General features: G+C 38.7%; 1 protein-coding gene across 1 annotated transcript; it reads left to right on the forward strand.

The window, feature by feature from the left end:
* Nucleotides 1-21,147: 21,147 nt before the first annotated feature.
* On the forward strand, nucleotides 21,148-39,147 carry AGA (aspartylglucosaminidase). The gene is given in 10 exon segments (XM_020997829.2): nucleotides 21,148-21,482; nucleotides 24,321-24,474; nucleotides 26,075-26,187; nucleotides 28,298-28,410; nucleotides 30,102-30,213; nucleotides 30,979-30,992; nucleotides 30,994-31,055; nucleotides 33,615-33,722; nucleotides 36,880-37,013; nucleotides 38,880-39,147. Coding segments are annotated over 10 exon segments (1,053 nt in total). The 5' UTR covers nucleotides 21,148-21,340; the 3' UTR covers nucleotides 38,981-39,147.
* The last annotated feature ends 32,942 nt before the right edge of the window (nucleotides 39,148-72,089 follow it).

The following is a 72,089-nucleotide window of genomic DNA, read 5'->3' on the forward strand; positions in this document are numbered from 1 at the left end:
TGACCCTGGGCAAGTCACTTAACCCGATTGCCTCACTAAAATAAAATGCAAAAACAGAAACAAAAACAAAACAACCTTTAGAAATAACAAACACGTAATAGAAAGTTTGGGTCTACAAGTCTAAAGTGAGGTAGAGCAGTGGTATACAAACTCAATAGAAATAGGGGTCGCTATCATATATAGTGATCCCTGTGGGACACATATTGAAAACCACACATGTTAATATATATATTTTTATTAATACATCAAAATATTAAAATCACACAGAAACTACATTTTAATTTGATTCAGGCCACTCTCCAGATTGCTCTGGGTAGCATGCAGCCTCCAGGCAGCACGTTTAACACTTCTGAAGTGGAAAAGAGATTAAATAAATTTTCACTTTTGTCTCCTCAGTACCTTGCCCAAAGTGGGCACTTAATATTTATGTAATTGTGCTAAATCCCTTTCCAATGTATTCAAGAATAATTTCTAAAAACCTGATTCCCCAATCCTTTCTAAAATTCACTCAATACTAATTGACAGAACTTTGTTCAACTTTTGCCTGGGATGTGAAATAATGCAAGAAGAAGGAAACATGGAAAAGTGCATATAGGGACTTGAAGAAAGGAAGACTTTGAGTCCAAACTCTGCCTCTCAAGCAAAATGGCTGTGTGACCATGGGCAAGTTATTTAGCTTGTCAGCAGTGTAGGCAACTCTCCAACATTAGAAATCACAGGTAAGAAGTATCTAAGATCTTTAGAACTCAAATCCCATTTCCTAGGTCTTAGCTCCCAAGATAAAAATTCTAACATAATATCATAATTCATAATCTTCTGTCATTTTCTCTTTAATGGGCCTTTGTCAAACCCATAAACATTTTTTACTTCAATACTAATTCATTCAACAAACACTTTTTGAGCACCTATGGAATAAGACCCTTTCTAGGAGTCGTCAACAAAATAGAATGCTGTCTACCAAGGTATTGCTCATCTACTTCTGTGGCAGAGTGTCAACATCTAGGAGTTCTCCCATAGCAATTAAATCACAGGTCTAGACTCCTCAAAATGAAATAATACACATCTATGATACCAAAAGGGTATTAATGCTCTTCTAACTAGATTCTCTGGGGTCCTAATATAAGCTGGTCATAAATCACCAGTATGCAATATCTGACTGTAGGACAAAATAACTGAATAGGCCACTTAGGAGACAGTGGGTTCTCCCTCATGGGCAGTCTTGTTGGAGAAATAATTCTTGTTCAGGGACAAGTTGGACTAGATTGCCTCTTAATCCCCTTCTCACTCTGATATTCTAAGATCGTATCATTCTGTAAACTAAGGGTCAATGGTATTCCCAATGCTTTTTGTGTTTGGGGGGGGGGGCAATAACACCCCTGCATTTAAAGGATTTAAGTCCAAAATTGAATTGATAAATTGATCCATATTTCTTTTGCTATGTCCAGGTCCTCTTTCTGAATTTAAGTAAACTCTGTCCATAAGCATTTTCTAACTTGTAATGTAGTCAAATCTCACTCTAAGCATTCTATTTGGCTTTCTGGAATTTATTACTCATATAGGCAAAGTGTTCAAACTAATTTTCTACCATTAGAACTTGTTTGCAATGTGTCAGACAGCAGCATATGCTACTTGACTGCCAATTCTTACACAGATTAATTCCTAATTACATCATGCTGTTTGCATGGCACTGTCGATAGGCTGCTCCTCCAATAAAAGATAAAAACGTAAAGTAATGAAAATTAAGGTCATGCAATCATGGTTGACAACTGGTCTGTGGTTATTTTCTTCTTCTAGATATATTTCTGTCACTGCAGAGACATTCAAATAACATTCAACATAGAGCACAAAATTTGACAGGCAACAAAATACTACAAAAATGTTTGCTAAGGGGTTCTAATAACTACAACCAACCCTTTAAAAATTTTCCCAATATAAATGGTATTTCTAAGATGCTCAACATGATTTCCACATTTTTAAAAATTGCCAATTATCTAAACAGAATCACATCTATCCAAAATGGCAGGATTCAATTTTAATTTTCCCTCTGGGCCGGGGACATATATTATGTAACAGAATGTGGATCTTTCAATGAAAAATAAGATTTAGCAATTGTTGCTACCTGACATCTTTTGGGGGGGGGGAATGAACTAAAATGATATATAAATGCAAAGTCCCACATTTATAATCAGAGGATCTAAGTGATCCTAAATTGAAAGGCAACTTGATATGAGGAAAAACCCAGGTTCAAATCTTACCTCTGATACTTATAAGCTCTATGAACCATGGGCAAATCACTTGTTCATTCTCAATCTGAGTTTTCCTCATCTATAAAATGAGAATATTGGATTATATGATCTCTAAGGTTTCCTCTAGCTCCAAATCTATGACTCTATGAAAAGAAAAATTACCTACACCATTACCATATCTATAACCAACTGGATGAAAATGTCTACCCTTCATGCAGCTTAACTAAAACTGATCTTTATGCAATTCCAAACTTTTTGCAACATCACTAATTTAGAAAAAAGAAAAATTCTTACTATTGGCTTCATCTGGATCTAACAAATTACAAGAGAACCAGAAGTCATATATCACAAGATCATTTATTAGAGATGGAAATAACTTTAGAGCTTATCTAGTCCAGTGGTATCAAATTCAAATAGAGAGCTAATAAACTATACATAAGGATCCCTAGGGGCTGCATATTGACTTAGAAAACCATGCATTAACCTTATCTATATTGTGTTGTATTTTTATTGATTCTATTTCCCAATTATATTTTAATCTGGCTCTGGCTACGCTAGGGAGTTTTTTTCTCTTTGTGTGGGACTGATTAGGAGGGAGGATCTTGCCAGGAGTAGGTCAGCATTCAGAGGTCTCACACCAAGCTCATGGCTCCTCTAGCTGCAAGGCCCTAAGTCCAATAAGCTCGGGCTCCTGGGCCCTCACTTTACTCAAGAGGAATTGATAGAATGGCACTTACATAAAAAGCTTAAAGCTTATCTCTAAAGAAGAGATATCTGTTATGGCTCTCTTACTTTACAGCAGAGAACAGTGAAGCCCAGAAAGATTGTTAACAAACATTTATTAGCACTTACTATATTCCAGGCACTATGCCTTTACACCCTGGGGATTCAAAGAAGGTCAAAAGACAGTCCATGCCCTCAGGGAGCTTACAGTCTAGTGGGGGAGAAAATATGAAAACATGTATGAACAAATGAGAGAGACATAGAGAGAAGAGAGTGATAGAGAGAGGAAGACAGACAGAGAGAAAAAGAGAGAAATAGAGGCAGACAGAGAGAAAGGACTGGAAATAATCTCAGAGTGAAGTCCCCAAATTTAAGGAGGACTGGAAAAGTCTTCTTAAGAGAGTGGAAGTTTAAGTGAGACTTGAAAGAAACCTGAAAGAGGAAATAAATAGGGAGAGAGAGTTCCAGGCATGGGGGCTCAGCCAGTTATAATATCAGGAAATAGGCAATGGAGTGATGTGTGTGAGTGACTTCCCAAAGGTCACACAGATGAATTGGTAGCAGAGCCAAGAATAAAATCCAGATTTCTTGACTCTCTCAGTTTTTCAGGGGTAGAATCCTCATTGTGTCCCTCAGTTACTTGCACAGCATGGCTGGGATGCAGTCTGCTTTGTGCAGTGTGTTAGAAGAATTCTAAGTAAAAAATTACAAATGTGATAGAAATGCTTACATGATAACCTTTTTAGCATTAGCATGTTTTTTAATCTCCAAAAATAGATAGCTCTTCAAATAATACTGACTTTCCTCCTCAAAAGCTAAGGATTCAGCTCCCACGGGATAGTGCTTAATAATTGTTGGGGTTTTTTTTTTTGGCTTTGGTCTAGACCTGTAATTCCATAATTCTAGAGAATACTGGCTATGAGAATTTCCTACACCATGCAAATCAAAATGGGATGGAGAAAGAGGAGAGTACTGAGAAGATAAGTGACTCGCCCATGGACACAGAGCCAGTATGTGTAACATATAAGACTTGACTACAAATCTGCTTCTTTATGCTGTAAACTATGCTTTTCTCAGTTCTATTTGTTTGAGTTTGGGGTCAGATTTGTGATTTTATTTGTGTAAGGAGCTCCAGGTTAGTCAACTTTTCCTACCAGTGCAAATTAGTAACTGTTCAATACTTTATAGTCTGAGAGCCTATGGCTCTGAGAGAATAAGCGAATAGGGTGAAGGCTTTTTCAGCTCTATAGCTATGTGTCTCTCATATAATTATCTTCAGCAACCCTTCATTTATGTAAACATCCTTATATTCAGGTAGTGTTATGACCAGCCAAACATATTGTGTTCCTAAGAGCTAGTTAGTCTGATCTCTGCGGCTCAAAAAAAAACAGATTAGGAAGTGACTTTAGATTCACTTCTGGTATGGACAGTTGTATCATTTAGCAGACAGACCATGAGGAAATCTACCTAGGTATTTTAAGGCGTTTCTTTCCTTTAAACAGGTTATCATCCAGGGATATGATGGTAAATGTTTAACAAACAAAAATTTCTGGGAAAAAAATATTTGAATGACACACTGTATTATTAACATTTTCTCCATCATTTTCTTAAGCCTTCTAGACAACCAACAAAATCATCAATCATGCCCTGGTATGTAGCATTTACCATTCTCTGAGGTGTAAATGTTTATGCTTAAAATTTCACAATTAGTTCTCTTGAGCCCTTTTGGGCTAACTTCAGCACACTCTCAGTTGTATCACAATATCACGGCAGAAGCATAAGAACTGGATTTTGGTCACTGGCACTAAAAAGTGACTTGAGTTTCCTTGGGCAAATCATTTCCCAATCCTGGGCCTAAGTGTCCTTATCTGTTTAAAAAATAACAATAATAAAAAGGTTGGCTAGGTATACTTCAACGTCCCTTAACATCCTAAAATCCTAAATATAAAGTTTTTTAAGTATAAACAAAATCTCTTATCCCATGATTTCTTTCTCTTTGGGCCTTGAGAAATGAAGATAGTTTTCCTCCCCCATTATTCATGAATTTAAATGCTTAAAGATCATCAGACCTGATTTTGGAGGAAATCTTAGAAATTATCTACTAGTGGTTCAAGATATTTAGGTTATGAAAATGAATTTAAGAGATTTTTTTTGGAAAAAAAAAGCTGTTTAGATTAGCTAATCCAGAGCAGGATGTGAGAGGGATATGTAGGTGGAAATAGCTAGAGGTCTTATGTTAATTTGGTTTTATGTTTTGGTTTGGTTTGGTATTTTTTTTTGTCCTAAGTACCTCATGTAAGAAACTATGCAATGTACTTGGATGGAACCTCAGTGGCTGCATCTGTAACAGGAACGTGTGTTGGAGAGAGCCAATTTTCAGCATGAGCAATTAGGACTCGATTTATTGTTTTGCTGATTGTCTAGATTTAAGAAAGTGATGGAGAAAATGTTAATAAATGCAGATTAAACTTTAAAGTGCATCATGTGTGCTCCCCCACCCAGAGCTGGTTGTTAAACATTTACCAACACACCCCTGCCTATGTCTATCATTGGCCAAAGGGTACTATCATGGAAGTTGATCAGAAGTTGGTCCCTTAGCCCAAGAGGGAAGGGAGACATTCAAATAAAGACAACTGGGAATGACTGATGAATATCCATGAGTGCTGCCCTAGACTTCAAAGGAATTTTACCAACTTATGTACTTAGTCTTATCTGCTTACCCTAGGCCAGTGCATTCATAAGTGGCTTTATCAGCTCCCTTTCTATACCTCAGTACAAAATCATATGGCCTCTGGGCTATCTCATAATCTAGCTATTATAACTTATCTGAATGGAGATGGTCTTTAGGAAGCACTAATCAAATTACAGATGCTATTTCCCCAGGGGAAAGGACAAACCAAGTTGGGAACTCATCAGGTAGCAATGATGTAGACCAAACAATGCATATGCCTTCTTGTATCCTCCTAAATGATACCCTATACACTTACGTGCATAAGTTGTACACTAAGTATATGCATGTGGTTTGTAAAACACCCAATAAATCCTGTAGGTAGCTTATAATGGGTGTGTCTCTTCTAAAGGCATTCCTTGAAATCCCAAACCTTACTAACATAGTTATAGTGATATATTGAATGACTGCCTAAGGACTTGAAATCAGATACCTATACTCCCAGTTCAGCATACATGTATTCACATATTTTGGACTATTAAGTCATCCATTCAAGCTAAATAATTCTAGTTATTTTAACTCAGTACTTCTTGCTATTTTACTTCTTTTTAATACTGCTTCACAGTATTTCTTCTTTCATTTATTTATTTAGTTTTCCAGTTGTATGATTTTATTTTTCTTCACTGGAGCCTTTCCAATTTCTCTACATTGCTTTTGAAACACAAGCTGGAGGCAGGAGCAGATATTGATGCAGCATAGTCAAGCACCCTCCATGATAAGCTTCCCACAACATTCTGTAAATGAAAACTAAGTCTTATGTCTAGAGTGTAGCACGGGGGAGATGGCATTCTTCTTCACGCTGTAGAGAACAGGCAGCTTTATAGAATTCCTGTGCTGTGTCTTAGACTATCTCAAGCCACAAGCAACAAGCACCACGTAATTTCCACATTTTTGCCTGCTACTTCCCCCTATAATAACAGACACACATCTATGTCCATTCTAGGCACTAGAAAATGTTACGAATCTTCAAGATTCCTATCTTTCTTCAATGAAGAACAGTATCCCAGAAGAAAGTTGGAGCAATCATTTGTAAGTTAATTGGACTCTAGATCTCCCAAAAATTTTTACTTTCTGTGATAAAAACTATTCTATTTTCTGCTCTTGTTGTAAAGAATTATGTGATGTTTGCTATTATTCTATAAGTTCTTAGACAGGCTGCTGTCATCTATAGACTTAGGATCATAGAACCACAAATCTAATGCTGGAACGGACCTTAGAGGTCATCTACTCCAACCCTCTAATTTTACAGATGAGAAAACACAAGTCCATGGAGGTCAAGACTTACCCATTAAATTTATATATCAAATGATGAAAATCATTTATATGAATTTCATTCTAGATCTATTAATCTTACCAAATAGATTATTTTTTGTTCAAAAGTGTTTTAAGTTGATTATTTAAATTTGTAAATGTCTAATATAAATTATAAATTATATATGAATGCATGGCTATGTAGATAAAGATATATAAATTATAAATAAGTAGGTGTACGATTATATAATGACAAAATAAAATTCAGAGACTATCCATTTATGTTAACACCAAGAAGAAGAAAATGAGGAACCACTGGAAGATTTTTTACAAAGTTTTCTAAAATTCCTTAAACTATATGCAGGCAGCTGTGGCCCAGTAGATAGAATGCTAGCTTCCAAAGCAGGTAGCTCTGGGTTCAAATTCTGCTAATGGCACATACTGACTACATGAACTCTTGGTGCTCTTGGCAATTCTCTAAACCTAGAAGTTATTTTGTGGTATTAGTAGTAGTGGGTGTTCTAGAAGTTCACTACATTAATGAAATCACAGCCCCAGTCCCTAGTCCACATGTTTTCTAACAATTATCCTAAACTGGAAAAAAAGATATTCTTTGTTTTTTCTTAGAAATTTATGTAGGAAAGTATTCAGAATAGGGAAAAAATAGGAAATAAAAATGAACCAAAAGAACACTATTAAGAAAGTAGAGACTCTAAAATAATAAAATACAGATTGTGTGAATTTGAAATCATTGTAGATGTTAAATAATCCATGGGTTTTGGCCTGAGCACACATAATCTGGTCTCTTGAAAGATGAGTTCCATACCCTGTCCCTATTTCTCTATAGTATTCTCCCACTTAAATGCACCTCTCTCCTCTACTTCCATCTTTTATTTCTGTCCCAGCTAGCCCTGGTCTTCCGTGCTCCATGGTGCCTAGGTTCCTTTGGCATTACCAGCTCAGACCACTCCTGAGAGGCACAGATATTTTATGCAGAATTTGGGTACTTCCAGATTTTAGGTTCATGTTTTTACTTTCTTCTGCATTAGAGAAAGGAAAGGAAAATAAATGCAGCACTTCTTTCCTTTCTCCCTCATAGAGTCTAAGACTCAAATACAAACAGCTAGGTGGTACAGTATATAGAGTGCTGTACATGGAAACTGAATGAGCTGTCTGAATCCTGCCTCAGACATATATAAGCTGTATCACCCTAGAAAAATCATTTTACCCCTCCCCCAGTCTCAGTTTCCTCATCTATAAAATGGGGACAAAAATAGTACTTTCGTCACAGGGTTGATGTGGGGATCAAATGATATGATGTAGTAAAACACTTTGCAAACTTTAAAATGCTAAATAAATGTTAGCTATTATTAATACATTTGAGAAGAGTGAACAAGAACTGACACTGACCAATTTATATATTTATGAAGCATTTACTTAGCCTAATATTATCTTAAATTGTGCTTTATTACCACTAGAGTTATTACTTTCCTCATTTGTAAAATGGGGTAATGATAGTACTTTCCTTCATAGGGTTGTTGTGAGGATCAAATAAGATAATATATGTAAAGTGCTTTGTAAACCTTAAAGTGTTTATAAATGATAACTATTAGCACTAGTACCAACATCAAAGCTTAAAAAAAAAAAACACAACAATTTTCATAGTGCCCCTACCCCTGGGTCCTGGGATAAAATATCAACCAATCTGGTTAAATGTCAGCCACTTGGCAATTCTAGCAATGACTCTTTCATCTATCACCTGGAATATTGTAATAGCCTTTTAACTAGTCACACTAACTCCATTAGCTCCATCTCTATAATCAGTTCTTTATAACCATGCTAAAGGAATCAGAAATTTCTAAGGCACAGATTTGATCATATAACTCAGCCACTCAAAAACTTTAGTGACTCACTATTGCTTTTAAAAGATAAGCTCCATAGCCTAGCATTCAAAGCCATCTACAATTTACCTCCTACCTTCTCTACCCTGCTTCATGTACGTTATGCTTAAGCAACTTGTATGACTACCTCTTCACCGATTTCATCCTGCTCTCTTCAGCCTTAGTGCCTTTGCATATACCACCTCTAATTCCTGCATGGTCTCTCTACCCAACCCCTTTCCATTCCTTAACATAATGCTTCAAGACCCAACACAAGGACCTCACGGAAGGTGGCTTTTTCACAAAACCTTCACTGAGCCACATGACTCTCCCAGAAAGAAGAGACAGTGTGTTACAGTAGAAAGATCAGTGGCTCTAAAGTCAGAAGAGATGGGTTCAAATCATGCCTCTGGTCCTCATTATCTTTGTGACTTTGGGCAAGTCACTCAGTCTTCCTGGGACTCCACTTTTTCATCTACAAAATAAGGGAGTTGGACCAGATGACCCCTTTTGGCAATAGCTCCTTTGAATATCTGAGACCTCTCAGACCTCATCAATACACTTGAGAATTTTCCAAATTTATGTCTTATAGATGGTTATATATACATCACATCTACCTACTAGGCTATAAAAATCCCTTGAGGACAAAGACTGGGTTGTTTTCTAGAGTTCTCTAGACTCCAGAGTGACAGGTATACTGGAGTGAGCTGGACTGATTGTCAAATTACTCACTATCAAATTTTCATTTTTTACATCTCAGATATTGGCAAACACTGTAAATCAGGGCATGAGTGATTATTTTGTTGATTGTCTAGACTTAAGAAAGTGATAGATAAAATATTAATAAAGCAAATGAAATTTAAAAGTGTATACTGTGTACATGTTTGTTTGTTTTTCACAAATCTAGTTGTTAAATATTTACCAGCATACCCTTGCTAGAGCCCACCACAATACCTTGCAAATAGGTGCTTGACCAATGCTTGATGGATTCTTTTTTTTTTTTAATTTTTAGGCAATTGTGGTTAAGTGATATCCCCAGGGTCACACAGCTAGTAAGTGTCAAGTGTTTGGTCTGGGGTGGGATTTGAACTCAGGTCCTTCCTGACTTCAGGGCCGGTGCTCTATCCTCTGTGCCAGCTAGCTGCCCCAGATGGATTCTTTATGAGGAAGGATTTCTGGACAGTGAGGATTGTTAAATACTATAATCAGTAAAGGAAGAAATCTATTTATTAACAGTTCTTTGAAAGCCAGATGGATTTATATCCATATAGAATGTAGCTAGGAAGCAGGGTAATGACCTCCCAAGCTCCCTTTGGCTCCTATGATTCCAAGATTATGAAAATAGGAGGAATGAAGTCACTCACACACGAGCTACCTCACAAGGTCATGTGAAGTTTCATGAGCACCAATCATCTTTAGAATGTATTTAGAATTTTTAAAGGAAATAGATAAATCCAAAGATTATAATGAAATGTGTTGTAGCCATCTTCTAACTATTTATACATGCCCCTGGAAATCTCATTAATTATCACACCTGCTCTATTGACAGCCTATGAGTATCATCTCATTTTTTTTTTTGTGGGAGGGAGTGGGAGGGTTGGAAAATCCTATGCAAATTGCCCCTGAAGTTTGAAGAAGCCTGAAAAAGCTTTATTTTTAACCCTTCATTTAACATAGGGGAAATGAAATGACCAGAGAAATTTTCTTTTGTTTTGGCATATTCTATAATTGAAAATGTTAAACCAATCACTGTCTCCTCTTGTTAAAATTTATTTCAGAAAAATACTCCCCAAAGGAGTTATTGTAGAAAAATAACATGCACCCCTCAATTGATGTTATCACAGATGGATATGGAGTTAAATCCCTAGCTGGATTTTAACCACCAAGAACCAAGCACCAGATGGCTTATCAGCACCTCAGTTCAACAGCTGTGTCCTGAAATGCACAGCTGGTCTTCATATTTGAATGACAATATTTAAATGATAAAATTATGTAATATAGAAAAATGTGCTCAGTTAGCACAGATTCTGAAAACTAGATGGCCAAGTTCCTCTTGTTGGTAAATGCACAGCTTCAACTATGGATTCAAATTCCGTCTATTTATGCTGATCATTCTTGGTTGGAAATAGCAGCTTACTACTGCATGGAAGCATTCCAGTGTCATTCATATTGCATGTCTATTGGTCCGTAATGGTTCTTCAGGGTAATCATAGTGATAGGTTTTCCTTTATGAGAAAATAAGCACAACATCTTTTCTATTTTGAAGTTGGGGTGTTTATTAAAAATGGGATAATTAATAGATTTTGCAGGCTACCAGCAGGAAATGAAAAGGCTCTTGGTGGAAGGCAGATTGAGAAGTTCTTCAATAGTTTTAGGACGTTGCTGCTCATTTTCCTGCTGAGTTACCAAACACTCTAACTGACATTATGATCAACAAAAACAAAATGAATCTTTGCCCCAAAAAATCAGATTTTGTCAAAAACAACACACAGGGCAATTTCTCAAAGAAAATGTTCCCAAATATTTCTTCTGGGGCAGCTACATGGTGCAGTGGATAGAGCACCAGCCTTGGATTCAGGAGGACCTGAGTTCAAATCCAGCCTCAGACACATAACACTTACTAGCTGTGTGACCCTAGGCAAGTCACTTAACCCCATTGCCTAACCAAAAAGCAAAGGCTCCTTCATCTCTTTATTCCATCCTCTACCTCTATGCCTTTGCAAAAGGAGATCCCCATTCCTGGAATTCATTGAAATTCACTTCCTTTTCAACTCTGCCTTTTACAATCCCTTGATTCCTTTAAAATTCAGTTCATATTCCCACAGGAATCCTTGTGCCTCTAGTTGCTAGTGACTAGAAAGTCTCTCTCCAATGAGGGTATATTGAGAGCTCTTTAGTTATAGCTATAGGCTATGAATCCCCTCCTTCAACTAAAAGTCTATAGAATCACCAGACAGATGAAATGCCCCCATGCTAGGACTTTTGTTGTTATTATTCAGTCATTTTCAGTCGTGTCCAACTCTTCATGACCCCATTTGGAGTTTTCTTGGCAAAGGCACTGGAGTGGTTTGCCTTTTCTTTCTCTAGCTCATTTTATAGATGAGGAACTGTGGCAAACAGGATTAAGTGACTTGCCTGTGATTACACAGCTAAGTGTCTGAGACCAGATATGAACTCAGGAAGTCTTCCTGATTCCCAGCCCAGCACTCTACACTGAGGCACCTAGCTGCCCAAGCTATGGCTAAGTCTTTTCTTTAAATATTCTGCGTTTAGCACTGAAACATACACAGTCCCTCGATCAAAACAACCATCTGACTTGGCGTTTCCATATTCCCAATCTTTCATCTGGTATGATATGTAAATTAATTTGAGGCAAAACAGAAATTAAGGGAAGGAATTAGGGTCATTTTCTTCTACCCATGTGGCCGAGAATTTGTATATTTATCGGCAGCAAAGCACTTTGACTTTGTTGCTGTGTTGTAGCAAGTGAAAAATCTCACTGTAAGGGATTCATGTTTAGGTACCAGCTGGACTTCTCTTGAGTCCCTGTCCCCCTTAGCATATTTTCAATTGCACCAAGCCTTAGATTTGGATGAGTCTCACCACTTTTGCTATTACACATGTGCTTCTGAACAGGAAACCTTTTTATTGGGTCCACTACAAATTTATTTACACTACCTCAACTGGGCTTTCACTGCTGCTAAGCAATCTTTCTACATCTCCCTTATCAACCCACTATCCCCACTCACAACAGTCCACTCTGGTTCTTCCAAACCTTTTTTTAATCCTTTTTAAAACCTTGCATGGTATCCCCTCCCCCCATCCTGCGTTGCTGAGAACCTTGCTTCATATTTAAAAACAGTTGAGGCCATTCACCATTCACCCTTGTCTCCTGATTATCACATCTCACTCAGATGTCTTCTGCCACTCTGTCCTCCTTCACCTGTCTCACTTGAAGAGGTGACCCTTTTCCTTGCCAAGGCAAGTCCTTCTGCCTGCACCAGTGATCCCATCGCATCTCATCACCTCTGGAAAACTGCTCCCTTTATCATTTTCACTCTCTCACTTAACTTCAATTTGTCCTTGTCTAAAAGCTGTTCCCTTACTCTCTACAAAGATGACTATGTCTCTCTCATCTTCAAAAAAACTTTCACGACCCTTCTCTCCCTGCTACTGTCTCATATCTCTTGTATCCGTTGAGGCTAAAATCCTTGAGAAGGCTATTTAAAATGGGTTCTTCCACTTCCACTCCCCTCATTTTTTTCTTCACTCTCTACTATCTTCACCATTCAGTCAAAACGGCTGTCTCCAAAAACATCAGTGATAGCTTAATTGCCAAATCCAACAACCTTCTCAATCTTCCTTCTTCGAGACCTTACTGCAGCCTCTGCATTATCAATCACCCTCTTCTTTTTGATACCCTCTTTTCTCTAGGTTTTATGGACATTATTCAGATCTAGAACACTTTCTGTCTTATCATCCACCTAAGCAGTATGTTGCTTTGATATCTTACATTATATTGAATTGCTGTTTGTAAGTTACATATTTCATTAACTTTTCATGTTTTCATGTCTTATTTCCCCAGTTAGACTTGGAGTATTCTTGGGGCATCATAGATTTAGATTTAGAAGGAACTCTAGAAATCAGTAAGTCCAACCCCTTCATATTATAGATGAGGAAACTGAGCCTGAAATGAGGTTCCCAGCTAGTAAGTGCATAAGGCAGGATTTGAACTCAAATCTTCCTGACTCCAAGTCCTGTATCCTATAGCTGCTTGTAGGATAGGGACTTATAATTTCATAGGATCACAAGATTTGAAGCCAAAAGGAATCTTAAAGCTCATCTAGTCTGATGTCTCATTTTATAGATAAAGAAACCGAGGCCCACAAAAAAAGATGAGGTTTATTTAAGGTGATAAAGCTAATGAGTTGCAGGACTGGTTATGAACTGGGCCTTTATTGGGTCCATACATGTCTGTCTTTGTTCTTAACCAAGATGTGCTTGTAAAGCTCTTGATTTTCCCTCTGAGTTTAAATACAAACTTGCTGGTCCAGGGTAACTTAAGCCCAGCAGGAATTACAAAAAAGACAGGGCAAATAAAATCCAAGTTATTTTCAGGTTTGTTTGGTTTTATTTTCCACTGACACCATTGCAAATTATTTACTCCCTCCACCCATTGCCTAGTCCTGGGGTGGGGAACCTTCTGCCTCAAGGCCACATGTGAACCCCTGGGTCCTTAAGTGCAGCCCTTTGACTGAATCCAAACTTCACAGAACAAATCCTCTTAATAAAAGGATTTGTTCTGTAAAACTTGGACTCAGTCAAAAGGCCTCACCAAGGACCTAGAAGGCCACATGTGGCCTTGAAACCCCAGGGTCCCCATCCCTGGCCTAGTCCTTTTATCCTTTCCAAAGGCCAGAATTGCTGGTTTTAGCTTTCTCCCACCATCCATATCTCAGCACTATACAAGCCATGTCAGGAATTACAAGTTATAATTGCCTTCATTATCCAAAATAACTGACAGATTTTCTTTCAAAAAATAAAAAAAGGGAAACAAACCCTTAGTTTGTGTAGTAGTTGTTTTGTGTAATTTATAATGTAAAGGTAAATAGTATCAACTTAGAAAAATAATTCTTCATTGGGTTTTCAAAATGGTTATCAATCAGAACCCACCTTAAACCAACACTGTGAAAATTTGTATTCTAAAGGAGCAGTGTCAATAGAAATTCAGGTCTTGACAACCAGATGGATACTCCAAATTCTATTTCCATCACTTGCTTTATTGTAATATCTGATAAAAATCATCAAATGAAATCTTTCAGAGCATATAGCGTCTGCTCTTTTCTAAACAGAAAAAAATAGGTATTTAATGTTAGCAGAAGGTATGTAAACTGTGTATAACATATAGAAATATTTTGGAAAAAAGTAAGTGAAGTATTCAAGATATGAGTCACATGGGACAAACAGGGCTTCTGTTGCATTTTTAAATGAAGTATGGGCACATGGAAGCAACATGCAGCAGTGGGAGAGAGAGTAATGAATTTGGAGTCCAGGGACCTAAGATTAATTTCTAGTTCTGCCAAGATATTCCCTGTATGACCTTAGCAGAGTCATTCTCTTTGGGCCTCAGTTTTCTCATTTGTAAAATGAGGATACGGAACTAGATGATCTCTAAGGCTCTTTCCAGCTCTAAATTGATGCACCTATGTTATACTACATTCGAACAATTTTACATCAAGAATATTTGTTCACATTGAAAATGTTTTTGCATTTAAATTCATAATACCCAAATGACAGCAATCAACCTAACAGCATTCAGGACTTTAAATTATTAGGAGTTGGGTTCCAATCACTAACACTATTGTGTGAATATCATGAATTCATTTAGCCTTTCTAGGCCTCAGGGAATTAATTCTCTAAGATGTCATTGCAGGGTTAGGGTTGGAGATGGGGAGACCCAGTACTGATAGAAAGAGTTCCCACTGTGATAAAATCACAAGTTTTTGGTATATTGACCTACTTAACTTATCTTGGTCTTATTTAAAAGGAGCATTTTGTAGGCCATTAGCACACATAATGAATAAGAAACTTGTTTTGAATGCTGCTCTTCAGCATTAAATATTTGAGTCCAGCTCCAAAACCAAACTCTTTCCATCACTCCCTCTATATGATATGTAAAACTAGGTACCAAACTGAAGGCAACGTTCAGAGAAAACCACAGGTTCCTTCTGTTCCTCTACAACTTTATTATTGCAATGGATCATGTCTATGACGACATCCGAAAGTTACAAACAGTCGTAATAAAAAAAAAAAAGCAGAACCAACAATGTAAAGTGTTTTATTGCATGCTTGGTATGACAACTTTATTACTGCAGTGGGGCAGTATTACTATTACAAATGGGAAATATATTACACATAACTTGTTTTGAGACAAAATAGCCCAATAGGCCAACATATTACTGTATGATTCTATTCTTTATAGGACACAATAATTACTTTTAAGAGTTAGGAAATCAAGAAAGTGAGCTTTCATCATCTGCCATCTGCTATGACCATTTTTTTTTCCTAGGCATGAATCTGAATAATTATTACAGGAAGGGAATATCCTCTTTTTCCTATTTAAGTTTCATTAATGGCATATAAGATGACACCAACTTCTGTAAAATGACTCTAATAATAAAAAGTACAATAAAGTAGCAAAATCAAATGTTTCTCAATTAATGTAAATTATCATTCAAATTTGAAACCATTAGTGCACAGGGCTCTCCAACATCAGCAAAACCCATCATTTACAGTTTATGAATCCTGCAGCATCAAATGTCAATCAAATAAATAATGAGCTGCATTTAGATAACCCAGGAAATAGTTTTCTGGTACATTTTTTTAAAGCAAATTATTATTTCAATGCCAAGTCACGCTTCCAGCTTTGAACAAGGAGCAAAACACCGACATGTTTCTCAAATGGATTTCACAGCATCAGTGCAAAAGCCGGAGGGGATGGCTTTGTTTTTTAAGCCTCAGATTTGAAATACCTAGACTCCCTGGAACCACAGCTTCAAATCCTCTGTGGGACTACAGTTGCCAATCCTATCAGGATCGACTCAACTCTTCATCCTTCTGAGACTGATAAATTGAAAGACATGAAGTTTAAAGCAAAGGGAGGGAGTTGCACGGCTAGACCCGAAACAGGAGGACTGAATTTGGACCTCATACAAGGAGCCTTTTTAGATAATGTGTCCTAATGTCCTTCCTTGGTCAGGCTTGAGGATGCAACTTGAGAAGCATGAAAAGTCAGTGACAGGCCATCCTTTTAATGTATTTTAGCCAGTCAAAAGTTTTAGGCACTAAATTTTAGATAGTCACTAAAGTGGTGAAAAATGAATTTTCAAAGATATTTTTGACCAGCAAAGGAAGAATACCGGACCTCATTTTACTAAACTATACAAAGAAAGGATCAGATTAGATGGCTTCTGAGTCCCTTGCTAGGGCTCCAAATTGGTGATCTATCATCTCATCATGACACAGTGAGAATGAGAAACAACAGGGGGGCAGCCTAAGGTACAGTACACTGTTAGCCCAATATGGTGAAAGAATAGGAGGAAGGAAGACCTCCAGCATAGGATCTGTAAAACGTATTAGAAAAACTACACAGCATAAAGTGTGCCACAGGGAATACCCACACTGATAAAATCCTAGATCTATCAAATACTCTAAGATAGGCATAGATAGTTACTGAGGCACTTCCATTTTTCATTTAATATATTCAAGGACATTCTAAGTGATTACAATATAGCCATTTCCTGTTTTCCATGAAAATTTAAAATCCCCAGTTGATTCCTCTATCAAGTAAGCTTCTGAGCTGCTTCCCCACCCCATCCAAACCCCATCTGTTAGTTGGAATACAACAACTACCAAATAAACATACAGTTAAAGATTTGGATTAGGAGGTCTGGATTAGGGTATCTGTAGTGGTTCTGACACTTGCTATGGGTGGGAAGGGGGAAGGGCATGTGTCAGGCACTGTGCTAAGTGCTTTTTACAAATATTCTCCCATTTGATCCTTACAACAATCCTGCAAAGTAGGTGCTATTATTATCCCCATTTGGGGGATACTGAGGCAGAGAGATTTTAAGTGACTTGTCCAGGGTTACATAGCTCGTGTCTAGACCAAATTTGAACTCAGGTCTTCTTGACTCCAAAGTGCCCCTGTGCTTCCTGTGACCTGAAGATTTACTAAGTCCATTCTTCACATTCCTCCATGAGCTAGGTAGTAGGACTATTATTATCCCTCAATTGAGATAATGAAGCCAAGTCTCAGGAAATTAAGTTCTATATAAATGTGAGGTGTTATAATTAATTGAGTGTTGAATAAAATTTGATATGCTTTTCTGTTTTTTAATTTGCATCTAACCTTCCTTCAGCATTGTGGTCATTTCAAGGATTACAAAAGTGAATTTATTACTCAAGCTCAAACATATTCCAAGAAAAATCAAACTCCACAAGAGTTAAGTTTGCACTCTTGACATGCTACACTGGGACATATAGAAAGGATTTTTGAGAAAGTTAGGGTGACGTAGAAAATTGCCAGTGGGACCAGAGCCATATTTCTGTAGCTTAGCTCCTTCTTCCTCTCAGGGCAAAACATATACAGAAGTTTCTTATGTACATGCAGTTACCTCCCATTGTCAAGTTACTCTCTACAAATGCCTGGAAAAACTAGAGAGAAGCTTGCAAAGAGTTATTTTAGACATAACTTTAAACAATTCATTCAAGCCTTTCCTTTCTTCACAAAGCAGACAGTGGATGTGAAAGATTTGGTATCTATCACTCTTATTTATCACCAGGGTTGATTAAACTGATTTAGCTGGCTAGAAAATCTTCTTTTCTTACTTAGAGCTCCCTGTGTATTCACCCTCCCAACTCACAAGTTTGCTGTTCTGACAGAATATGACTTTTCACATGGAGTTGTACATTTCTTAAATATCCAAGCTCTCAAATTCATCACAGAAACAATAACTGAGATGAACTACTGAGACACCCTGGAAACCTCCTTCAAAGTGAATCTAGCTGTAAGAAACCACATTTCACCTGTGCTCAATAACCATTGAAGGTTTCCATTTCCAGTAACCACAGGGGTAAAGCACAATTATCATTTTATCTAAGGCTACAATAACACTTTGACTGATGGCAAGTCATGGGTTGCAACATATCTTGAGATAATAATACTTAGCTGGATCTAAGATTCTACTGGTACGAGTTATCTCAAGATCAAATATTAAGTATCTACTATGTGGAAGGCATTGTGCCTCAACACCTTGTGTGGAAGGGTGCCAAGTACACATTTCTAAGAATACACAGAACTAAAGCACAGATTTAACCAGGCCACTCACCTGTTCAAAAATCTTCAGTAGGTCCTTTTTTCGGGTAGGACAGAATACAAAATCCTCAGCCTAGTAATTAAAGCCATTCACAATCTAGCTCCAAACAGCTTTTTCAGTCTCATTTCATACATAACACTTGCCACCATGCTCTCTGTTATAGGCAAACTAGCCTACTTTCTCCTTACAAAATATTGCATCTCCTGCCTCCAGCATTATGAATTTTATATTAGCTATTTTCTGTTACTGGAATTTACTCCTTCCTCACTTCTACCTTATGGAATTTGAGGTTGACTCAAGTGTCATTTCCCATTCCTTTACTTCTCCTTCACACACCTAGTGCTCAAAAGCAAAGGTTCTTAACTTGGGTAGGTGAATTAGTTAGATAAATTGATAGGTGATAGATGGATGGATGGGGAGACATGATAGAAAGATAAATAGATGAATAGATAGGTTGGATAGATGGGTAGATAGATAGATGATAGATGAATAGATAAGTAGATAGACAGAAGGATAGAGAGATAGATAGAGATGGATATAGATAGAGGATAGACAACTAAATTTCAGTGAACAGCCATACCTTGGAAATATTGCAGGTTCAGTTCCAGGCTACCACAATAAAATTAACATTGCAAAAAAGTGAGTCACATGAAGTTTCCCAGTGCACATAAAAGTTATGTTTATACTATACTGTAGTCTGTTAAGTGTGCAATAATATTATGTCTCAACATATACATAACTTAATTAAATGCTTTATAGCTAAAAAATGCTAACCATCACCTGAGCCTTCAGTGAGTCATAATTTTTTTTTTGCTGGTGAAGGGTCTGGCCTCCATGTTGGTGGCTGCTGACTGATCAGGGTGGTGGTTGCTGAAGGCTGGGTTGACTGTGGCAATTTCTTAAAATAAGACAGCAATGAAGTTTGCCCCATCAATTGATCCTTCCTTTCACTTGAATTCTTGGAGATATTACCGGCTGTTAATTGGCCCAATTTCAATATTGTTGTGTCTCAGGGAATAGAGAGGCCCAAGGAAAAGGAGAGGGGGGAGCAGTGGAGCAATCTGAATACATACAGCACTTATCAAGTAAGTTCAGTCTAATATGGGCATAGTTCCTGCTTCCCCAAAAGAATTACAACTGTAACATTAAAGGTCACTGATCACAGATCACCATAACAGACACAATAAAAACGAAAATGTTGGAAATATTGCAAGAATTACCAGAATGTGACACAAGAGACACAATGTGAGCACATGCTGTTGGAAAAAATGGCTCCAATAGACTTGCTGGAGGCAGGGTAGCCACAAACCTTCAATTTGTAAAGATTCAGCGCCTGTGAAATGCAATAAAGCAAAGCACAATAAAACGAGGTATGCCTGTAATTGCTTTCCTTTGTAATCTCATGCATTTTACTTTATGCATTTAATAACATTATTGAGAATTCTGAGAAGGGCCCATAGGCTTTACCAGACTGTCCAAGGGATTCATGACACAAAAATGATTTAAGAACCCCTGCAGAGTTTTGGTCTTGGGAGTCAACGACAACACGTTTTAAGTGCTTACTAAACAAATACTGGCAAAAAGAAATACAGTCCCTGGAAAACAACACATAGAAGGAGTCAAGAAGACTTGCTTTCTCATCTTGCCTGACATATTAGCCACGCATCCTGGGCAAGTCGTTTAACTTGCCACAGGGCCTGCTTTCCTCAGTCGTACAATGAAGTTTTAGTATTTATTATTATTCTATTACTTCCAAAGTCCCTTCCAACCCTAAATCTATTCTACTACATTATATTTACTTATCCTTGTATACATTTCATCTTGTGATAAAATTGGAATGTAAGCTCGTGGAAAGCAGGGGCTGTTTTGTTTTGGGGTTTTCCCCCTTCTTTTTTGTACCCCAGCTCCTGCCACTAAGCTGAGGGATGGTGGTGAAATTGTTGAACTTCACACAGATAGGTGAAACACCCCGGGGGGCCCGGGGAGGCCGGGCAGCGCCGCTGACAACGCGCCCCGAACCTGGAGGGCGATGCCTCCCTCCCACAGGTTAAGTGAAAGGAGCGGTCCACGCGGGCCGGCTGTTAATTACTCCACGTTAGAACATGGCTCTTTATTCACCACGTGGTGCAGCTTTTTTGGTCCGCATGCCCATAACAGAGTCTCTACCAAGCTCACTCTGCCCAAAGTCTACACCAAAGGCAAAAAAAAGAAAAAGGAAAAGAAAAAAACGAGTCTCCACAGCAGCACCCACCCAGCCACAACTGAACGTCCTCCACGCCTCCCCCGACCCTCAACAAAGCGGCAGTCTTACTTCTCGCGAGATTTCACTACACCCGAGAGGCTGAACTCCCGGAAGCCAATTGGTCGAAGGTGACTTGAGTGGGCGGAGTTACGAGTACCCGCGGGGAGAGCAGGGGAGAGGAGTGGAAGCCCGCCCAGAGAGGGCGGGGGCGAGGGGAGAGAGGGAGAAAGAGGAAGAGCTGGTAGGCTACGCCCCCTCTCCTCTATAGCTGGCGGAGAGGGGTGTCAGCGAACTCCCAGGTTCTCCTCCCCCTCTCCCTGGACCCTCCCGGTTCTGGGTTCGAGCTCGTGAATGCCTGCTCGCACGCGCGGGCCGTGAGAAGAAGGAGCATTATGGGCTTGGCTTCGGTGCGCTGGCCCGGGTTCCTGCAGTCCTCGCTGCTGCTGCTTCTGCTGGCAGGGTGCAGCTTAGGCAGCTCCGGCCTGCTGCCCCTTGTCATCAACACTTGGCCTTTTAGGGGTGCAACCCTAGCAGGTGGGGGCTGGGGGTGGGGTGGGCAGGGGCGGCATTGAACTTGACTCCCTCGGAGACCTCGTTCCTTTTTGTCTCTTAGCTCGGGGGAGCTGCTGCACGGGGAGGGGGAAGGGAGGGAGACACTTGCTGGAGCCCAACCTGGTGCACCCTTTAGAGGTATCTGTTCTCTTTGCACCTTAGGGACTAGGGATAGGAAAGGGAAGTCCGGGATGGAGAGCGCTGCTAACGGGGACCCCAGAGGCCGTTCATTTTACAGATAGGAAACTGAGGCAGGCCCGTGGAGGGTTAAGTGACTCATTGCAATTCTTATGGCTCCAAATCCCAGGAGGCTGGGGATAAAGTAAGCAAGCCAGGGATGGGGGCTGCTGCTATTTGGAGAGAGAACATATTAACCCTGACCTAGTTAGGAGTAACCCCAGAGAGAGTCCAGCTCATCTCCTTCATTTTGCAGATAAGAAACTGAGGCTGAGAGAAGTGTTAAGTGACTTAGTGAAAGCCACCGAGGTAAGAAGCTAGCCCTACAAATCCTCTTGCTCTCTCCCCCCCACCCCAATTCAACAGTGTTTCAATTGTATGGGAGCTGCTGGTGCAATTCGAAGCCAAGAGCATATTAGCAGCATTGACCTAGAAGTCACAAGGGACCCCCACAGCACAGCCAGCCTATCCCCATCATTTTACAGGTAGGAGTCTGAAGTCCAGAGACTTTGACTTGGGAAGACCAAGAATACATAGCAAGAGCTGCAAATCCTTGGACTCCAAATTCAGCCCTTTTCCCATTGGGGTATGTGCCCTCCAGATTTTGTTAATCCCTGAACAACTGATTCAAGAGGCCAGCCCAAGGCCTTGCATTGCTGGCTTGCCTCTCCCCACTAGGTCTTGCCCTGCTTGGGTTGTATCTCTAATTCTTTATCTCCTGAGAAGTTGAGGTAACTCGAGGGGCATAGAAATAAATCATTAATTTAGGCAAGAGAGGAGAAGAACCTTTGGACTCAAAGTAGAAATGAGTTCTTTGGGTTGAAGTCAGCACCAGTTTTATGAAATAGAAATATTAATGTTCTTTGAAGTTTTCCTGAAGTATTCTAAGGTACTGCCTTTGGTAAAGGCCTTTTTAGCAAACATCTGCCCAGTAAAGGCCTCCTTGATCCTTATGGTAGTGGGCAGCTATGACCCTAGGATCTTAAGGTCCATGGCGGCTGCTCTCCAGTCCTCCAGACAATAAGCTTCTTATCCTTCAAGGGCCTGCCTCCCTAAAATCTTGTAGATGATGGGTGCTCTTGTTTCATTTGGTTTTGTTTGTAGCCCCAGGTGCTTTTGAAAAATACTACAAAATGTGGGACCCAGGTTCCTGCACGCATGAAATCACAGATTATTGAAATGGGTAGAATACTTGTAATTCGGTATGTGCAGTTGTGGTGTTTGAAATCCAATATTCACCAAGAATGTTATCTAGCCTCCAAATATTTCATTTTTACTAGTAAAGGCGTGGAGTCAGCTGAGGATTTGTGATTTAAGAAAAGGTTAGAGCTAGTTGGAAGAGGGCTGGAATCATACAACTCATGGGCTTTGACATTTCAAGCTATTCCTTTAATATTCTGTTCCAAGCTTTATTTCTGAACCTGGAATCTAATCCGTGTATATATTTGGCTATGGGGTAGCCCTTTTTGTTCAACCTTAGGGGACTTACTGTAGGTTTTGCTTTAATAAAGGTAGTATATTCTATTCAAAGATGCATTTCATCTTAAGTTGGGAAATACACAATTGTAAATTCTCTTTCTATATGCTTTGTTTTATGCTTCTATTATAATAGAAATCCACTGGGCCATAATTTTAATGGTTCTCCATCTAAGCTACCTTTGTGTAGCTAGTCTCAGTTTTCTCTTTAAAAAACAAGAGGAAAGTATCCTAACTTTCCTCTCTTTCTTCCTTTTCGACAGTCCCTGATCTCAGGACAGTGTGTATATCACTAGGAGGAACCAGAAGAGGAAGTAGACAATTAGATTTTTGGATTGATAGTTAGGCTTTGATAAGCCTACTATGTGCAAGGAACCATGCTAGATCCTGGGATACGAAGTATGAAACAATCCTTGCTCATAGGTTTCCACAGTGGCTTCTAAAAAACATCCATGTAACATCATCAAACAGCAAGGATTTAATAAGGACTTACTTATGTGCCAAGGACTAGGCTTAGCACTGAGGATGCATAGAAAAGGCAAAAATAATCTTTGTCCTCAGGAGAGAAATGAGACATACCTACAGGACAGATATAGAGTATATGGAAAGTAATCTTAAGAGGGAAAAGGCCTCCTGCAGAATGTGGCATTTGGTTCTAGTCCTGAAATGCAGGGAGGTGAGATCAGAGGGCATTCTAGGAATGAAGGTACAGACAGTGCGAAGGCCAGGGATGGAAGGTGAAGCTTCTTTTGTGAGGAAGACTGTGTTAAGGCAGGGAAGACTGGAAGATATGGAGGAGCCAGGTTTTAATGAACTTTTAGTGCCAAATATAAAAGCCAGATGTTTTATCCCAGAAGTAATAGTTTTAGGAAAATCATTTTGGCTGCTGGGTGAAGGATGGATTGGAGTAGGTAGAGATTTGAGACAAACAAACAATTAAGGAGGCTATCTTACTTGTTCCAATAAACTACAGCAGTGGCTCTGTGAGTAGAGAAGAAATGTAAAAGAAATTGTGAATATAAAAATGACAAGATTTCACACCAGGTCTTATAGAGTGAGGAGTCTGTTGAAAAACTCAGTAGTAGCATTTTGATGAATTTCTCAGAAGTTCCAGACATTTGATTCATGCATGTAGTAACACTTAAATCATTGTGTTTTGTTTCATAGCATGGCAAAACCTACAGGCTGGAGGGTCTGCATTAGATGCAGTTGAAAAAGGATGTGCTTGGTGTGAGACAAATCAGTGCGATGGCAGTGTAGGCTTTGGTGGAAGTCCTGATGAATATGGAGAAACGACATTGGATTCCATGATTATGGATGGGTAAGTACACCAGTCAAAGTGGTCCTTTATGGGAAAGCTTGACATTGACAATATATTGGCATATATTGAAGTCTATGTATATACTCTTCAACTTTGAAAACACAGGTAGAAAGAGAAGGAAGATATGACCTTTTATGGAAGAAATATAAAACCAGAATGGGTCCTCTGGTGATCTGTGGTCCCTCATGTCTCCTCCAGCTCTCAAAATCTATAACCCAGTAATCTGTTGTTGACCACTCTTAGCTTTTCCAGATATCATTCAGTCACTATGCCTTGTTAATGGTGATTATCCCATGGAAATAAACCATTTTGTTTGAATCTGGGAGCAGAAAGGATCCAAGACTACTTAAGAGTGGCTTTGCACTCCTAATTGTCTCCACCTACCTTCTTAAATATTTCAGCCTTCTGGCTTTGGCAGCTTCTTGCTCGTAGCTTCCAACTTTCTTTTAAAATATTTTATTGATGACTTTTTTTTTTCTCATCCTTGTTGCTTCCTGGTGATTGTCCCCTATCCCTTTTCCTCCACTATAGAACCTTTCCCTCTAACAAATAAATGCAGTCAAGCAAGTCAACATATTGACCACTGGCTCTGAAGTCAAAGATCTTGGGTTCCAGTCTTGCCTCTGCCATCACCTTTGCCTCTGCCAGCACCTTTACCTGCCTGGGTTTTACTTTCCTCATGTATAAAGTGAAGAGGTTGGATTAGATGACCTCTTAAAATCCCTTCTAGCTCTGGATGTGATATACGCTTCTAGATCTGAAAAATGTAGACTTCCTTCTGCATGTCTGTCCACCCCAGGTGGGGTCCTCTGAAGTAACCATTTAGTTCTCTGTGAATCAGAATTCTAGTTTTTCATTGTTTCCTTTCTGTTGTTGTGGTCCATGCAGTAAACATCTTTAAAAGAAGCTAGGATGGAATAGAATTTATTGTTATTAATTATTACAATGTGAGCTCTTTGAGAACAAGGACTGTTCTATTTCTTTGTATCCCCAATGCTTAGCACAGTGGTTTGTACACAGTAAGTGCTTAATAGATAATTTATTCAGTAAGGGTTTAGGTTTGAGATGGGGCATATACTAGGGGGAAGGGAGTAGCTTAGAATTAGGGAATAAGGTTTATTTCTAGGGCAGCTAGGTGGCGAAGTGGATAGAGCACCGGCCTTGAAGTCAGGAGGACCTGAGTTCAAATACAGTCTCAGACCAAACACTTGACATTTACTAGCTGTGTGACCCTGGGCAAGTCACTTAACCCCAATTGCCTAAAAGGAAAAAAAGGAAAGAAATGATTTTGAAGTTTGAGGCTTTTAAATGTCTTCCTAAATAGTTGATTTGATTTAGGGGGGAGGGGGACAGTTTTTCTCATGAAAACTGAAAATTATCATCGGAGTTAAATTTTGCAAAAACAAAATAAAACTTTAAATGATCCACAAAAAATATGCCCTTTCCCAGGTGAGTTATGTTCATTAGGGAAGCAATTTGAAAAGCTTGGGAAATCTCAGAATAAGTCAGGTTTCACAAAACCTTGCCAGTTGCTTACCCACCAATTCACCACATGTATTTGTGAACCTTAAGACTGACCTTCTTGCAAATTTTTCTTTAGTGATACCATGAAAGTAGGGGCAGTAGCAGATCTCAGACGAATTAAAAATGCTGTTGGTGTAGCAAGAAAAGTAATGGAACATACAAAACACACACTTTTAGTGGGAGAATCAGGTACTGTGCTTCTAATTCTATTAAAATATTATGGAAAAAATGCTTTGCTTAGGTATCAGAACTTTGTCATTTAAATTTATATGATTTGATTTATAATTTAGTCTTTTTTTAAAAAAAAGCAATGACATTCAAAGAAAGCTTTACATATGTGTAAATGAGATTCATTACCTTTATCACATATTTTTATGCATTTCAGATAGTATACTTTTTTCCTAAGTTAATAAATGGAACAAAACTGTCTGGTTTTAAAAACAGAAGCCTTTGAACACTTGGTGGGCGTATTTGTACATTTCCTTGTCTTGGAAACCCCAGTAAAAGTAGTTAAGATTTATTTGTCCTCATTGCATGAGGATTTTATGTTGATTACACTTTGTTTCTTTTAATTCCCAAAGGTACATTCATTATGGCCAAGAACATTAAATGAAAAATGTAGTTAGTACCTTAAACATCATAATTAGATCACAAGTTCCATAGTTGACCCCCTGCTGTGTAAAGTACTCCTTTACCTTGAACCTAAAATTATCCTCTTCAAACTACCTAAAATTTCCTTGAGCCTAAAACCAGTCCTTTAAGCTCTAACAGCACACTAATAGAGGAAGAATAAAAAATTAAAAAATCAGCAAAGCCAACCAATATATCCACACCAAAAACTTGTTAAAAATAGTATGTGCAATGTTCCACACTTGTGGACCTCCTCCTACCATTGCAAAGGAGTTGGGGGGGGGGGGCAGGGAAGCAGTGATTTCACCTGCCACAAATTTAGAAGCCATCAGGTTCCAACCTGCTAATCCTGTTCCTGCCCCAGGCAGCTGACAGTTACCAGACAAAGTACTATGTTTTCGCCAACCATTGATTTATCCTATGTTAATAACTTCCTCTGAGCCCCTACTGCTGTTTGGTAATCTTTCAGTTCTTGCTCCGATTTTTTTCTGTCTCTACCCCAGAGTGAAGTGGCATAGCTGGTAGAGTACTAGTTTAGGAATTGGGAAGGTTGTTGTTTAGTCATTTTTTTCCAGTTGTGGATTTTCTTGGCAAAGATACTGGAGTGGTTTGCCATTTCTTTCTCCACCTCATTTTACAGATGAGGAAACTGAGGCAAACAGGGTTAAGTGACTTGCTCAGGATCCTACAGCTAGTAAGTGTCTGAGGCTGGATTTGAACCTACAAAGAAGATGAGTCTTCCTGACTCTAGGCTGCACTCTATCTACTTCAACACCTAGCTGTTCAGGAAGACCTGAGCTCAAATTCTGCCTCTGACATTTATTAGCTATGTGACCCTAGGCAAGTCATTTAGTCTCACTCTCAGTTTCCCCATCTGTAAAAGGTGGATCAACATAGCACCTCCTTAAACAAGGTTGTTGTAATGAGATAATAGGAGGAAAGCCCTTTGCAAATCTTAAGATACTACATAATTGTTAACTTTTACTATTATTGTTGTTATTATTTAAATGCTTCTCTTCCTTCAAATCCTGGCATTGATAGCTTCTCTCTATAAAGTCTTACCTAATCCCCTATTCTGCCCTCCTTCCAAGCTAAAAATGATAATCCCTTCCTATTTTCCGTATCCTGCTTTAGTGACTGTCATTTTTCCATATTTATATCCCCAGCACTGATACAGTGCCTTGCATACCCCCCCAAAAAAAAAAGTTTGTTAAATGACAAATACCTTTAACAACTGGAGATAAAAGATCAGCTTTTTATGAACAAAGAAATGCTTTCTGTTTGGTGGTAGGGGTGAGTGGGAGGAGGTTGCAATCAGGAAAGTTTATGTACCTCCTTCCCATCCTTATTATCTTCTTGTGCAGGAGAAATTTTTTTCTATATGAATTCATAATTCACTATAATTTCCTTAAAACAAAGGCTTCCTTTATTGTTCCAGTTTTAATATGCAGTTTTACAAGTTAAACCTTTGCTGTTTGGGGGACATAAGATTTTTTTTCTGTCTTTTATTGAATGTCAGTTTGTTGATTGTTATAGCAATTTTGCATATTATAATATAAATACACATGTAATATGTAAAGTATTTTGCAAATTTTAAGATGCCATTTAAGTCTTAGTTATCATCACCTTCATGGTTACTATTATTTTGCTTTTCTCTTCATCTCTTTAGCTACCCAGTTTGCTGAATGTATGGGATTTCCAAATGAGGAATTATCCACCAACACTTCTCGTTTTCTGTATTTGGAGTGGCTGGGCCATAACTGTCAGCCAAATTTCTGGAAGGTATGTATGTTTTGTCATAGAATGCTAGCCATCTGACATTGGTAGAAGACTTTTGGGGTTTAAAATATGAATTATTTGAACAACTTAAAAAATTTTCTCTATCTTCGTCTGAGAATCATTTGATACTTTACCATCAGGGTGTTTTCTGTGCCTGGAAGTGTAGCTAGTTTTATGTGCTTTGAAGTGTGACTGCATCTTGCTGGGGATTGCTACTGTCTGATGCTACTGACTTGATTGGTGGTTCATACTGCACATTTATTATATTAGCAGGCTCTTTCCCATTACATTGGTTTAGCTCCCCATCCCAGGAAATGCTTACTTCTCTATGTCACCCTTTGTCCCACTCTCACACCACCACCAGCGCTGTTAGAATAACTAGACTGAAATTGTAAGCCTGGCCCCTGAAAAATGTGCTCACAGTCCATATATGAGGCATTAGGAGGGTCTGTCAGTTTATATGTTTGACATAAATATAAGTAAGCATCAGGTTCTCTGCTGCCTTGAATGATGAAATATGTATTTTTGACATTGGCTTTTAAATGGAACTTTCCACGAGAGAAAATTCTATGGATGTAACCCTCATTTCTAGGTTTTTAGCATTTTCTAGAACTTTTATAAGATGTACACACACACGTACTCTCCCCCCCCATGCATACACACAATCACATATATGACGTACTATATGTAGTGCATTACATGCAGAATGCATGTATATATACATATATGCACACACATGTATGCTTATATGTTTGTGTGTGTATATGCATATATAAATATACATATGTATATGGGCCTATTAGAAAATTTAAGAGTTGATGTGAATAGAAGACCAGAATCAGTCAGGAAGACCTGGGTTCAAATGCCACTCTTGACAGCCCTGGGCCCTTAACCTCTCAGTGCCTCAGACAACAGTTTGGCAATTTATAGTCTTGCTCTGTACTGACTGAGAGAGTTTTCCCATCTGAAATTCCTTCTCCTGATAAAATCACAAGTCCAGACTGAGGGTAGGGGCAGGGGGGATAAGTTTTAGAAATGATTTGAAAATAAATTCATGTAAACTTAGTTTAGTAAATGATGAGTTCATTTTTCTTTTTAAAATCTAGGAACCTTATTCTGACCATAGTAAACAATGTAATTCCCAAATTTAGTCATGAACTATGTGCCTGATTCTGTTGGGAACTAATGTTTCATTATTGAGAATCTCATAGTTTAGGTGAGAGAGATTGCTATCTATTCTAAACAATATACTCTAGATATAGTAAGTTAAAATATATGCGTAACCAACTCATTATATATTGGAATAACCATGAAACTATCGACTTAAGTATAATCAGCATTTATATTGCGATTTAAGGTTTTTCATAATGCCTTTATATATACAATCTCATTCAGTTCTTATAACTAAGTGATGTAGGTGCTGTTATACCCATTTTACAGATGAAGAAACTAAGGCAAACAGGTTATGTGACTTACTCAGGGTCACACAGCTAATAAGTGTCTGAGGCTGGATTTGAACTCAGGTCTTCCTGTGGGGTCCCAGCCTTTAAGCTGCCTCAGTTACACTGTACCAGATTCCTCTTGTTCTTTTTGTATGGTTAGCTATGATTATTGTTAGGTTGGGTTGTTTTTTAGTAGATGGTTTTGGATAAAGCATACTTACAGAAAAATTGTATTTGAAATATTATTTACAGAATGTTATACCAGATGCATCAAAATCCTGTGGACCGTATAAGCCATCTAGAGTCCTAAAGCAGCACCTTCACACCTCTGAGAAAATAAATATTCACAGTCATGATACTATTGGTAATTTTCCTTTTGTGAATTTTTCAAACTTAAGGAGTTAGAATTTTTAAAATTGCATTTGTTTACCTCTTAACTTATCCATGACTATTAATGTTCCAGGAGCCTGATACTTTTGTAACAATTAAAAAAAAAGATACAGCCTAGGAGTAAACTTCTCCTATTAACTCCCAAGGAAGAGTGGACCTCTTTCTCTTGGCATCTGCTTGCCATTTGGTGAATTATCTTTTCCAGGACATTAAGTGGCATCCAGCATGCTTAACAACTAATGAATATTGAAGCGCAAGCTTAAAAATCCATTTTTGATTTCCAGTTCAATTCTTAGTTTCTCTGCACTGCAAAGTCAAATTTGTGTACATTATTTTTTCCTAAGGTTGTGGTTAGAAAATTACCATCAGTTTGCCTCAGTGATTTTCCTTAATGTCACTTTGTAAGCAGGTTTTGAAGGGTGATTACCCATTTTTAGGAGGAAAATAAGGGGTGATTGTGGCACTCCTGTGGCCAAAAGAGTAAATTATGAAAATGGCCTATTAAAAGCCAAAAGATCAGGATCTTCTGGTTCATTGACTTTATATTAAATATTATGAATGGTATTTTCACAATTCCCCAGTTTTCTTCTTTTGTCCCTCTACCTAGCCTGAACACACCTTGGTGTTCTAGAAGTTCGATTAATTTTGTTACCCTCATTTAATTGTATTTCAGAAATCTTTTTGATCTGGTACCTACTGATTCTGTTGTGTTTTTGTTTTTGTTTTTTCAAACTCCTAGGCATGGTTGTAATTTGATAAGACAGGACATATCGCTGCTGGCACATCCACAAATGGTGCGAAGTTCAAAATACCCGGGTTAGTGTTTGATCAATAGAAAATATTTGTTGAGCGCCTGCTGTGTGAAGGCTCTGTGCCGGGTGCTAAGGGGGCGGATAAAAAGAAACAGGAGACATTAATTATCCTTCTCCTCAAGCAGCAGCAGATTTAGAATCAGAAGAGACCTCAAGGGCCATCTGTTCCAGCTCCCTCATCTTACAGATGAGGAAATGGATCCGAGTGGTTAAGTGACTTATTCCAGGTCACAGAATAACTTGTCATCTGCTCTGCTCTTCATGTAGAGGCAGCATGACATGGTGGATCAAATGTCATGCTGGATTTGAACCCTACCTCTGATACATACCAACTGGATGGTCCTGGGCAAGTATCTTAACTGTCTCATTCCTCAGGCCTCATTTGCCCAGTTATAGGCCAGAGTAGGGAAGGAGGTTCCTATACTGGGAATTCCCTGGTGAGGTTGCAAGTCTTTAGGGGATTCTGCCTGCAGCAGACAGATGTTCAGGGAATTCAGCTCCTCGAGTACAATCTCATGCCTGCCTGTGTCCCAGGTGTGTGATCTGTTTCCTAGATTACAGGCCCATTTTCTCCAGGTGCAGCATACTCATGATAATTTGCTTCTGTTTCTTCTTCCATTGAATCTCACCCCAAAGCTCTCCACTTTGTGTTTCCCTGTCCCGTGCCAGATTTCCCTCATTCAAGTCTTGAGATGCAATGTTATTTCACCATTTCTGTCCCTTTGGAGGGGGATGTACTCCTCCATATCCATATTCTGCTCCTGAGACCCACCTCTACCATGTCTCAGTGATACCTCTTCAGGTGAATTTACCTCCTTACATTAGGAGCTCTAGCTCACTTGTTTATTATTGTTATTAATATTATGTATATTATATTATTATTATAGTTTCATACATTTGTGTATAAGCATCTGAGACCATCAATTTTTATACTCCTGTTGTTTCTTGTGAAACCAAATTTCCTCATATTTAGAGCTTGGAAGAGCTATATTGGCAGGTTTGTTTGTCCATTCCCCCTCCCCCCCTCATTTGATCAGATTTGTAAGATTTCAAATAAATGTTTTTTTTAAAACCAGTCCTCTTCAAATGCGTTCCATCTCTTCCCAAGAGCTTTACTTTTTTCAAGTGCATATTATTTGTGTTTTATAAGCACAAATAGTACACACTTTATAGGTCCCTACAAAATTCTCTTTATCTCTGGAAGTAAAATTACTCAGTCCCTGTAATTCTTGTTGGTAGCTCTGATGCAATGGTAAAATGCCTGTTTACTGCCCTAGGGACATTTGAATGAGGCTTTATTTATAGCATGCTTTTTCTGCCTTTTTGTGGTATTACACTAGCTAGCCCTGCTGTCTTTGGGGGCATTGGTGATACACACATGGTGAGCCCTATTCATTGCCAGTGCACAAACACACACTTCCCACAGCTATTGTCTGCAAGACCTCCTCGAAAAGGTTTCACTTATCAGCTACATACATCACACTACTTCTTGCATCTTTCTTCTTCTTGCTGAACAGACTCCAAATGCCACCTCCCATCTTGTCAGTGAAGTTTGTACAAGTAGAGCAGTTGAAGTGTAATTGTGTTTGACAGCATGTAATAAATGCCAGATAAGCATTATTGACATTAAATTGCTGATGGAGTTCGGAGCAGGTAGACCTTACTTGTGGCCAGGGAGTAGTGACAAAATGCTACCCTTGATATAGACTTTGAATGATGAGTAAGAGTTAGTGGCAAGGACAAGGAAGGATTTTTACAAGAACAGCATGTGCAGAGTCAGTCTGAAATTTATAAGGTTCATTCTTAGGACCCATTGGTAGAGCAGAGGGGCTCTGTGAGAACCTATTGTGCATAAGAGACTATAAGAAGTAAAGCTGGAAAAATAGGTTGGGGTGAGGTTATGAAGGCCTTGCAAGCTCTTCCCTGACGTTTGGAATTTATCTTAGGCAATGGGCCACCACTGAAATTTTTGAACAGAGTGGCATGATGAAAACCAGTGATTTAGCAGGATGAATCTAGGAGGGTTGATTGAAGTTGAAAGAGACTAGATGCAGAGAGTAGAGTGTAGGAGACTACTGAAATCCTCCATTGTGAGATGATGAAGCCTTAAGTTAGAGCCTTGGTAACGTTATAGATCTGAAGTGTCATGCCCCAAGTCCTGCAATCAGATTAAAATGCAACTGGGATATGTTTAACAAAATAAATACAGTACAACATAAATAATGTTAATTTGTGGTTTTCTAAACCAGAATGCCATGCAGAAATTTGATACCACTTGTCTATATGACAACTGCAAAGCCAGTACTTTTTGCTATCTAGTATCAAATCCTATTCCAATTAATATATAATACAATTAATATATAAAGAACAGTCTTTAAAAAACAGTGTTCTACCTATAATGATAATTGTGGGGTTTGTATTTTTATTTGGGGAGAAGACACAGTGGGATACTGTATCTTGCTCAATAAAATGATTTCTTTTATTGGACAGACTCTATTGAACTGATAAAAATATACATTCTGGCTTTTTCTCTTGTAATAATCAATCACTTCCCTTTTAAAAGTCGAGTTGGGGATTCTCCAATAGCAGGAGCAGGCTCTTACGCTGATAGCACGGCTGGAGGGGCTGCTGCCACCGGAGATGGTGACATCATGATGCGCTTTTTACCCAGGTATGCTCCTTGGTACCATGCTTAAGTTAGAGTTATTGTCGGGTAGCATCACTATCATGACTGTTTTTTTTTCTTGCATCACATTAGGATGTTTTCTGAACTGAATGTGCCTGCATAGAGATTTGTGAACTTGCCTTTGAATTGTTTGTGCAGGGTTGTTTTGTCTCTGGCTCTGTAGACTTACTAGCTTGTATTCCCATTAATGACCATTATTGTCATCAAAAGTATTTATGACTTGTCCTCCTGGGGTAGGGTAACATTTTACCTAATTTACAGATGAGGAAACTTAAGTAGTATTTAAGTAATTTGCCCAAGGTCACTCAGCCAGTCAGTAAAAAGACAGTGATTATTGATGGCAGAAGGGGGAAATGCAGTCATTGTATACGAGTAATTGCTGAAAGGTGGTCATTATGACTGGACATTGTGCACACTAACGGCATTTTGCACTTAGACTATAACAGCATTTTTCTTTTAAATGGGATCTCCACGCTTTATGACTTCTAGCTGTAGTGACCTAGCTGACACAGTTATTCAGCTATAACAAAAAGAATTCATTTGTCTTTTATTTAAAATTAATTGGTGGATTAGTTGGGAAGATGGCTATTGCATCAAAGCTGATTTTTTAACTGAGCCAACTTATTTACTTATATCATTGCATTCATTCTACTAAATATGATAACTTTTAAAGCAGCTTGAAATGTATAACTTCAGGTATACTAATTTTAGTGCATTATTTATTGAAGCAGAGTGGTATAGTGGAAAGATTGTTGGATTTGGAATCAAAGGACTTGGGTTTGAATTCTAATTCTAATATTAACTATGTGATATTTGGCAAATCATTTAACTTCCCTGGGTCTCAGTTTCCTCAACTGTAAGAAAGAGAATGTTGTACTAGATGCCCTCTTGGGTTCATTCCAGCCCTAAAGGGTTGCTTCAAGATGAATGTGGCCAGACGAAATAATGACAGTGACTGTGGTGCCTTCGTATTGCAGTATTGCAAGTACCTGTCCCTGTCTCAGCCCTTCAGCTTCACACAGCAGGACATTCCCAAACTTCGTCGGTAGATCTACAAAGAGCTGTGTCACTGCAAACTCACTATGTGAGCCTTGGACCCCAGGCTCCCAACTCTGTGTGAAGGCTGGAGAACATCTTTCCCCTCTCTGACCTGCAAAACCTATTCCTTTTTCTCCCTGGACCTTGTGACTTCCTCATATACCTGTTTGTTTTTCATATTTAAATGTTTCCCTTGGTTTCTGGTTTTTTTTTCTTTTAAAGAATCCCTATTGATTTATGGGGGGTAGGATTGGCACTGGGAACCCCTTTTCCTTCCTCTGTCCTGAAGGGAGTGTGAGAGGGAATGAAGAGCCCTTCCCCTTCCATATTCATGGAATTTGGTGGGTTTCATATTCATAGAACTAGCTCACGGTGGTCCCTATTCATATATCTGTGGTCCTGCTGTATTAAAGTTGATCCATATTGAAAGCCGTGGAATCTTTTTTTTTTTTAATTCAAGGTGGCAAAGATTTATTGTTACGCTTTTCAGCGGGCAAGGATTCTTAAAGGATCCTGCAACCTTAGAGAGGTACAGGTAAAGTTTATATAGGATAAAATGCAATAAAACATGTGTCAAATATGCTAACAGGTGACTCAGGGCAGGATTAGGGAGTGGTTAAGGAGTGGTCAGTTCTCAGTTGAAACTCAAGATAAGAAAAATCCCATTATTCAAGAGAGTCCAGACATCTTGGGCCCAGTGATAACAAACAGGAAGAATACTGATCAGCTGTCTGGTCCTGGAATTTGCTGACACAGGAAGGGGTGTTTTTAGTTCACTCAGAGAGAAAAAGATTAATTTAGGTTTTTGGCCCTCATTGGGGCCCAGTTGATCCCAAATGATTATCAAGGGACAGTGTTTCCGAGGCTAGGGAGAAATTAGGGTCCAAGTACAAGCACCCAAACATAAGCACCCAAGCATAAGCACCCAAGCACCCCAACATTCCCCCCTTAAACAGATATGACCCAAAATCTTTTGGGGTTAGAGACGATGGTCTCAACTTCTGAAACTGCTTCCTGCTGGGTTTGGGTGTAGAGCTGTCCCTACCTCCTGGGGTCCCTCTGGTCAAGGAGTCAGTTCTCTAGCCAGTGTCTGGAACTTGGCCAATGCCAGGTCCAAGGGGTGATGGGTTGTGGTCTGGGACAGAGGTTGGTACCCAGCTTGAGCAGTCATCCAGAAGTGGAGGGCACTGAGCCTAGAGGAGACAAATCTGGCAAGGAGATTAAGCAGACAATGCCAAAAAGAAGTAAAAGGAATATAATCAGGAATGAGACAAGAATAGGGGTTAACATAGAGAGAAACCAGGATCCCCAAGAAGAGGATGTACTGGTGTACTAAGGGTTGTTATGGATGTCTCACATCCAGGTGACTTTCTGTAGTCCTACTGAGCTCCACCTATTGAGAGCTGTTAATATACGTACAGCAGGAGGTGTTGGCCAGGGCACAGATACCTCCACTAAGCAAGTAGATAATCCAAAGCTATCTGATTATCCAGGACCACATTTGCCAGGGAATGCAGAGGTTGCTGAATATCCCAGAGACTATGAGCTGTGTCGTTTGCCAGTTGGTGAATGGTCCCTGTCAGGTTTGAAAGAATAAACTCATGTTGTAAATGTCCATACCAAGGCATGAGATACTCTGCTCCCTTTTAAGGGACCAGAGAACATCGTCCCAGAACCCACGCTTCACTCTTGTTAGAGTGGAGGTACTGGGTGTAGTAATATTGAAAATGGTCAGAGGTGGTGCCAAAAATCCAAGGGAGCACACACCAAAATCCTTATAAGTTGTTAAACATTGGGTGGCTAGAACAACAGTCCTGGGGTCCTGCCAAGTAGTGGCATGAAAGCCACGAAATCTTAACCTGGGAGTCTATGGATGCTCATAGGGTCCATGGACTGATCAGTAAATTGAAATGGGCAAAAAATTACATCTCTGTTTTCACTAACCTTTGGTTTCCTTCTAATCCTATGCATTTTATTTTGTGCATTTAAATACATTTTGCTGAGAAGAAGTTCATATGTTTGATCAGCCTGCTCAAAAAGTTCCTGATATAAAAGTTAAGAATCCCTGTTCTAGACCTTGTCTTTAACTTCTTTTTAAAATCAGTTACCAAGCAGTAGAATACATGAGAAAAGGAAACGATCCAACTCTAGCCTGCCAGAAAGTTATTTCCAGAATCCAGCAATATTATCCTGAGTTCTTCGGGGCTGTTATATGTGCCAATACAACTGGAAGTTACGGTGAGTTATGTTTGATAAGTGTGTTTGCAGATTTTTGTGATGACACCTAACATTAAATTGCACTGTTTTTGTTAGCTTTGTACAGGATATAAAATATACATAACACCCTGTATATTCAGTAAATGTTCAGTCATAGTATAAATTACCTTAAGTATCCAAAGGATACCTACACATCAACCTCGCAAGTATGCTTAGCAGGCTGCATCATGGTCCTGCCCTGGTTTTGGCTACAAGCTCCACCCTCTCACTTATGTTCCACATTTTTACTTCTTACTTCTATCTGTTTTATTAAGAAAGTGGGTTGATCTATATAGACTCTCTTTCCTTCTTCGTTTTTTACCATTCCTCTAAATGTCACAGCTCCCTAAGCAGTCTTACTTTGGTCTTGAAGGTGCACACGGTTGTCCTTTTATTAAGTATTTCTAATATGTAAGCATAGGAATAGATAGGAGGATTGTTTTTGCCTTTTGCTGTGTATATATATATATATAGATATATATATATCTATATATATATATATCTTTTGCTTCATCTGCCTTCTTTATAAACCTATCACAGCTTCAAAGCACTTTGAAATCAACCACTGTGCTGGTGCTCATTAGTGAATTTTTAGATCACTAAAAAATACAACTTACTGATCAATGTCATATTAGCTTAGACTGCTTATTGTAGCTCTTTGATCTTTTCCTTCCCACAGTTCTTTTACTTGAAAAACTTGAATTTGAGGAATTTGTTTTTCCTTTCCAAGTATTAAGATAAATATTAAATATAAATGAGAAAAGAGGGACTTGAAGTAGAAAATATCAGTGTTATTGAATTTCTTCAACAAGTAAAAAGCTTCTTAGAAGTCCCAAAGATGAATTTAACAGGCTATAACAATGATAATTAAGTAATTACAGATTAATTTAAAATTGATTTGTTGGATAAAGCTAAGAACAGTTTCTCGAATTTTAAGGGCTTTTATTCAAGCAGTGATAATGACAGGGGATCTGAATCCAGGTAGTAGAACAGAGGAAGGAAGAGTGATCAAAAGGAAAGAAATCCAAGGGGGGAGCTAGGCTAGTGAGATGAAAGCGGTCACTTAGCAAAGGACCAGATGCCTATGCTCTGAGGAAATAATGGAAGGTGGAAAATGATTCTGGTTGACCTCTGGCCTATAGGAATAGTATTAATAACCTTCTACTTCCATCCCTTTTTTGGTTAAAGGTATTAGGTAAGATAATGAAAGCAGCAGGCATGTAAAGTAAGTATCTAGTGAGTATCCTAAAGCTGATAGGGAGAGCCTACCTTTGCTCCTCAGTCTCAGGGATTTTTAACGCCCTGTACAAATTAAGCAGATACTTCAGGGTTTTGATAAGTCTTGGATAGAGTCAGGGCATAAAAAAACATTGAACCTTAACCGAGAAAAGCCCCTAGGTGAATAAACAGCATGTTTGTTTATGTACTTGTCTTTATTTATTTATTTATATGAATTTATTTATATAAATGCGGTATAGTGTTAGAGAAAGAGCATTAGTTCTGCAGTTACAGGACCTGCATTCACATTCTGATTCCTGTGTTTTTACTGCCTGGGTGATCTTGGGTAAGTCACAACCTCCTTGGGCCTCAATTTACTCATCTTTAAGATGAGGGGGTTAAATTAGATGACATCTGAGTTCTCTTCCAGCTCTAGATGTAGGCTTCTATGTTCATAATTGTAAAATAAATATAATTACTGTCCACCGATACATATCTTTGTCTCTCTCTCTCTCTCTCTCTCTCTCTCTCTCTCTCTCTCTCTCTCTCTCTCTCTCTCTCTCTCTCTCTCTCTCTGTCTCTCTCTCTCTCTCTCTCTCTCTGTCTCTCTCTCTCTTTCTCCTGTTCCAGGTGCTGCCTGCAACAAGCTTCCAGAATTTTCTCAGTTTCATTTTATGATTTATCATCCTCTGCAAAGTCAGCCAATTGAAGAAAAAGTAGACTGCATTTAATTCTTTTCTGTCATCATTTCTGTTTAAAAGATGAAGGAAGAAACAAAGGCTGTAAAGGTTCACTAGCTGCTACTTTTGAACATGTTCCTGCCCTGTACCACATACATTCCTTTGTGTTAATATGAGTGTCAGAGTAAATTTGTGCTGACGTGGCACTCTCCACATTCTCCATTTGACTTTTATTTACCGTATCAAAATGCTGTCTAAACTCTCTTGCTTTCTCAGAATGTGAGAAGATATATATGGGTTATTTGATCTTGGAATTTTTTTCTTCCATAGTTTAATGAAGTCAATACATTGTTATGGTACAGTTGAGAGAAGAGCACTGTCTTTGGAGTCAGAAGACTTGGGTTCAGATCTCAGTTCTGCTGTTTATTACCTGTGTGACTTTGGACAAATCACTTGCCTCAGTTTCTCCCCCCTTTGTAAAATAAGGATTAGAAGGTCTCTAGGGCAGTAGTTATGAAATCTATGAAAGGAGAAAGAGAAAAGGATAGGTAACTATTGTAATTAATTGATTTCCACTGTAATCCTAAATATTTTTATCTTATGCATTTAAAAACATTATTCTGAGAAGGAAGCCATAGACTTGGCTAGACTGCTGAGGGCATCCATTTGAAAAAAGTGTTAAGAACCCTTGCTCTAATGTCCCTTCAGCTCTAAATCTTTAATTCTATGAGTGTTCAGACTATTACCATTGAATTGTTTTTTAGGAAACTTCTTGCTTCCCCCTTAAAAAATAAAACAAACCCACAAGTGTCTCTGTACATGCATTCTCTTTGAAATATTCAAGTATTTTAGTTGAGGAGCCAAAATGAGGCAAGGCATGATTAGTCATGATTGAATTTCTGTATGTTACAGTGATTTATCCTTTATCACTGATTATTGTTCCTCTTATATCTAGCTTTAGCATCTGCCTTGTGGCAACTTGGAAGGGGAAGATTTCAGCCTAGCATCTCATTTTCCTTACATTTCTGCTCTTCCCCTAATACTCTAGATGCTTTTGTGTGTGTAATGGGAAATGTGGGCACTGTGCTGATGAGCAGTTTTATTGATTAACTTGCTCTGTGTCCATCTGAAGGAGCCCTTGTGGTGGATAGACAGGGTTCTCAAACCATGTTTCCATTATTATCTTTTACCACCTTGCTGCATTTCTAATAACAGTAGTGCATGTTGCAAGTGTTTTAATTTGGAAAACATGATCAGTGATTGAATTTCCCCATCCCTTGTGGGTTCTCTTCTTCCACTCCCACCTCTAGCACCACCACCTGTAGGCACAGGACACTGACTGTAGAGATCCTTTGTCTAGCCCAATATGTGTGTAATCTCTCCTGAGTAGTATTCTGGAATCCTTCAAGTTCACACTCAATGGTAATTTAGAAATTATTAATACAAGTTACCTGTTATTAGCTGGTGCTCAGTTTTCTTAGCTTATTAACTTTTACTGTTCTGTAGATTTAGGGTGAGAAGTTTATGGTTTCCAACTTCATGTACACAACTAAAAATTTGAGCTTCACACTTACTGTAAGTCATATATTACATCCAGCCCTTAATGGCTTCTGTGATGTGCAGTACACTTGAGTTTGTGCAAAGGGTGCCTTAAAGTGTGTCTTTCAAAGCAATGTTAATTTTCCCTCTTTGCTATAAAAATAATAACAGTTCATATTTATATGCAACTTTGCAGTTTACAGCATGCTTTCCTTATAGCAGGGAGGTGGCAGAGCCTAGTAGATAGTGTTAACCTTGAAACCAGGAAAGCTTGGGCCTGGGTCCTTCCCGTCTCTGATATATTAAGGCTTTGTGAGCGTGGGCAGGTCCCTCCATCTCTCTGTGTTCTAGGCAATTCTCTAAGACTAAGTTGTAGACCATGTTCGATTCTGCACAGGTAAAGGGATTCACTCTACCTAGAAATTCCCTGTGCTAATGAAACCATAGATCCCCATCAAACTTGGATAGTTTCAATGTCTATGCTACTTAAACCTAACCCATTTATAAGACTGAGGAATTTGGATTGAGTTCTGATAACATTTCCAGTCAAAGAGACTTTCAGCAAATTTACCAGTCAAATGAAATAATACATGCAAAGTGCTTTGCAAACTTTAAAGATCTGTGTAAATACTAACTAATTTTATTAAGTGCCCAGGTGTGTGTGTGTGTGTGTGTGTGTGTGTGTGTGTGTGAGAGAGAGAGAGAGAGAGAGAGAGAGATGTGCTGGGTGTGTGGTTTTCTCCCCTTCTGTCTGATTTTATTGCTAACATAATATAGCCTAGAAGACCCTCAGCAGGCTATAAATTTGATGAGTAGATCATAGGGACACACTAGTGGCTCATTTCCTGTTAAAATAATTCTTAGCATTGCTAGCCATATAGGATTAATTACACCTTACACCTGGGCCACTGAAAAACACTTCACAGTTAACTGTCCTTCTGAAGATAGGATACAAAGCAAATGAAGATTCCCAGAGGAACTCTTGACAGTGTTTAGACCACAAATTAGATGTTTGTGATTCTTAATCTAGTCTAACCAGAAGGCTACATTCTTTCTGACTTTGTAAACCTTAACATTTATTTGCAAATTCATTAGCATTCAAAATGCTGGGAGTATGCTAGGTTCTTGCTTGTCCTAAATCAGTTTAATGGCTTCAGGGCCTAGGTGGACAGGGAGTGGTTTCTGTTCCCAGTATTAGCATCCTAGCTCTTGGTATGATAGCTGAGACTCACTCAGAACTAGTTTTCTTGTGTTATTGTTTTGTTTTTTTAGTTACAGAAGGCAAGCAGCATTCTGTGACTCTTGCTAATCTAAATAATCTGTTCTTTATCATTATCATTTCTACATGCCCTTCTTTGCTTCAAGAATTACTTGGTGAAATTGTTTTCAGATTTTAATTGCTCTATTAAAAGTGGGGTGACGAGATATGGAGAGTAGTCCTTTTTTGAAGGTTATAGTATTAAAGGAAGCCCTCCAGCACCTTGAGTGGACTCCTTGTGGTGAAATTTGGGGAAAGATGCAGATGAGTCACTGTATTAATAATGGCTAGCATGTGTACTTTAAGGTTTGCAAAGCATTTTCAAATATTTTTATCCTCAGCAATTCTGGAAGGTAGGGAGATGGGTGCTCTTATCACCGTTTTGCAGATGAGAAAACTGAGGCAAACAAGTTAAATGACCTTCGCAGAGCTAGTATATGTCTGTGTCTGAATATGAACTCAGATCTTCCTCACTGTAGACCCAGTGCTATCCACTGCACCACCTAGCTGCCTAAAAGAGGGACATGCATCAGTGCATTGTGAAATGCAGCATTGGAGGAAACTCCCAAATCAATGACCACATTCATTTGAAATCAGTGTTAAATTGACAATTTTTAAAGACTATTATATTCCAACGATAATAAGCCACACAACACAGACACACAGAAAAAACACACTTTAAAGAATGAGGAAGGGGAGGGAGGAACATGGTAATGAAATACAGCCAATTAAATTGACAAAATCATAGACTATCTGTCCTTTTAAACCTATAAGAGTTACATGAAAACCAAAGGAAATACTGCAAATCCAAAGAAAGAGGATTGGAATCTTAAAACAGACCAAAAGAGGAAAGGGAGAATGGGGAGTATTTACAGTCATACAGGTTATATGCAAAATAGATACAAAGTGAAGGTAGGGGGAACGGGGTTGCTGCTAAAGACTTGGGGGAGTCAGGAAAGTTTTTTTGAAGAAGGAAGCACATGATTCTTGAGTTCTAAGAGGAAGTGAAGAGGAGGGAAAGAATTCTAGGCATGAGAATGTCATGTATGGGGATCAGTAAATAGGTCATTCTGGCTGCAGTGTTGATCACATGACAGGCATAATATGTAATCAGCCAGAAAAGGTTGGATGGAACCAGATTGTGACAGATACCAAACAAAGGAGTAGCTTATGCTAGGGCTAATAATGAGCTACTGGTATCTCTTGAATAGGGATGTGGTCAGACCTGTGCTTTGGCAATATAGTTCAGCAGCTATGTTGGAGGATGGATAGTCAGGGCAAGAGATGTGAGAAGGAACCTATCCAGGCTGATTCTTTCATCCTCTTCAGCTCTCAATTTCTTCCTTTTGTCTAAAACAGGGTTTCTTAACCTTTTGGGGATCATGGACACATTTGGCAAGCTGGTGAAGCTTTTGGGTCTTTTCTTAGAATAATACTTCAAAATGCATGAAATAAAATATATAGAATTAAAAAGAAAAGCAGTTATTTTGAAAAAAAAATTTAAAGCTTTCAAGGACTCCAGGTTAAGAATCTCTTGGCTTAGTTCTGTTCTCATCCGTGGAAGTTAACAATATTGGAGCTGGCATATGTGTGTGTGTGGTTATGTATGTGTGTTAAAGGGGAGGGGAGGAAAGGGAGAAAGACAACAAGAGAATGAACTTATTTTATCTGTTAAAGAAACAGTTTTTGAGAAATTAACATTGAATACAGTGATTTCTCTCTAGGTTTCAGAAAATGCTAAATATGTCTTACACTTTTAATATTTGAGGGGTTTTTTTTATCTTTGATTTTCTAATGTGCCTTAGGGTCTGATATCAATCAATTAGATTAAGAGCTGAGAATTTAATTGGATTCATCTAATAACTGATATTTTAATTAACTGTTTATTTGAATAAAACAACTGTTGGGTGACATAAATATATCTTAATCAGAAACTAATTGTGAAGGTAGATTAAGATATATTTTTCATCCTACATGTGGTATACTGATTTTACCTGTGTTAAAAAAAAAGTTAAACCTAGAAACTTTTTTTAAAAGCTACAAAGCAAAGGTTCAATTTTCTTTTTTCACTCTTGCCCGTGCTATCAACTGTTTTGTTGCTCAAGTACTATTGAACATACTTTTCTATCTTTATGATAAGTTAAAAAAAAAAAAGCATGAGCTAATGAGGGCTAGCAAAAAAAAAGTATGCCTGGTTGATTTGCGGTTAATATGCTCTCTTCCACCAAGCAGAGTCTAGACAGATTTAGAAAACCATTTTTCTCTTGTGCCAGTTGATAAATGCTTCCTTATACAACTCAGGGTCAGCAAGGAGAGGAATGCTGTAATTCAGTGTTTAGAAAATGCATGCTCATTTGAAGGGGAAAATAATTGCCACATTCAGAGTGGGTATAATGGAAGTTAAAGCTGCTGTGATCAACTATTTGCTTCTGTATTAAAGGCAAAGGAAGTAGTTTATAGTTCTAATGCATGAATGCTGCACAAAAAAAAAAATTGGTCAAATGGTCTGAACTTGTGACCTTTCTGTGCTATGCATTAGCTGTGGTTCCTGGCTTATTTCTGTAATTAAAATTCATTTTCTGTCATATGAATAACAGGCAGAGGCTGCGTGTAGCAAAATCAGGTCATAATATTGGAATCCAGAAATAATAAATCCACTTCAAATTGTTATACTTTTTTCCGTTGTTACTTTTTAACCTGCATAAAATACTCAAACACTATAAATGTCAAAATACTCTCTTTCTATCCTCTAAACAAGAACAATAAGACTTTTTATTTTTAATATCTTTGGGCCTATTTTTCTTATTTAGTATGTTCTAATTAAAATAAAACCCAAAATGAAAATTCAGAATAAAAGGATTGTTGGAGAAAATGCAAGATAACTCAATTTGACTCCAAGAAGACAATAAATACATGTTTGTGGTATGGTATATACTCTCATCCTGACACAACTTTTAAAATTTTCCATTAGAAAACAAAGCCAATACAACCACACCCTGAAATATTATCAAGTTATCTGAGTGTCCTCTCTTTTAATCATGCTGTTTGAAGTATCCTAGCTATTGCTTATAGTTTTAGAGCTATGAGAGTCGCTAGAAACCATTTGCCACCTTTAATTTCACAGATAAGAAAACTAGGCCCAAAGAAGCGTATTATGGTGGAATGAGCACTGACTCTGAAGTCAAGAGAACCTGGGCTGCTTTGGTGCTTACTACCTGTGTGAGACTGCGCGAGTGACTTAACCCCCTGCCCTTCAGCTTCAGTTTCCTCATCTGTAAAATGAGGATTTGGACCACTTGGTTTCTAGATCTTTGAGCTTCTTAAGTGACTTTCAAGTTCACACAGGTTACTAAGTAGTGGAGGCTTAGAATTCAGTGCCAGTGCACATTCTGCCATGATGCAATACTACCATGCTATGCTACTTTCTTCTGCCGAATGTAGTAGTTTTTCTTCTCCAGTTTGCCCTATCCAGTGCCCACAAATCCCTCACCAGATCTGCTTCCATTCCACCTGTGGTAGTAAAGATGGTTTTTACATTCTCATTCTGTCTGTCTCTCTTTGTCAGTCTGTCTCTCTCTTTCTCTCTCTCCCTCATGTAAAACCACTAACTTGCATCTAAATATCAGCTGCTTAGCTGCATTCTCTCTCTCCTCTTCCCCCTCCTCCAATGTCACTGTCCCTATCTTTCACGTTCAGAGGAGGGATGCTTAATATAGATGTGAATGTGGTCATCCCAGATGGGAATGCGTCAGTTGTTGCACTCAAAATGTGTTATGATTCCTGAGAGCTCTGGATATCCTGCTTCATTTCTTCATCTACAGCGCTCAGAAAACCTTAGGCTCTCAAGCTTTAACTCAGATTTCATCAGAATCATATAAAGTCTCTTCTATCCACAGAGTACTACAGAACTTAGGTCATAGGTAGGCATCTTAACCCTGGGTGTCTATGTTCTTTAACCACCTTTTACATATTCAGTACTCAGCACTCCTTCAAAGTAGGGAGTTTTTCGTTTTCTTTGAAGAATAAATTGCATTCATGAGTCTGGTGCCCTCAGTCACCCAGGAAAAACTCACAGGGTTGTTGGGTGGCCATCAAATAGAAAACTACTGCCCAAGAGCTATCATTCACACAGAAAATGAAATCCTTGAAGATAATGAACCCAACTCTGCCTTTCTAAAAACCTCTTTAGGAAAAAAAGAAGTTTGATTCAGTAGTTGGATATTCCCAGCAACTGAAATGAGATGTAAAAAAATCTGACTTCATCCACTCCCTAACCCAGATCTGGTTCATCTTAGTGTAGTCTTCTAAATAGGTGCAACTAATTGGGTGCCTCACTTAGGCAGACCTTGGTGGCACATAATAGGAGGGGACTGCCTTCTAGGTGAGCAGGACTCATTCTGGTGGCTTTTTCTTTCCAACAGTCTGTAACCTTTTGGTATCTCCCAGGTTAAGAAGTAAGTGAGGTAATTTCAGACCAAAATTTTTCTGCCCATTAATGGAGAATGTTCTAGGCAGTGCCCTTGGGGGGATTTAAATGGCTTACATGTAATGAAAAGGTAGAACAGAACCAAAACAGAATGAAGTAGGTGTTCCATCTCTACCTCCTTAACTCTAGATCCCGAGATCCAATCTAATTCCAGGAAAACAAAGAAGGATGTGGTTGAGAGCAAGGCTGGTCCCTGAGATACTAATTAGCTCTTTAAAAAATCTAGATCAAAGGGGCAGCTAGGTGGTACGGTGGATAGAGCACCAGCCCTGAAATCAGGAGGACCTGACCAAAGGATCTGGCCTCAGACCAAACACTTGACACTAGCTGTGTGACCCTGGACAAGTCACTTAACCCCAATTCCCTTAAGAAAAAAAAAATCTAGATCAGTAAGTAGTTCTCAAACTTTTTGGTCTCAAGATTCCTTTAACCTCTTATTGCAGACCCTGAAGAACTTTGGTTTATCAATATACTAGAAATTAATACTGATTTTTTTGAAAAGCATTTATTAATTTTAACAGTAAGTCCATTTTAACATAGCATTTTATGAAAACTTCAAAAAAATAAAAACAGTGGCATTGTTTTCCCTTTTTTTTCCCTCAGATCTCTTTAATGTCTGGCTTAAGATAGCTGGATTCTCGTATCTGTTTCTCCATTCAGTCTATTGTGATATATTTTTTTGGTTGAAGAAAATCTAGCTTCACAGATAATGTGGCTGGGAAAAGGAAAAAGTGTTTTAATAGGCAAATAATTTAAATATTATTATGGAAATCTTTTTCACTTTGTGGACCCCCAAAAGGGTCTCAGAGATTCTGAAGGGACCATATACTGCATTTTGAGAAGTGGTGTTTTAGGAGCTCTGTCCCTAAGAAAAGGGTCTCCTTAGTGAAATAGAACCTCTGGTGTGACTGACATAAACCTGTTAGCGTAAGTCTCCTAAATAAGGGGCCAGATATTCTCTGGAGCCATCAAAGATCACACTTAATCATATGAATCACAATGTTAGAGCTAGATAAGGCCTCAGAGAAAACTTAGTCATTTTACAAATGGGAAAACTGAGGCCACAGTCACATAGCCAGTAAGTAACAAAACTGAGATTGTAGAAAAGGCAACAGACCTTATCAATCCCAAGTTCATTTTCTCCTCACTATCCCATGTTGTCCTAAGGATCCCTGACTGCTAGAAGTTCTTTTTTTCTCCCAAAGTGAACAAACACTTTACTTTGCCTCATTATGTGTGGGGGTAGGAGGGAGGGGGTGATAGAACCTGAGTCTAGGAAGATTATGCCCAGAGAAAGATCTGGCAGTTTGCTCAACTGGAGAGGTTGCAAGAATGGTGTTTGTGGAAGACTAGGTCTGCAGCTTAGTTATCAGCTAAGTTGGGTCCAGAGGGGTTCTTCACCAGAAAGTTCACCCTAGGTGAAAAATTATTTGGGCATGAACTGATGTAGGCTCCTTTTTGTTGTTTTGTGATAAGATACAGTTCATGATTTTTCATTATACTCCTCTGTAAATGTTTTATAAATGAACTTGGAAAGAAATAATATTCCAGGTCAACATTATTTAAGAACAGTGGTGTCAAAGTCAAATAGAAATAGGGGCCACCAAACCTTACATAAGAATCCCTGAGAGCCACACATCGACTTAGAATACTACGAGTTAAAATTATATCTTATTGTATTTTTATTTATTTTGTAAAATGTTTACCAGCTACATTTTAATCTGGTCCCCCTCTCTAGTGCTGTGGGCCCCTGCCTTTGATATCTCTGGTTTAGAATAAAAACATATATGTTAAATAATGTGATTGTTATTTCTTGGAGAAATTTCACTAAAAGATAGGAGAATGGAAAAGGGAAGGACTGAAAAAAGCAGAAAGAAATAGATAATCTTGCTTCATGGATGAGACTATGTGCTACCAATAAATGCTGCCATGGGAAAAGAGATATTCTGTAATGGAGATCAGGATCTTACAATGGGGGTAGTCTTCAGGGATTTGGCGCTTAGAGAGACCACTCAGCCTGCCCCAGGAGGAGGGGAATGAGAGCTCCTAGTAGTAACCCCAGGTTAATAAACCCAGAGTTTCAAGTGTTTTTGTATATGAACTGCATTTATCCATAAGTGGTCTGTTTGCTTTTGCTCGTTGTCAAGAGTCCCCTGGAATGATTTGTCTTTGGATTCCTTTGGATACCTTTGGATTCAAAATGAAAACTTTTACTAGTTCCTTTCCTTGTCTCTCCAATGAGGATCTGTGAGATAGCCTTCCATGGAGATGCTACTTTGGGTCTTTTGTTCAGGTTCTAGGACTTCTTGTTTTGACAGTAGCAAAAATATTTGATTTCATCCCCTACTTGGTTCTTGGGTAACAGCTAGTGTTTAAAGATACATTCAACCTGTGAATAACCATTACTCACCTTTCTACTTCTCCACCACCATCACTGCAAAAATGGAAGGATCATAAGGGTCATAGATTTTGGATTTTAAAGGACTTTAGAGGCTGTGTGGAGCAACCCCCTCATTTTACAGATGAGTACACAGGTATCATAGGCTGTTTTGTTTTTCTACTTCAGATAGAGTAAAATAAAAGGCAGATGGTGGGTGGAAGCAGTTTATAGCAGAAGTATCAAACTCCTGGCACTGGTTGAATAAGGCTACAAAGCTTCCCAAGTGAGACCTAGAACCCAAATGAAAATGTAATTGGGAAATGTTTAACAAAATAAAAATATAATACAACATAGATAATGTTAATTTGTGATTTCCTAAGTCAATATGCAGCATTCAGGGATCTATTCGAGTTTGACACCACTAGTCTATAGTATATTAGCAATCAATTTAAGTGCCTATTGGGTATCAGGCACTATGCTTGTGTCCACTGTGTTTAAAAAGTGGCATACTTGAAATGAGAATCCATACGAACCTTGGCAAGTGAGTTGGCTCTGATGTCAGAGGCACTGGGTTCAAATCCTATATCTGATATTCATCACTTTGTGACCTTTCATGAAGTCACTTATAGTCTCCCTGGACTTCAGTTTCCTCATCTGTAAAATGAGGAGGCAGGATTAGATGCTCTTTGAGGACCTTCGCTTTCTAGATCTGTGATCCCATGAGATACCGTCAAAGACATGCAAGACCAGAAAAGGAAGCATACAAAAAGAGGGATAAATAACATAGGCATCACTGATATCTATGATATGAGAAAAGAACCAAAGGAAGACATGAATAAATTGGGTGGATTTTCTATAGTGAATTTCAGGGGAGTGAGAGGGAGGGGAAGAATCATGTAGAATAAGAAATATGGATGAGTTCTGACTTATAGCAGTGGAGAGAATATGAAAGTATACTAAAGTACTCACAGAAGTATTCTCAGCCCTTCTCTTTTTCCCCAACACACACACACACACACACACACACACACACACACACACACAAAACTACAATGTCTTAGAGCCTGCATGGTCTCAGCTTATTTACCTTTCAAAGGCAAATAGCTACCAGGTGTCATCCAAGCAGAATTGACCAAAGGTTTAATAGAACTGCTCCATTATTACACTTGGGAAACAAAAGGATTTTAGTCAATGCCTTTACTGTTGTCATGTCTCCTCCAAGACAGCTTTTTTCAAACCCTGATAAGTGGCTTGGTTGTTGCCAAGGTATCTGTATATGTATACCTGAGGCATTCTTCCCAATGGAGTAACTATAAATGCTGCTCTCCAGATCACCATGAGATGTTTTAAAGTCACAGTGAGAGTGAGCCTGTACTTACTTTGTCAAGAGTAATATTCCCTAAGAGATCTTTCTAATATTGTCCCATTGTGTTTTGAGGTTATATGTTTTTGTAGTTTTCTGATTATTTAAAATGACTCATTTATCTTAAGCATACTACATTTTGAGTTCTACCACACTGTGGCTTTTCTTTAAATCTTTAATGAACAAGGTCTCTGGTAGATCTCCTTTAATTGGTTGGAGATTATCCATGAAGTAGAATCCTGTCAAAAGTACAAACATTATTTCTTTAAAAATTCTGGCAAAAGAACTTTTTCCTGAACAAGATGTCTGAATGTAGATGAAAACAGACCATGATCTCATGCCTAGAAAGACTGTTTGAACTTGGATTGTCAAGCCAAGAAGAGATTTCAGCTCCCCTATTAACAACTATATTCTCTAACTTATTCATTTCTTTAAATTGAATTGTTTGCATTATGCTTGTAACAAAATGAGTTGAAAAAAGGAATTGTATTTGAGGTAATCATTGATAACATACTTCTGTAGGTATTCTTTCAGTCTATAGGCTAACAAAAGGCCTTGATTGGAAAAGCCTTTGAAGAGGTTTATTTAGCCATCTTGCAGAGATTTAACACTTTTATTATATTATGAGCACATGGTACACACACCAGCCATCCTTACCCTTTCTTTTTAACCTTGTAATAATCTGCTGCTTGTGAGTTTTCAGAGCCTGCAGAACAACAGAAATAGCATAGGAGAGCACATTTTAAGGGAAACAGAATATTTTAATAGAAAAAAAAAAGACTAAACTTAGAGTCAAAAGACCTGATTTCAATTCCCAACCCGCTTTATCCAAGCTATGTGACCTCGCATGCACAGACTCAACTATGAGTCTGTTTATCTGTAAAATGGGGATAGTTCACTACTTAGAGTTCAAGGGTCTTTGTTTGAGATATGAGATAATGTATATGAAATACTTTGTAACATTAAATTCAGAGGGTTATTTTTTTTTTAATTTTTGGTCCAGACTAGTGAATTCACTAATGTAAGCAACCTTAGTGTAGATTAAACTCCCTTTGCCGGAGCTGATGACCAATTCATCTGTACCTTACAGGCTCACACTTATTTGGGGCATGAAAAGTCCTTCACTAGCCCTTAGTGAAGCTTTAAACATGGTGTGCCAGGCAGAAATAGCTGGGTTAGCACCTCGCTAAACTCAATTGCACTGACCATTTGTCTAAAGTTGCTACCTTTCACACTGAGTTGAAGCACTGCCTGTGTCACGTTTTGATCACTGACGTGCTCCTTTCCTCCTCCTGACATAAATCCATCCAGTACTATGCTATGGCTTTATTGTATGCTCTTGTTCCCTTAGTTGGGCCTATTTTAACCATGGCACCTGCTGTCTGTGAAAGTGATTAGGCTTATCTGACAGTATCACTTCTGGTAAGCACCACTCCAACCAATGAGTTAGTGCAGGATTATGCTTCAACACTCACTCAGCAGGATTGTCCTGAACTGAAAAGGGGAAGTCAGGTAGATGAGTGATGGAGAAAAAAGGAGAAAAATGATCAGAGGAAAAGTGAGCCATTATACAAAGTCTGATAGTTTTTAATTAGCATAACCACTCTCTTATAAGAAAGCTAAATACCATATAGTGTTGCATAGGCAATGTTTTATTGATACTAGCAAGAATTACCCCTGTCCTCACTCTAGCCCCATTTAACAGAATGAAAAAAGTATCTTACATTAGGCCACTAATGTAGTTGGTAATATTAGGCAATTTGGAAGTTAGCTGTTTGAAGAGCAGTTCATCAATCTGGTGTGCCTAGGATCCTAGAACTAAGGTTAGAAAGGATGTCAGAGGCCACCTAGTCCAAACCTCTTACTTTGACAAAACTTTGGTACTTGGAGCATCAACATGAAATCGTAGATTTACAATAGAGCTGGAAGAAAACTTAGAGATTATGTAGTCGCACTGGGGCCCACAGATACTGAGGATTGCCCAAAGCTATACAGATAGAAAATGGCAGCGCTAAACTGGAGATCTGAACCCAGATCCTCTGACTCAGCACTCTCTCTACTATATCAATGAGAATTCACACAGATCTTTGCGAGATGATTGTTTATTGAAGGGTTTTTTACTTGTATTACATTAGTTGTGTTTTGCAGACTGTTTTGTTTTCTTTAATATTTCAATACAACTTTGATTAAATAACTTGATTTTTTTGCTGGGGGAGTGTCAGTGTAGTGGACAGTATTAGATAGTGATTCTTCCAGATTGTCTGAGTAGTGTGCAACAAGACCGAAAACCCCACTTTGTGTAGCAGAGCACCTCATGTCATGAGAGCTGTTATTCCATTTCACTTTTGGACAGTTCTAACTATTCCACAGTTTTTATTTTCCTTTTTTCCTTCCTAGCTAGACTTGGTCTCTCTGTAACTTTCATCCTTTGATCCTTGTTCTACTCTTTGTGGAAAAGTCATATCTTTCCTTCACAGGACAACCTTTCAAGTACCTGAGTACCTGTCTGTCCCCTATATCCCTACCCTTATTTCTCTCTTCTCCAGATGTCCTCTTCTTTAGATGTCCTGGTTTTGAGTCCTTTTTTCATCCTATTTGCCCATCTCAACTCTAAAATATTGGCAATAGCTCCCCATTGCCTGAGATAGGGACTGGGGATTTTGGGAGGGGTGATGATAGCAGAGCAACCAAAAAAGAGACTTCTGAGAATCAGGTGTAAGAATTTGGTAGGGGGAGAGGACTCCTCCTGCCAGTATAAGCCCTCTGGCTGGCTCTCTATTATTCTTCTCTTTTTTTCCTTGCTGACCCCAGAACTTGTCATACCTACATCTCTTTCCAATTTCTACCCTCTTACTTATAAACAGGTTTTCCTTTCTCTCTCCCTAGCCCACTGAGGAATAGAACTCAGTCTTTGGCACCGTCCTTTTAAGGTTTCTTAAGACATTTTTATTTATATTATAGTCCTTCTGGCAAGGTTTGGAATAGCTGCCTTGTGAAGGGGGCAAGGTTGCTTTAAAAACCCTAGGAGCTATATTTTTTCCAGCTGGGCCAGAGAGGAAGATAATGGGAGATCATTACTGGAGGGAAGAGTTTTCCGTGACAGTGGGAGTTTTAAGGAACACTCTCAAGGAGTAGAAGAATACCCTGAGGTAAAAGGTATTATGGGTCTTCACACACATTCTCAGTCTTTATCTCTATGTCTCTGTCTCTATCTTCCTGTATCCCTGCCTGTCTCTCTGTCTCTGTCTCTGTCTGTCTCTCCTTTCTCCCTCTCTTTTCTTTTTCTCTCTCCCCTCCCCCTTTACATTCTCTTCTTTTTCCTCCCCCTCTCCCTCTCTATCTTCTCCCATCTGTGTCTCCTCTCCTCTTCTCTTCTCTTGTCTTCTGTTGTCTTCTCTTCTCTCGTCTTTTCTTTTCTTCTCTCCTCTCCTCTCCTCTCCTCTCCTCTCCTCTCCTCTCCTCTCCTCTCCTCTCCTCTCCTTTCCTGTCTTCTCCTCTCCTCTCCCCTCCCCTCCTCTCTGTCTCTCTGTTTCTCTGTCTCTGTCTTTCTCTCTCTGTCTCTCTCTCCCTTTTTCTCTGTCTCTCCTCCTCCTGCACAAAAAGACAAAAGCACAGATGTTATAAATGGCTCCATACAAAGGATTAAAGTTAAGTTTATCACATGTCACTAGACAACTAGGTTCATATTATCCTGGCCATTTTCCATATTAGGTGAAGGTGTGACTTTTGGACAGGGTTTTTTAATGGGTTAGGGTGACTTTTGCTGAGACTTGGAGAACTAGCAGCAGCCCCATGGTTTACTCCTATCAACTCTTGCCTGGACTAAGTCAGAAATATAAACTAAGTAGGAATGGGGACTGGAAATAATGGTGGGGGCAGGGCTAGGGGGAAGGCACCTAGAGATGCAGAACAGCAGGCAGTCCTGAAATCAGCTACAGTAGTAGGGAAAAGGAAAAGCCAGAAAGATCACAGGTCAATAAATGATTGCAGAAAAAGTATTCTTGCCACTTAGTAGATCTGTGAGTCCCTTAGCTCTACTGAGCCTCAGTTTGCTTAGTTGTAAAATGTAGATTATATCACTTGTGTTGTCTACCTCATTAGGCTGTTATAAGGAAAGCCAATGCTACATAAATGTCAACTATAAATCAGAAAATGTCAGAGCTAGAAGGAGGCTCCTTAAAGAGACTCTAATCCAGCTCCTTCCTTTTTACAGATAAAGAAACAGAGGCCCAAAGAAGTTAATGGACTTGTCCAAGGTCACATAGGTAGTGAGACCTAAGAGGCAGTCTTAAGAAAGGACCAGAACTGCAGCCACCTGACTCTCCACGTAGGAAGACGATCAAGGGGACTTGCCTTTGTGAAATAGTACTAGGTGGCATATTACTTCATGGATTCTCTCCTCTTAGTCACAGAATGGACACAAGCATAAGGGCCAGGATTGCTCTTCTGCCCTTCACCGAATGACTGCCATTTGCCATCCTGAACTTGAAGGGGAGAATAGAACTCCTAACATAAACACCCTCTATTATAGACTCAATAAATTGTTCTCTGTTTACATCTGGATATGACAATTAAGCAGTGGGATGTGACAGACTGTGAATTAGTCTGCTGTCATTCATGCTCAGGGTGCTAGGCAAAAGTGTGATAATAGGATGCTATGACAACGCAGTAGGCACCATTACTAAATCAACCCATGAAATATTACATTGCACGTTGATTTTTAAAAAACACCCAGAATGGTGAGTTGCTGTTGTTTGTTTTCTTCAACCACTTTGAGTGATATAGGGGTGGAAAATCTTTGATTTCACTTTGAATTAATCTGTCCAGTTCTCTACCCAACCTGACAATGGAAAGGCCAGGACAGTTTTATGTGGGTCATAACTCCCTCACTCTCCTTATCAATTCAATTCAGTTCAACTCAACTCAACTAAACTTGATTCAATCCAAACATTTGTTAAGTACCTACAATGGACAATGCGCAGTGCTAGGTTTTAGAGATATAAGGGCAAAATAACATTATCCCTGCCTACAGACAGCTTACATTATTTTTGGGGTGGAAGACGAAGATGATATAGCAAGTACACAGAAAAAAAATGACGTAATCTGAGAAGGGGAAAAAGTACTCTGTACCACATGTGTTCAATTTGACAAGAGTGAAATCAGAGAAGATTTCACAGAAGGAGCATGTGAGCTGAACCAGGAAGGAAGATGAGGATTCTAAGTGGCAATGACAAAGAAAATTCTGTGCATAAGAGATATGTGAATGCATGGAGGCAGGAGATAGGCTCTCCCATCTTCCTATTAATCTAATTGAGGTAGAATATAGACAGTTTGGAAGACTGTATAAGGCTAGAAAAATTGGTTAGAGCCACTCTGTGGAGGGCCTTAAAAACCAGGCTGAGGAATTTATATTTTTAGAGTTAATAGGAACCCACTAAAGGCTTTTGAGCAGAGAGCAATATTCATATCTGCGTTTTAAGAATATTATTTTGACAGCTCTGTGAAGAATGGATTGGAAAGGGATAGCCTAGAGGCAAGAAGGACAATTAGGTGCCTGTTACAAGACTGTAGACAAGAAGTGTTGAAAGCCTGAGCTAGGGTGATGATGGTGTAATTAGAGTGAAGGGGACAGATAAGAAATGTTATAGAGGTAAAGGTAATAAGACTTATCAATTAATTGAATATGAGGGGTGAAGAATAGAAATGAATCATGGGTTGCAAACCTAGATGACTTGGAGAATGGTCATTAAATCAAAAGAAATAATGACATAGGGAAGAGGTCAAACCTCAGAGAGGAAGATGATGCAAACGCTCCCCCAACTCCCGCTTCAGATGCATACACATGCATAGGTGTTGCCATGGTGCCCAGGACCACAGTACCTACAAGGAAGCTTTAGTAGGTTTATGAAAAGGGAGCATGCTGAAAGTGGAAACAAGGCCAAAGAATGCTCAGTCCTTTAAATGATACATTCTTTACCCTCCCTTAATATTCATATGGGGCCAATGAACCCAATCCTAATAAGTTTGCTTAGAATGCTTGCCATAATGCCATGCCCAAATGGACTCGAGATGTTTATGCATTCTGTAATTACTTCTGGCTTTCTTTTTACACATAGTATCTATTGTACTCCATTTTACATCCTCCTGATCTACTAATCTTATAAAGCCTAAATGACATCCACATTTCTCACCACCCTAATCTGCTCATTTACCCACTTTCTGTGGGTCTCCCAAAACAACAGAATGAAGACTTGGCAGACATTTCACTTTATTATCCTATGCTTGCCATCTAGTGGTAAAAATAGGGAATCTCAGGCTTTACTTTGACTTCTTTGGAAGTCACTGGGCGTGATAAGGTGGGAGCAGAAATTATTGCTTTTTTCTATTCTGTTCTCAGACATAGTTCTCAGAAAGAAAAGTTGGCCCTTCCCCTCTACTCATAAGTTATACCTATGAAATTATATCTATGCCTTCTTTAGACCATGCTGAACGATCAGACTCTCTTAAATGTACCTTCCCTCCAAGATTCTGCCATTGGACCTCTCTCTCTACATTCTTCCTTGATGATCTCATCCACTTTGTTGTCTTCAACTATCACTTCAACTATAAATTTTCAGATGTGGCTGATGAATATATTTGTTTTGTGTGAATATAATTATTTTAAAGGAGGTCTTTAACTTTAGCACGAGAAGGGAAGAGACATATGAGAGAGAAGGAGAATGAGGAGGAGTAGGAGGAGTAGGACAACGATGATGACAAAGTGGAATAAAGAGGAATATGAATGAAACATTTTGAAAGTACACAGAGGAGAGTAAAAGGAAATTCAGAAGGGAATACAGACAAACAGGACAGTGTTAGTACTGCATTTGATGTATATGTAATGGAGGACCGGCCAATGAACTCAGTCCTTACGAGCTTGCATAGAATGCTTGAATAATGCAATGCCCAAGTGACTGGAGTTATGCATACTTTCTGTGATTAGCTCTGGTCTCCTAACCATGTAATACAGGAGAGAATCTTTGATTGGCTAAAGAGCTGGAACTAGGGCATATTCAAAAAAGCACTAGTCAGTCAGGGATCTTTTCAGGTTCTTTTTGGTCGTGCTGTCATTGGAGAAGGCAGAAGACCTACTGAGGGCTTCTAGGAATGGGAATGGTCTCAAGGCCTCTCTTACCTGAAGCCAGTATGAAGCCAAGAATGTATGCTGCTGCTGATGGTTCTGTCGCTGTTGTGTTTATCCATTCCTACTTCTAGGTGAAAAATATTAGAGATAGCTATTACCTTGTGATCTTTAAAAGGTCAGAAGAGCAAGATATCAAATGAAGTCCATGCTGGGTTTTATAGCCAGTCAGTCCAGCCTCAAGGTCCCAAGGAAAGACCTTCAGGACCCAGACTAGTAGTAGCTGAGTAGTGGACTATGCCTCTTTTGGAATTGAACTTGGAGGAATCAAAGCTATAGAGAAACTGCATTGCCTGAGCCTACTCTCCTCAGGGACTAAAATGGTATGAGAGAGAGTGTGCCTCTAGGTTTGAGAAGGAAATGTTTATACTCTTGTTCTTGCTATAACTTTGAGGTAAATATCCTTCTGTAAAAGCTAATTGATAAATATAACTGGCGTATTAATTACTTACAGTTAACTCCAAAATGGGGGCTCAAGCTCTCCTCTGAGAGATAGATCTACCCTCTCAGGAAGAACCGCTAGAACCTTGAGGGGAAAATGTAGCCTTCCTCACTGTGGAAGTCTATGCTCAGAGTGGATCACTACATATACCTCTTAAAAACAACATGTACTAAGAGGGGCTCTAGAAAACAAATACAACTGAATTTGCTTCTCATAAGCTTTGCTTTGAAGGGCTTGATCAACGGTGATGAGAGCAATGTGGTTAGGGTCTGTCTTAGCTGTAATTATGATGTACTGATGTCTTATTAATGCTAACCCTCAGCTTGATCAGAGAATTATTTATCTTTCCTATTCTACTGCATTTAACAATACTAGAGTTTGGGCCTGGAGCAACTCTGCCAAAACAATGATTGATACTGGTTGGAAAACTCTGTGCCCCGCATCTGTATTATTAATGCTGTTCTAACTTTCTATTTGTGTAATTTCCTCCTTAATTTCCCTTTTTCTGCATTTGTGGATGTAAATATATGGAAGCCATGGATATGAAAATGTGGATGAAAATATGTATGAGAAATGTGCATATAAATATATATATTGGAATGGGCATGCTATATAAAGAATTCGTATCAAGATATCTCAAAAAAAATGTACATATCAGAGCCTGTGGTGACATACAACGTTCCATCAAGCATTCCAACCTAAGCAGCCCTTTGAATTGCTTTGTCTGGTACTTTTAGAAAGTTTAAAACTCCTAAATATTTTATCTTTATTTTTCTTTTTATTATTTTTTCAGTAATATATTGAGGTTTTTTTTTACTTAATAGTATTTTTTCCAATTGCATGAAAAGATAGTTTTCAAAATTCATTTTTGCAAGATTTAGAGTTCCAATTTTTCTCCCTCCCTCTGTTCCCTCCCCCTCACCAAGACAGCAAGCAAATTGTTATAGGTTAAACATGTATAATCATGTTAAACATATTTACACATTAGTCATGTTGTGAAAGAAGAATTTGAATAAAAGGGAAAAACCATGAGAAAGAAAAAACAAAAAAACAAACAAAAGTGAAAATAGTATACTTTGATTTGCATTCAGACTCCGTAGTTCTTTTTTTCAATCCATCTGAATTGTCTATTTATTACCTCCACTAATTTTTTTTAATGAGGAATCTAAACACCATAATCCCATGCGTTAGAAGTGACCTATATGTTTTCAATTTTTTTCCTACAATTCAATTTTTTTCTTCCTTTATTCTTTTTTCCCCACTTAATAGTACTTCCAATTACACATAAAGATAGTTGTCAACATTTACTCTTATAAGATTTTGAGTTGTATTTTTTTTCTTCTTCCCCAAGACAGCAAGCAATTTAATATAAGCTATACATGTACAGTCAAATTAAACATATTTCCACATTAGTCCTGTTGTGAAAGAAGAATAAGAACAAAGGGGAAAACCACGAGAAAGAAAAAACAAACAAAAAAAGAGAAAATGGCATGCTTCAGTCTGCATTCAGACTCCATAGTTCTTTCTCCAGATGTGGATAGCATTTTCCATCATGAATCTTTTGGAATTCTCTTAGATCGTTGTATTGCTGAGAAGAGCTAAGTCTATCAAAGTTGGTCATTGCACAGTGTTGCTGTTACTGTGTACAGTATTCTACTGGTTCTACTGACTTCACTCGGCATCAGTTCATGTAAGTCTTCCCAAGTTTTTCTGGAATCTGCCTGCTCAGCATTTCTTATAGCACAATAGTATTCCATTACATTCATATATCACAACTTGTTCAGCCATTCCCCAATTGATGGGTATCCTCTCAATTTCCAGTTCTTTGCCACCACAAAAAAAGAGCTGCTATAAATATTTTTGTACAAGTGGGTCCTTTTCCCTTTTTTATGATTTCTTTGGGATGTAGACGTGGTAGTGGTATTGCTGGATCAAAAGGTATGCACAGTTTTATAGCCCTTTGGACATATTTCCAAATTACCACTCCACCAACAATGCATTAGAGGTCTAGGGAAAAAGACAATAAACTGTTTGGAACATATTATATTTAAGGTGTTGGTAGGACTTGCCTGCATAACTATATTTGTTGTTTAGTCATTTTTTAGTCACGTCCAACTCTTCATGACCCATTTGGGGTTTTCATGGTAAAGACTGGCAAAGAGTGGTTGCCATTTCCTTCTCCAGCTTATTTACAGATAAGGAAGCTGAGGCAAACAGGGTTAAATGACTCACTCAGCTCGTGTGTGAGGCCAGATTTGGAAGATGAGTCTTCCTGACTCTAGGGCTGGCACTCTACCCACTGCACCACCTAGCTGCCCCACCTAATATAACTATACCAGCAACTTACATTTACATTGCCCTTTAAGGTGTACAAAGTAGTTTTCCCATAATAACACCATAAGTCACATTTTTATCCTCATTCTATGGACAAACAACAACAACAAAAAAAACTCTGAGGCTTAGAGAAGCTGTGACTCTGCCTTAGGAACAGTACTTGTCTGATCTGGGATTTGCATTCAAGTGTCTTGGCCCAAAGTCCACTGTTCTTTCCAGTATTAACATGGTCATAGGTAACCGGAATTCAAGAGAGAGTCTAAGGCTGAAGAAATAGACTTATGAATCATATGCAGCTGCAAAGTGAATGAGATTGCTGGGGGAAAGGAGTAAGTATAAAGAGAGAAGTGGGGCAAGGATAGACCCACTTTAAAGGAAGAAGATAACAGTTGGGCAATAGAGACTTCTAGTAAAGGGGAATTAGGGAGGGCTACATGAAGAAAGTAACATATGTTAGATATTGAAGGGCGAGTAAGAGCTGAACAGGTACAAATGAGGGGTATTTCAGGTATAGTGAATGTCATGGGTAAAGGCATGAAAGTAGGCGACCTTTATTTAAGGATACTGGATAGTGAAGAGATGTTTTCCGTGACAGCAGACGAGCCTTTGCTTTAGGGAACTAGAGCCACCCTGGTTATTTGTCTGTGACTCTTTAAAGGCAGTATGGTTGAGAGTCAGAAGGCCTGCGTTCAAATTTTACCTCTTTTTCTATTTATGTAACATTGGGCAAGATATTGAATCTCTCTGGGCCTCAGTTTCCTATCTGTAAGATTAAGGTGGAAGTAGAGTGGGCTAAGTGATTTCTTAGGTCCCTTCTAGATCTATAATCTTTTCTTCTTATGCAACCATGATGGCTTTGTTAAACAGGTCATCATAAGTGTTAGTCCAAAGTCAAATGCATCCCTCTTTCTCTGCCCTAGGAGTCACTCTCATGAAATGACTGCTAAACTCGTTGAAGTGTCTGTGTTGAGCCTTAGCTTAGCTGAAATTATAGGAATGTGTACTGTAGTGTATGTTAAGCAATTCACATTCTTACTGAAAGTTGAGGGGAAGGTGGTACAGTGAGGTAGGGTAGGGGAGTTTGGAGAGGGAATGTCTCACCTACTCCCCTACATACAATTGTCATTAAAGTGTGCTGCCAAAGAATATGTCCCACCAAGTGCCAGAAGTGTCAGGTTCAGGTGTCTTTGGGAATAGTTTTATCATTTTTGTTTGAGGTGCTGAGTCAGGAAATTGACATTTTAGTGTTGTGCTTTTAAAAGTATTTGCTGTGTCTTCGTTTTTCCTCCCTGACAGTTGAAGCAGAAGGAATACTGAGCTTTCTTGATTTCAGTTATCTTCCTTATAGTATATTGCTGATATGTTACTGTGTCAGATGGTGTTAGGTGAAGAAAAAGAAAATGTCACCTGGTAAATGTGACAGTTGTTGAGAGAGGATTTGAGAGACATTTCCGGTCACTGATGTGTCTTCAAGTACACTTTTGAGTAAGATAGGTAGAATTCTTTTGAAAAATGGAATTAGAGCTTTTTTCTTCCAATTTTGCTAAAATCTGACCATGCAAATCTTACTTTTTGTTTCTTACAAAGATTCTAAATTGGGGCAGGCAGATTAGTGTTGTGCTTGATTTTGTTTTACATTTGGTAGTTGGATTGGAAGGTATTCCTCATCTGGAAACTTTGAATAGTCTTTTGTTTTGCTTTAGAGAGAGCTGGACTTTGAAGCACAAAGACCTGGGTTCCAATTTCACTTGGTACACTTACCGTCTAACCTTGATTAAGTCACTTAATCACTCTGTGCTTCAGTTCCTCACCTGTAAAATGAGGATAATAATATCACCTACTTCATAGAGTTGTCATGAGGATCAAGCGAAAAAGTTCTAGGTTTGGAGGCAGAGAACCTGGGTTCAAGTCTCAGTGACCTTGGGCAAGTCACTAAACCCTTTAAGTCTCAATTTCCAAATCTACAAAATGAAGAAATTTGACTTCCACTTCTAAAACCTTTGATTGAGAAGAGCTGCCCTCTGTGTATCCTTAACTGAGTTTAGTTTTTGTTTTGTTTCCTGAATGTTTTCCGGGAAGCAAGAAAAAAAAGGTACCTTAAATTAATAAAAAGTTTCATTATCATTCACTTCCTCTCTAAAAACTTACAGCACCTCTAATTTATTTCCTAATAAAGTAGCTCAATTACTTTTTCCTGAGTTGTGATAATTTGCATGAACATTAAAATATAAAAAATATCATGCATATTTCCGAAGCCCAGAAATTCCCTGAAAACTGCCTGGGTAAGATGAAGGAAGTGCTAGTGGATGTGAGATTAAAGAGGAAACAACAATCATTATTTATAGGGAGTTAGCAAGAAATGATAGCTGGGTTGTTAAATTTGAGCTTCTTGTGTTATAGATGAGAACGCCGTCTTTGTGAGATGGCAGGGAATAGTTTGTGGGCCATAAAAGTATACAGTGGTATTGGGTGGTTTAAACTATGCTCGACCTCTTCCTTCTTTTTGCAAAATGGATGAGAATTTTCCTGAGGTGCTAGAATAGGCCTTGACCTTCTGCTACGAGGAAGATCAGGAGATGATTTGATTTGTACTTCTACTTTGACCAACTAGGAAAACATTTTAATAACTTGCAGGCTTGTATTAAATATATATGACCCTCCAATGACAGATGAATTCCAGCAAGTCAAGATAACCCTATGTCTTTTGATTTTAACTGAGAACCATTTTGTTTACCTTACTGCTGGCATCTCAATAAATGCACTCTCATCGTCGACGCTCTGTTCATTTCTTGTCTTCTGTATGCTGTGCATTTGGTTTTTATTTTCTCTTACGATGAATTGGTTTGGTTCACTTTCTCTAGTAGGCAGTTTTCTTCAGCTCAGTGCTTAAACATTGCCAGAGAAAGAAATTTCACCCAGCCATTCTCAACATGGCTTCCTATTTGCGACCCAATTTTCCCTAGCTAATGAGCATTACTAGGGCCGTTACTAAGCACCACATAGACATCTCTGTGGGGATTTTTTTTTTCCTCTCTGCGTTTTAGTGACAGGGAGAAAAAAAAAGCTAGAAGATATAGGAAGAGGGGAAAGAATCAGAAAAACCAATAGGACTATCTGGAGTTTGGTGTAGACAAGAACCAGATGAGACAAAATAAAACAGAACAAACCAAAAAAAAAGAATGAAGGAACAGTAGCAGGGCCCTGGAGACAGTGTGGTATAGTAGAAAGAACACTGGCTCTGGAATTAAAACACCTGGGTTTAAAGTTCCTCATCTGTAAAATGAGAGGGTTGGGCTAGATAGCTTTCTTTCTTTTTTTTTTTTGGCTAGGCAATGGGGTTAAGTGACTTGTCCAGGGTCACACAGCTAGTAAGTGTTATGTGTCTGAGGCCAGATTTGAATTCAGGTCCTCCTGACTCCAGGGCCAGTGCTCTATCCGCTGCACCACCTACCTGCCCCTAGATAGCTTTTAAGAGAGCCTCCTAGCTCCATGTCTATTGATCTTGGCATAGTAATAAATTAACCTTCTTATGGGTCCAGAGGGACTGGGACACTTATCCTCTCCCTTTCCCATAAGGACCCCTTCAGCACTGGACCCAGGCATATGTGGACTTACAGTTCTGGAGGATTCTACCTGCCAAAAAGAGAAGGTTCAAAATCTCTTTTTTTTTTTTTCACATTCACTGGTTCTTTTTGCCCCTGCCCTGAAGCCTGAGACTGGAAAATTATTCATTTCCAATGTCTCCCCAAAAGGAGGTAGCAGAAAGGTATTCACTGTCCAAAGTAAATCAGGTATGGGACAGCTATTTATTTCTTTCACGCAAAATAAATGTATAACACAAAAACCCATAGAAGCGCTGACAAAAAAACCCACCCTAAATGAACTGAAGTATATAACTACTATTATATTGTTCTGGGAGGTTGAAAGTTGAGACTTAAACATCAGAACATGAAGCTGTTTGCAGGACTATTGAATAGGCATTATTATATTTCACTTCAGCTCTGTACTGTCTCTCTCAAAGTTCATGCCTTCATGCCAGGACTTAGGCTCATCCTCTTTTGAATAATAATCTTCTACAAGAAGTGCTATAGAAGCTACAAGTACATCTAGCACAGAAGGAGAAGGAATTCAGGAATTACTGAGAGACCAAGGTAGTCTGTCCCCCAGGATCACTATTCAGTCATCTGTAGTCAGGAAAAGAAACTAGAGCATGAAGATCACCAAAGACCCAAGCTCGAGCTCATCTTGCCAAGCCCCCATTTTAGCTGGCTATTCAATTCAGTCCTTGGACTTGATTCTTTCAATTTCTATTTTGCCCTCTGGTTCTAAAATATCAGGGCAGTTTTCCTTGATAATTTCTTGAAAGATGATGTCCAGGCTCTTTTTCTGATCATGGCTTTCAGATAGTCCAATAATTTTTAAATTCTCTGTCCTGGATCTATTTTCCAGGTCAGTTGTTTTTCCAATGAGATATTTCACATTGTTTTCCAATTTTTCATTCTTTTGGATTTGTTTTACAGTGTCTTGATTTCTCATAAAGTCACTGTCTTCCAATTGCTCTATTCTAATTTTTAAGGAAGTAGTTTCTTCAGTAAGCTTTTGGACTTCCTTTTCCATTTGGCCGATTTTGCTTTTTAGGGCATTTTTCTCCTCATTGGCTTTTTGGACCTCTTTTGCCATTTGGGTTAGGCTGTTTTTTAAGGTGTTATTTTCTTCAGTATTTTTTTGGGTCTCCTTTAGCAAGCTGTTGACTTGTTTTTCATGATTTTCTTGCATCACTCTCATTTCTTTTCCCAGTTTTTCCTCTACTTCCCTTACTTTTCTCAAAATCCCTTTTGAGCTCTTCCAAGGCCTGGGACTGATTCATATTTTTGTTGGAGGCTTTGGATGTAGGAGCTTTGATTTTGTTGTCTTCTTCTGGTTGTATATTTTGATCTTCTTTTTCACCAAAGATAATATAGTCTGACTCTTTTTGCGCTGCTTGCTCATGATCCCAGCCAATTACTTGAATTTTAAACTCTTTGTTAAGGTAAGAGTATGCTTCCAATGTGGAGAGTGTACTGTCCCAAGCTTCAGGGGTTGTGTAGCTGTTTTCAGAGATACTTGTAGGGACCTGTAAATTTTCAGTTCTTCCAAGGTGGTATGATAAGGGGCGAGGTGTTTACTCCTTTCCTGGCCTGTGACCACAAGTATTCCTTTCTGTCCCATAACTGTGAGGAAGGGTTCCTCTCCACAGCCACTACAAGCTCCACCACGCCAGCACTCCTCCTCACCCCAGAACTGCCGCCCAGAACTGTGACCAAGATCCACACATGGGCAAAGCAAGAGATTCCTGCCTCAGCACTGGCAAAGAGATCCCTGCAATCCCTCTCTGATCAGCCACTGGATTCCCCCTCAGTCTGTGGGCCGGAAGCTTGGGTAGCAGCTGTTCCCCCCCACCAGGGCCACACTCTTGGGGAATGGAGCTGAAACCCCACCTTCCTCTCTGACCACCGACAGAAACAGACTTTTCCCACTGACCTTCTAAGTTGTCTTTGGTATTGGTGGATTGAGGAGTCTGGAAACCTCCACAGCTGCCCACGATTCAGTCCTCTGAGGCCTGCTCCAGGTTTGCTGCAGCCTGCATGCCCACGCTGCTCTGCGCTGCGCTCCCAGCCCGGCGTGATACACCTTTCTGATCAATCATCCAGGTTGTCTTCGGCTGGATATTTGTTTCACTCTGTCTTTTCGTGGGTTCTGCTGCTTCAGAATTTGTTTAGAGCCATTTTTTATGAGTATTTGGAGGGATTTGGGGGAGAGCTCAAGAAAGTAACTGCTTTCACTCCACCATCTTGGTTCCGTCCCCCCCCCCCAAGTCCTTGGACTTGAGTAAGATCATCCCCTCAAAGTGCCCATCAATCGTGCAGTGGTTGAAGAAGTTATGATGTATGATTATGATGGAATACTCTTATGGCTATAAGAAATGATGAAAGGGATGGCTTCAGGGAAGTCTGGGAAAACTTGTGTGAACCGATACAAAGTGAAAAAAGCAGAAACAGAACCATTTATACAAGAACAACAATACTGTAAAGTTGCTTAAATACCAACCACAATTTCAGAGGTCTCAATGAAATGGGCTATCCAACTCCTGACAGAGAGGTGATACATTCAGTGTACATACTGAGATACACACACACACACACACACACACACACACACACACACACACACACATACATAGTGTATGCTGTTGGAATTTATTTTGCTTGACTATACATGTTTGTAGAAGGGGATTTTGTTTTTCTTGCTTCATCAATTGTAGAGAGGGAAAGAAAGCAGATCTTCATAAAAAAAATAGTTTAAAAAATTAGAGATGAATACTCGAAATCCTGAGGATTCAAGTGAAAAGATGGTTTTCAGGGAGGTACACTGTGCCTCTCATTTGTCGACATCTGAATCCCGTCAAGTTTTCTTCACATCTTTGCAACATTTGCCTCCCTGACTTCTCTTCTAAGAAACCACTACTTCTGAATCATGGAGATAACTTGAAATAAGCAAGAGATGTATGAAGAGGAAAAAGAAATATATGGCTTTATTTATCAATGCCAAAGGAGGGGGGAGAGAAAGATGAGGGAAATGTTATTCAATTGTTCAATAAATTAAGCCTTTAGTAAATACATAACACTTCATTTGACATTATAAGCAGTACAGATTGCAGATAAAACATTACCCTGCCCTCATGAAATTTAGTCTAGTATTAGGATACAATGCACACACTATTAACTGTAATATAATTTTTTTTTAGATCTATTGGTGGGAAGGAGAATGGGAAAAGATAACTATCCTTCTGGCATGGCTGAAGTAGTGTTCTACCTGGGGGGAGGGAAATTGGCTAGAAAGTATAGTGAGGGGTTGAATCTTGGTTCTTCTCTTTCTGGTACCTAGCAAAATGTCATTCTGCCAGCAATGAGGCACAGAGTTGAAAAGCCAATAGTGTTAAGTATTTTCTAAACTAGTCTTTATACAGTTAGTCTCAACACAAATTACGAAACTGTAATCTTTATTAAAATTCTTCAGAAAATTTATTGAAATTTATTAAATAGCTACAACATGGTGTCATTATTATTATTTAAATGCAGACATACACATAAATATGCACATGTATACATGAATGCTTTCACATGAAGCTATAACTGTGGTTTCTAGCATTCCTATAATGAGGATGTTTAACCCCCAAACAAAAATGAAATGACTATCATTCCTAAAAGAAATCAGGAGACTCCCCTCTCTACCCCACTTTATAACACTAAGAAATCTTTTTTTCTCCTTTTCAGGCTTGATTTCTAACTTGATTCCTTCTCTCAGCCCATGACATGTAGAATGATAGAATTTAGATCTGGAAGTGCTCTGATTACTTGGATTCTCCCATTGATAGCTCAACGGGTTATTATCATGAATATGTGCTTTGTCTCTGCATCAGGGTGAAGTGGCCATGCCTAGGGGAGAGGGAAAATAGTTCAAAACTTCTCCATATGATTAAGTGTAATTCACCAACCTGGGTGAGGGGAAAGGAAGGGACTAAATTAAGCCTGTAAGAGACCATCAACCTGAGAAGCCAGTTAGGTTTACCTGAAATGTGGAAAAGCAAATTGTTCCATATTTCAAAGGATAATAGCACTTTTCTGATATTTTGCAATTATCATTAATCAGCAACATTGGCCTATAATCCCCATTATCTCCTTTATACCTAACTTATTTCAAAATGACTAATCCTATAGCATTTCTGAGCATGCTGGCAGCTCTCCACACATAAATACTGCATTAAACATCATACACAGTCTGTCCCCTGGGCAATCTTTGAATTTTTTATAAAATCTGCCCACTGATCCATCAGACCCCAGTGTTTTCCTCCAATTTCCATCATCCCTTTTGGACTTCTGGCATAGCCAGCTGTACTATTTAAATTCTCCTTGGCATTTGAGTATTTGGGAGAGTGTTAATGGTAAGGAAAATGGCTAGATAGGCTTCTTCAGACTGAACTTCTTATTGCAAAAGACTTACATGCTTTTCAGCGTTGTTCTTGGCAAGTCATTTGTGATTTCAGGCCATTTTGCTAGTGTTTTTGATCATCACCCATACCACAAACCTTGAGTGGGAGTGGGGCATAGTGGGAAACATGCCAACCTGAAATAAAGAGACTGGGATTCTGAATGACAATGGGCAAGGCATTTAATCTCTTAGCCTCCATTTTAACATCTGTAAAATGAGGACAACATTACTTACACTACCTTTAGAAAGTAGTGGTGAGAAAATACCTTTGTAAGTTATAAAATGCTTTGAAGAAGGGTCATTTGTTTTGCTTCTTTAAAACATCTGGGATCTGTGATTTCATTAATGTGGGCATTCCTTCCACCAATATGGATTGTAACCCTTCTACATGTTAGTAAACAGTTATCATGAGATGCTTCAGCAAATAAAAAAAAGTTCATTACCCTTTTTGTCATACAGGGGGTAAGCCTGTACAGACTTAGCTGTGATGAACCTCAAAGGTCTATCCTTTGAGGTTCATCACAGCTAAGTCTGGACAGAAATGCCCCCATTAATGAAATCACAGATTCCAGAAGTTTTAAAGTAGCAAAACAAATGGCCCTTCTTTAAAGCACAGGGAGATTTTATTAGAAATTCTAGTTTCTAACTGTACCAATCTGGTTTGACTAATCACAGGTGCCAAATTTGTGTGGAAGTCTTTATGAATCGGTAAACTTGCTGGTATGCTATATTGTCTTGATTAGAAAAGGGGTAAGGATGAAGCAGAAGAAGGTTGAGTTCTCCAACATGCATACATACATATGTACATATACACATACACACATATACAGGTGACTAGGGGATGGTTTCTAAGAACATGGAGAAAGCCAATCTATGTTATTAAATTGCTTTAGGTATGTTGAATTTGGGTAGCAATATCTCTTCATTCATCTTATTTCTCTAGGTGATTTTATTTGTCAGTCAACAAGGGTTTATTAAGAGCCCCAAGTCCCTTTTGATATGATCTACTACCATGTTTCACAAGTCAAACCAGCAAATTGTCTAAAATCAGTACTATGACCTAGTCTGCCCTATTTTCACAACCAATAGAGAAGCAGCCTAGTAGAGTGGAAAGTGTTCTGAATTTGGAATCAGAGAACCTGGGTTCTTGTCCCAGCTCTACTATTTACTAGCTGTGTGACATTGGATAAGTCACTTCAATTCTCTGAATCTCAGTTTACTCATCTGTAAAAATCACAGGATTGGAATAGATAGCCTCTAATGTCCCATTTAAGTCATAATCTAGGATGCTCTATGGTCCTAAGAACTGTAAACCAGTGGTGGGAAGAATAGTGCAAAAGGAAAAAGAAAAGAACAAGAACAAGAACAAGAAGAAGACTCATTTAATAGGTTTTAGTAAGTAGGGAACATTGGCAATAAAAGTGCTTCAGACTGTTAAAAATCTGCTGTAGGCCAGAGTCAATCTGTGGACTGGCCTTTGGGAAAATTTCAAGATCAATTGAAATCTTCCTCATCTTGGATAGTGGTGAAGTTTGGGAGAGGGAAGAATGAGGGGTGAGAGAGTAATGATGGTATCAGGGATGAGAATGCTATTGAACTGGAAGAACTACAAAAGGATATTCCTAATTTGATTACTGTTAATATAGCCATGGGGTTGGGGGAGGGGATAGTGATGAAGATTTCTAGCATCTTTTTTTCGTGGGGCCATTCTTCACTCAAATCCATTCTTATATGCAAGCAGAATAAACAAGTGTCTCTGTGGTGCTATTTTAGGGGGATTCAGTCCTAAGTGCCCCTAACCCTAAAATTTCATGGTTAATGGTAATAATAATAATGATGATGATGATGATTTCTAAAATTCATACAGGACCTTAAAGCTTGCAAACACTTCATCCCATTTGCTCCTTACAACAATTATTAGGTAAGCACTACAGGTATTATTATCCATGTTTTAGAGATGAGGATCTATAACTAAGGCTCAGAGATTAAGTGACTGCCCTCTGGTCACATGATTAGTAAATGTTGAAAGTGATATTTGAACCTTGGTTTCTCTTGACTCCAAGGCCAGTGCTATTGTGGTACGGTACAGAGAGCATTGGATCAGGCATTTTGCCAACATTTGGGTTTTTTAGTGGGTGGTTGAGTGGAGTATTGAGGGGTAGGGGACAATATTAATAAAAAGTCACAAATATTAACAAGTATTCTGCAAACATTGATTAAGTGCATACTGTGTGTGTGCTAGGTATTATGCTAAGTGCTAAAGATACAAGGAAAGGCAACAATGCTCATAAATGGTTCACATAGGCTAATAAATAGTTTATTTAGCTCCACTAAAATCAAAGAAAAAAACTTACTTCAGTTTTTCCTTTTATGCTTTTGCAGAGTGTAGACTCATTGCACCATCTGACACATTGAAACCTAGAAAGGCCTCGGTCCTGAAAGACTGTGTCACTGAATTGACAGCTGGATGTGGCATCTTCTGTTTGGCCAGCATATCTTAAGACCTAGCAAATGGAAAGAGACATGCCTAGCTGAGACAATCACATCTTTCCCCCCTTTGTAAGCAGCCAGACAGATAACACATAGGCACCCAGCTGCCTAAAAGAAGTCTCCCCTCAATTCACCATTGGTAGAAAGGAGAAATATTCACGAGGAATAGGGCAGCCTAAATCTTTTTTACTGAGAGTACTCTTCCATGCACGTAAGAGGAAAATTTATCAAGATATTTACATAATTATTGAAACTCAGGAAGAGGAATGTAGCCTTCATCTCTTGAAAGAACTTAAGAAAATGTCAATGATTGGAATAGAGCTCTCCAGCTATGCTAGACCAATTAGGTGGCATGTCAAGGACGGTGCTTGCTAGAAAGAGCCCATTTACCATGGTGACAGAGAAATTTAGTCAGAAATGAAATGGAGAAAAGTCTCTCTTTATATTTCTTGGCATTTGATGAATTTGTGGTATTGATGTAAAAAGTTCCATTATCTATAACATTTACAATAAGAACACAACGTAGAGGGCTTGGAGGTCAACTCGATAGCTCTTGATGACAAGAACACCGACAGAAGGCCAATGTTCTTTTCCCACGATGCCCTCCCGAAGTGTTAATATGACAGAGTGTCTGGAAGCCGCCTAACTGTAGTTTCATCATAAATTCTGAGTGATGAACCACTTTCTGCCAGCCCTACACATCCCCCAATGGGCTCCAAATATACTGATAGAAAATTCTGTAATGAATACAAATCACTCATAAAACCGTAATACTCCATCCTGAATAACAAGAGAATAAAGATTAGAATGAAAATGAAACCTTCGACAAGAGTATTCTCTCAGGAATTTTGGGCTTCAATTTAGATTTTTTTCGAAGGTGAAGTATTCTTCAATCAAACAATATGGTCTTGGCAAGGAAAATGCCAACTCTTCCTCAGATACTGGAGCAAATAAAAGAATGGGGAAATGACGTAGTAGGTAGGATTTTGAGTGTGCAGTAGGAGAGAAGAGGGAGCTCAGGGCAGATGTCTTCTATTGTGTCAGTAAAATAGGAGGTGAGTTTTCATGAAAGTAACGGGCTAGGAGATAATGCAGAAGACTTGAGGAGAGGAAAGAAGATTTAGAAGTAGTTGCCAATAATATAAATAAAAATTCGATCAAAGAAGAATTAAAATGTTAGCATGGAGTAATGAGGGCCCAGCTGAGAAAAAGATGACATAAATTTTTAGTGGTCATAGTCAGCATAGTGTCTAACAGAATTTGCCAGTGTGCAAATAGAAGCTGAGAAGCCAATGGTATAGACAGAGAGAGAGAGACAGAAATAGAGAGAGAAAGGGAGGGGAAGGGAGGAGAGGAAAGGAAGAGAGGAGAGTAGAAGAGGAGAGAAAAGGAGAGGAAAGAAGAGAAGAGAAGAGAAGAGAAGAGAAGAGAAGAGAAGAGAAGAGAAGAGAAGAGAAGAGAGAAGAGAAGAGAAGAGAGAGAAGAGAAGAGAAAAAGGTGGAATTATTAGTGAGAGGAGTTTCAGAGCTTAAAATTATGGAGCAAGCAGAGTTATAGATGACGTTAAGATTTAAAATGCAACTGTCTCTATGTGTGGATTAAATATGTAGATCATAGGGGCAACTAGGTGATGCAATGGATAGAGCAACAGCCCTGAAGT

This window comes from Phascolarctos cinereus, unplaced genomic scaffold (assembly GCF_003287225.1).
Source record: "Phascolarctos cinereus isolate Bilbo 61053 unplaced genomic scaffold, phaCin_HiC Scaffold_9;HRSCAF=440, whole genome shotgun sequence".
Classification (NCBI taxonomy): Eukaryota; Metazoa; Chordata; class Mammalia; order Diprotodontia; family Phascolarctidae; genus Phascolarctos; species Phascolarctos cinereus.